The 52896-nt window shown below is 41.7% G+C and overlaps 2 protein-coding genes across 3 annotated transcripts; both read right to left on the reverse strand.

Annotated features, from left to right (window-relative positions):
* Nucleotides 1–3572: 3572 nt before the first annotated feature.
* LOC137290115 (monocarboxylate transporter 14-like) lies at nucleotides 3573–28987 on the reverse strand. Of its 2 annotated transcripts, none has more exons than XM_067820904.1 (7): nucleotides 22761–22811; nucleotides 14266–14642; nucleotides 12614–12757; nucleotides 10431–11828; nucleotides 8978–9160; nucleotides 7104–7229; nucleotides 3573–6202 (listed from the first exon to the last, which is right to left on the reverse strand). In XM_067820904.1, the coding sequence occupies exons 2-7, from the start codon at nucleotides 14516–14518 to the stop codon at nucleotides 5979–5981; spliced, it is 2328 nt and encodes a 775-aa protein (XP_067677005.1). In that variant the 5' UTR covers nucleotides 14519–14642; nucleotides 22761–22811; the 3' UTR covers nucleotides 3573–5978. The 2 variants fall into 2 exon arrangements, with proteins under 2 accessions (XP_067677005.1, XP_067677004.1); XM_067820903.1 differs by lacking the exon at nucleotides 22761–22811 and adding an exon at nucleotides 28832–28987 and having other exon boundaries at nucleotides 3576–6202.
* A 9069-nt stretch (nucleotides 28988–38056) lies between these two features.
* Nucleotides 38057–50871, reverse strand: LOC137290047 (zinc finger protein 62 homolog). Its single transcript, XM_067820898.1, has 2 exons — nucleotides 50750–50871; nucleotides 38057–44938 (listed from the first exon to the last, which is right to left on the reverse strand). The coding sequence occupies exon 2, from the start codon at nucleotides 44705–44707 to the stop codon at nucleotides 40598–40600; it is 4110 nt and encodes a 1369-aa protein (XP_067676999.1). The 5' UTR covers nucleotides 44708–44938; nucleotides 50750–50871; the 3' UTR covers nucleotides 38057–40597.
* Nucleotides 50872–52896: the final 2025 nt, after the last annotated feature.

Here is a 52896-nt window from a genome sequence, read left to right on the forward strand (position 1 = left end):
ATTTACAAAATCAAATCCGAACGCAGCTTTTCTCGGATCGGATCCCTCGTCTCCAGCGCCGGACATACAGTTAAACCGGTTGCATGCTCTCTGCGCGGATACGCTTGTTATCCGCGTTTGCTTCAAGCTTGGAAGCAGCCCCCTAATCCTTGCAGGCACTCCATAAAACACAGCACATGGCCTAGCTGTGTAATTAAGCGGAGTTTTAAGACATTATACAATTAAATATCGAGTTCCAAACATTCAGTCTGACTTCATAATTTCCGTTAAAATTAACAGAAGTGACTCACGCCATTTTGTTGAAATCATGAAATAATATGCATTAATGTCTTGAGAGTTCGCATTCATGTTACAATATTCCGCAAGCCGATCGTCATATAAACCGAAGCTACTTTATATGGTCCTCATGGATCCAGCATACCGTCAGAGATCACACTGTTGTTGTTGTCTACTATATACTAGGTGTCCGATTAATTGAAATAATTTAAGATTGGTCGTAGTGAATAAAAAGACCAAGCAATCGATCGTATGTTCTCATAATCGAACACAAACAATTAAGTTTGAAACACTTGTTTGCATTAACAATATTTTTCACGAGATTGGTTTTGTCTGTCATTAAATATACATTTCGTTCGCACTACAAGCTCGTTCCAAGGCATAATTGAATTTAGCTAAGAGACTCCAAGAAATAATGTTCCTAACATACAAGTAATCCTTTAAAGGTGTGAAATTTGTAAAAACAACATTTTGTGTAATTTGAAACAAAACTCAAAATCGTTTGTGCGTTAACAAACATAATGGGACAATTTGATAAATGACGCTTACCAATTATTTTCGATGACTGACCTGTTGTAATGAGCCTATCATGAATAAGAAGATTTTAACTAGTTCCCAACACTACATCTGCTGGAGGCATAGTACTGTCACAGACTATCGCCTACGCCTTTTATCCGTCACGGAAACCTTTGTCTGTCACACAGACCCTGAAAAGAAAGCCCATGCAAGTCTAGAAAGAAAATGTGGCAAGATCCATTTCCACCGCTTCAGGGTCTTAATTGTTTTTTCTCTGTCAGTTTTTTTTCTGTAATACATGTTTCATAGACCAGTTGTTCGTCTAAGGAAACCTGTGCTCAGCTAATATGCCTAAGTGAAACCCTTCTACAACGTGTATGCAAGTGGGAAATTCGTCTACAACTTGTAGACTTATGAAGACCCCTCTACAAGACAGAGCCAAGTATTGTCAACACAAATGGAACTAATCCACTATTTCATAACAGAAGACTTCAAAATCGCGCCGTTCCTGTAATAATTATTATCGTCTGCTCTGAACAAGTCAAGGGAGGAAACTGGTGGTATAATCCGGCTAGATACATGTCATCTCAATCCCCTTCTCTACACGTTCTACTACGCTAAACCAGAATCACTTGCCCTCTGAGCAAGTGTGGATGTGACAGCTGTGATTGGATGAAATAGTCCAAGATTTTAATGCTTTTCGTAAAAGCACTATCCACCCAGTTACTAAAAGTCACCACAATGTTCATTATTTAATGCAGTCATTTCTATCACATTGACTGATGCTTAATGTGTGTACAGATTTTTTCAAGTAGGTGACATTTGGTGCGGAACATTTGGTGGGGTTCATGTGTTCTGCTTCCTGTGCTCGGAAAATAGGTGGGCTAACTTAGCCGTATTTGTATCTATATTTTAGTTTAAAAACCGCACTGTACTTATCTGTACACGGAATGGCTGTTGACAACCTGGGTGACATTTTTGGTTAAATATAAGTAATGTACTAAAGACTATGAGAAAATATTTGGTTTTGTGTAACAAAGATAATCCATCAATAGTCGTTGTTAAACTTTAGTCAGTCAGTCCGTCACCCATTGAATATTCTCTTGGTTCAGAATAAACAAAGCGTAGCAAATTAAAACAAACATATTTATTCATAGTCATTCAACGGATGAAATCAAAATACATGAAATTACAAATGCACATTTATAATGAAAAGGTAGAACATTCATCAAGGGAGACAACTCATGTAAGTTCGTTGCTGCTTCTGAAGAAATTCGTATGAGATGATTTTGCATTTCTTCTAAGTCATTTCTTTGTTGTTTTTGTTTACTGTGGTCACAGGTCTAACGAAAATTCTGCCTTGTCCTTGAGAATGGGCTGATATCGATTTTAACAGTGGTTGGTCAAGGTAAACTGCTGAGGAAAAGAAGGCATGCAGTAATGTTGTTTTTTTGAAAAACAAAAACCCACCAACATTCAGTGGTAATATATTTAGCATTGTATCAACAATTTTCTGATTTTTTAAAATATATTTTAAATCGATTTCAGCAACATTTAGTTTGAGTATGCGTTATTTTCCACCCGACACCTTTAGATCAAATGTTTTTCATTCATTGCGAAAGAACACGATACCATGACATGGCTACAGTCATTTACTGTGATGAGTGTGTATGTCTGAGGTGATTAGGCGGAAATCGATTTCATGATTTCTTGGAGTGAGTTTAGTTTTACGACAGGCATTACCAGTGATACGTAGAACACTACATGGTGAACGTTCCCCGGCGATGCAATCTCTCCCGTACAACAGGACACACCAGTCAGTGCCCGAAATATTATTTCCCGAGCATTTAAGCTGGACATACGAAATGTGGGAATTCATCAACACCTGACCTGTGTTCGTAACCAAAATAATAAACTTTTTTTCTTTTCCTACGGAAAGTAGGCAATCGATCGTCATACTGCCATTTTATGACAATATATCTTCTAAAATAATGCAGTTTCTGTTTAGTCAAAAACCGTTAATCTGGAAGGTACTGCTAGATCGGAAAGATTTAATCCACATGGTGCATTTAGATCAGATGGCTTTAATCCACACTGGCTTTCGAGATCAGATACCTTTAATCCGCTTGGTGCTGCTAGATCAGATACCTTTAATCCCCATGCTGCTCCGAGATTAGATACCTCGAATTGATTAGATACCTTTACTCTTAGACAGCAAGGTGCTTCTAGATCAGATATGTTTAATCCACATGGTGCTTCTTGATCAGATGCCTTTAATCCGTAGGGTGCTTCTTTATCCGGTACATTTAATCCACACGCTTGTGGAATTTTGTCATAAAGGAACCATGTTTGGCCAAAACTAAGCACTTTGAACCCTACGTCTGTAACGAGGTAGGGTAGTGGGGGAGGGGACACCACAAATGGGTTTCACACATTGTAGCCTTGTGGGGAATCGAACCCAATCTTCAACGTGACGAGCGGGGGCTTTAACCAAAATGGTACCCCGGCACTGGTTATTTGGACTGAGTGAGTAAGGTTTTACGCCGATTTTAGCACATTTCTGTCAACATCACGCCGGGTGTCCCAGAAGTAAACAATATTGCTGTTTATGTAAATGAGCGACAATAGCGAGTACATCACGGCGCATCACGTCAAACCATAAGATACGGCTTCTGATATTATGAATAAGGGCAACAATTCTGCACATGTAATTACGTTTCGTTCGCTAATGGCGAATGTGCTTTGGGATGTTCAAGAACAAGGCGGGTTAACTTACATAGTTCAGCTTGTTTCCATTTAATCCCTCTTATAAGACGGTCACCATTTCCATCTAAGATGGTTAAGGATGAAAAACATATATCATGACATTAAACATATATTATTGTCCATATCGGAGCTGCTGAATCGACAAAACAAACACAATATTTCACCAGTATTACTTGAAGCATGTTTTGAATGTCAAGATGTACAAATGTGAGACAAATGAGAGTGCTTCTGAAAAGCTCAGTGTGATACAACAGGGTAATCTGTGCAGGATATACTAAATATATCTCCGGATTATATATATAATATATACACTTTGAATTCAGGTAGGAAAATACAACTGAAACCACAATCTCTTTTCAGTGAGAGATGGGGGTTCTAGAAATATGGTCACAGTAATGCTAAAATATTTACCCAGCATGCTCACCTACAGACACAAACATGTCCTTCACCTTAATCGTAGATACATAATAACACATATTAAAATGTTGATCTGTTAGAGTTAAAATTAAAACCAACAATGGTACTGTGATATTTTAAATACAATATAAATAAACGAGATATTTCTGTAAAAATTGGATCTTTTTTGGAAACAAGGTTTTCCTTTGATTAAAAGAAAAATAGAAAAACTATTATTGTTAATAATAACGTCCTTTCAGTTAACAAAGCTAACTCAGCATAATAACAAGTTCAACATCTTTCATGACATCTATATGAGGCTCAGGCTCAGGTAACACTCAGTTGAGGTTAAGCAGCCTTTAACACGGAAAATCCTAGGATGAGTGACCATGTTTGGCAGCTCAACCCCTGAGAGATTCTGGTACTTCAGTCCTGCCCCTCAACGAAACACATGCGATACGCGTGGTTTCACCTTAGATAAGTGAGTTTGTTCAAATTGCTTCTGTTCATCCAGTAGATAAATGGGTACCCGGTGGGATAAGTCATATGACTTTCTCGGACAGCATGGGTTGTGTTCTGTGTGGGCACTCTCAGCATTCCTCTTTGTGGCGTGGAGTATTGCGCTATATTAATATCCTCATTAATGTTATTATTAGTGTTATTATGTATCCCAGACGAAGGTAAATAAGTGACATCCGGCACAGCCCCTGTCTACCGGGATGATGCTGGTACATGTTACATATCACAATTGAATGTGTACCATTATACACAGATATGCCCTGAGATCTAACTCATTGTTTACAACATAGAGTTGCCTTGTTTCAATACATCAAAACGGTATAAATGGAACGTATAGCACGGTCATACGCATTAAAACAATTGAGAAAACGTCGGACAGACAGACAATTGGTCTACAGTCACAGGGAATCTAGGAAACTGTCGGCGACATCTTTTGTTCATTATTGTTATTGGTCATGTGATAAAATCAATAATTACAAGCATCATACACAATAGGAATAATCGATCGACAAATATTCTATAATAATAACAATATGATTCAATGATTTATCGATCTCACTGGTTTACTGTTCATCTGACTACGTCAACATGATGTTTATAATCTGAAGACCCGCCCATTCCTTTTTTTTGAAAATACTGTTCAGCATTTAACATAATGAATGGTCACGAAATATGAAGGAAATTATCAACACATTGTGGGCCAATGTTAATAGTGTGAGTGTTTCCGTTTTGAAACCTGCAAAACAACCCATGAACATCCGGCTTAGATTTTTTCTTCGGTAACCGATGCCTGTCATAAAAGGCGAGCAACGGGATTGTGTGGCCAGGCTGCTGACTTGGTTGGTGCATGTAACCGTATCCCCGTTGCAGAGATCGATGCTCATGCTGATGATCACTGGATTGACTCAATCATTTACAGACCGCCGTCATATAGCTGAATATTGCTGAGTGCGCATATAACAACAATCCAGACCACCAAGAACAAAGGGTCGGCTCTTGTACCTGATTAAGAGCTGTTATAGTATGTTTTCTATGACGAACGTGTTTTCGCCAACAGGATTCAAGACGTTCGACACTGGACTCAAACACAGACCGTGTGTGACGTCACAACCCTGCCCCGTGAGCTGTGTAAAGTCTTTAAACTGAAATGGGGTAAATGGCACATGATACATGAATGTTGTGTGAAGTGTACGAATGTTTGTGTTGGGTTTTACGACCTCATAGAAAATCACATATAAAATGTACAAAATATCGAGATCATTAAGCCGTATGAGATAAATGACTCCCCTTTTTCTCTTCATTGGATCAGTGCTTGTTGCCATGCAAACAAAACAACGTGATCACTCGTGTCATTCGGGAACAAGCCGAATCAAGTCCCCATACACGGATTTCCGTAACCTGCAAGGACGAACGATACGAGTTGTTACGAATGACGCCGATTGCCCTTGCACGTCACGAAAAGACGCGAACAGGATGATGGCAGATAGATATGATCGATGACGTCATCAGACGCTGTTCATGGCGTCCTCCACTGTGAGGGTTTCCGGTCGGGGGCTTGACGGACCAAGCTGCTCTGGAGCGTCGATGAAGATGTCCTCGTACATCTCCTGCGGCTTGGGTGCAAAGCACGGCAGATGCAGCAGCATGTGGCACGCTGCACCCCCTAAAAGGAGGGTGCCGCCCATGTAGAATGAGGGGTCGTACTTTCCAGTAGAGTCAAACACGAAACCTAAATGGACACAAATTAAGTTTGTCTGTAATATAGTGACCAGAGAGCACTGGTAGCTCACACAAATACTGGTATAGCACACACTTGAATGTACGATTAATGCTAGTAGTGGGTGTCTACGATCACTGTAAACAGGAAGGGTATGCAAGTACTGGCTAATGGACGTCTAAGATGACTGCAAACACGATGTGTTTGCACGGATCTGCTAACGGAGGCCAATCAGCCGTATAGACAATACCAACTATCGCGTCTTTTAACGGAGGACTGTCAACCATAGACACACAAATACTGACGGAAGCCTGTCAGCCATATTCATACTAATGGGCCCACCTGCTAATGGAGACCGTCAACTATGTACATACTACTACACGGATCTGCTAACAGATGCCTGTCCATCATATACATACTAATGAACGCACCTGTTATCGGAGGTCTATCAACTAGTTACATGTTATTGGACGCAACTGCTCACGAGGGCCTGTCAAGCATATAATTCGTAACCTGCTAACGGAGGTTCCCAACCACATACATACTAACAGGCGCACCGTCTAACGGGGATCTATCAAACACTGACACACTAAAAGATGCACCTGATGAAGGGCTTTATTGAACATTAACATACTAACAGACGCCTGTGCTAACGGAGTCTATCAAACATTTACACAGTAACAGACGCACCTACTAATATGGTTCTATCAATCATTTACCACATAAATACTTACCTAGCTCCTGCTAACGGAAGTCTATCAGTCATTTACATACTAACAGACGCTCCTGCTAACGGGTTTCTATCAATCATTTGCAAAAGTACAGACGTACCTGCTAATGGAGGTCTAGCAACCACATACTAATGCACGCACCTGCTAACGGAGGTCTAGCAACCACATACTAATGCACGCACCTGCTAACGGAGGCCCGGCTACTGCGGCGAAGCCTCTGAACATCGTGAGCAGCCCAAAGCCATTCGTCAACTTCTCAAGCCCAAGTTGATCACAGATGAGGATGGAGGACAGTGAGATGAACGCCCCTATGGAAAAACAAGGTAGTTGGAACTTTAGGTTAGGCAATACTTCGAACAGAAATGTGCTTCGTTAATTCAATTCTGACTGTAAAGCAGTAACTGGTCATTCTATGGCGTCGAACTGCAGAATCATGGAAACCAGATTGCTAAATGAAGTAGTGTGTACGTATAGACTAATGAACATCAAGGTGGTTGTTACAAATAAAATGAGAAAGACTTCAAATTAAAGGACACAATTAACTATTTTGATCATTTACGCATGGAATAATATTTTTTAATCTTCCTCAGGGCAACAAAGAGAAAGAAGCTTTCAAGATCAACATATTTGAAAACACCGTTAGAAACGTCGTCTACGAGACAAATAACGTGACCTCCTCACAAAAATGGTTACGTTAAGAAACCCTATATCTATGCAGAAATACTTTAATGAATAAAAGTGAGTGACGCTGAAAATGTTTGTAAAACGGGGGCTGCCATCAGTGAGGTACGACCCGTGAAGACCCCTTACAACTGGCCTTCAGCAACCCATGTTTGTAGCAATTGGATTCCGTTCGCGTAGATCGGTGCTCACGCCGTGCATGGAGCACTGGATTATCTGGTCCAGACTCTATTATCTACAGGAAACCACAATATACATGTACTTGGAATAGCTCCGAGTGTGTCGTTAAACAAGAAACAAAGAAAGTGAGTTTTTTTTGTGCATGCCTTGTTTGTACTCTTAATCACTTGGCACACTGCATTCGGATGAATTTAGTTGATCAAAGTTCTGTTGGTTTGTGCTGATCCCTGTGGCGTTAATTCGTTTCAGTATTGACGGTTTAACGACAAATCCAACATCAAAACCTAGTTATGTCAAGATAGTCCGCAAATTTGCTTTTCAGTATTCAAGATGGGCACATTCCACGCTTTGCTTACAATTTCCGTGTACATACAAACTTTGATGTTAGCTGCATGTTATAGCTTCGCCACTGTATCTGTACAATAAGGGGGCAAGTGTTACCCATCGTGTAACGGTAATGAACTGACAAACAAAGCGTTATAGAACCTCTGAGCAATGCTTGCTGGACGAACCAGTTTGCTCGAATACACGCTCGTTATAACTTGTGTGTTTGTCGTGAAACGCTGCAATACCCATCTGTCTGTGTGACAACGATCTGTAAATAATCGAGTGGTTGACATCATGAGCTCCGAAAAGCACACGATGACAGACATTAGCCAAGAATGGCAACATGATCCCATCAGTCGCCTTTCATGTCAAGCCAGTTTCTCAAGAAGAGCTGTAAGCCGGATGTTCGAGAGGACCCTATGATTTTGAAGCAATAGGGATCACGTTGACCGTGTGTGATACAATACAGTAATTACAGTACAGCTGGTGCAATACAACTCATAGAATACAACTGATACAAACAGCTTGAGCAGTAAAACAGACATTCTGTTTTAAAGTCCCTGAACCGTATTAGTATTCCTCCTACTAGATCCCTAATTGAAGCAAGCTCTGAGTCCTTTTCAGTGTACAGTTAATCGCTTGTTTCTATCAAAATAATATATATTCAAACGTCAGTCTATAAACTGATGGGGCTGTGGGGTGGCCAAGTAGTTCAAGCCGGAGGTCCGTGTTCGATACCCCTCATGAGTACTATGTGAGAGGCCTACTTCTGGTGTCCCTCGTCGTCATATTGTTGAAATATTGCAAAAAACCATAATCACTCACTTACAATAAACTGACAAAGAAGTTACAAAGACGTGCATCATACCAACGCCTGCCCCAAATACGGATGACATGACGACGAGAGCTGCGTAAGACGCCCCACAGAACGGCATGACGACTGTGGCCACCCCCGCTATCACCATGGAAACGTTGTTCACCAACAGAGCGTCCACCTTGGGCAGGTCCGCCAACCATCCGGCCAAGATCCGCCCAACCGTATTTGTGATACCTGTAAAATACAAACACAATCTTGAGATTGACTATAGAAAAGGCTGGGGATAAAAGGAAACAACCTGGCTACAGCGGAAAGTATCGAGCACTGATCGGGTTTGGAGCAATGTATCTTTATACATGCAAAGATATAGTTTCACAGTCCCTGAACCACATTATTTTCCTTTCTACCCAACCCTCCCAAACCCTAAATGGTCTAGATTTCCCAACTAAGACTCCATTGATACTTAAATGCTTAATTTCTTATACATACTATATATATATCTTCAGGGCCTAAGCGTTAATCTAGCAAGGATATCCATGGCACAAAATGTCTACGATATGTGTGGATTATCGGGGATCGAATTACGGAGTTTAATTTAGTCACATTTAGAGAGATTCAAGAATACAGACCCCACCACTGAAACCCTCAGACCAAGTACACAGTATGGCATAGATTTGATTCTGAGAACACTCGAAACCGAGTATTGGATGGCACTGACACTGACGTCTCAGTTTAGTGTTACGCCGCCCTCAGCAATATTCCAGCTACATAGCAGCGGTCTGTAAATAATCGAGTTTGGACCAGACAATCCAGTGATCAAAATTACGAGCATCGATCTACTCAACTGGGATACAATGATACATGTCAACCAAGAAAGCGAGCCTGTGCATCCGGCCATGTTGGCTACTGAAGATCAGTACTAACCCGGATCTTTACGGGTGCACTGGCGTTTCCTTTTCATGTCCGACATACTAATGAATAAACAAATGATTGTTCGATGAAGATGTTTTTGACATATATCTTTAAATGTTCGGAGGCATGTTTGTCGTGTTTGTATTTTTTTCTCTGCATAGTGAATTTTTTTAGATGATACAATTACCAGTGAAATTTTTGTGAACAAAAATCAGATAGATTCATTTCATGCCATGTTGTATTTTGGACCTTAAATTTTCTGTGTTTCTGCTATATTTATAACGTTTGTGATTTGTGGTAAAATCCAGTTTTCAAGTATTTACTTTCCCAAGCCCACCATTTCACCTCAGTGGGCCTCCTCAGCCTTAAAAGCCCGCTGTCACGTACTGAAGAGATCTGCGATCGTACCTAACATCGAGACGTATCTATAGAAGTGGAGTAACCAAATGGCTAAAGCGTTCCCTCGTCACACCAAAGACCATGTTCGATTCCCAACATTGGTACAATGTGTGAATCCCATTTCTGGTGTCCCCGCCGTGATATTACTGGAATAATAAAAGCGGCATAAAACTAATCTCACTCACTCACATACCTATGACTGAGACAAGGAAGGCCGCTTCACTCTTGGGAATCCCCTCCAGGATAGCCCTGTCGACGATGTACACAAATGGGACGTAGAAGCCGAGGAAGGCGAGAACGTTCCCGAAACACAGGAGATCGAAATTGACTCCCTTCAGTAGTGACAAGTCCATCATCTCTTGCAGTGTGTCCTTGGCTGATTTGGGAACACACGTGCAAAGCTGCCATACCGGGGACTCCTTCTCTGGGGCAATCTCGCCGGGAATCGTAGTAATGCTGGTGATGTAACTTCGCACATCTGGCTGTGACCGGAACTGGGGAATATTTAAAACACTTCCGCTATAAAATATGTCCTTCCGGTACAAAGGTCGAGCAAAGTCTTCCTTGGAAGCGTGAAGGCTTCTGTGCGAGGCGATCAGCGACTTGGCCGACTTACCAATATAGCCATGGGTACCGTTCTGATTGGGCTTGACCATCTTACCTTCTGGAACGTTAAGTAACGGGATCCCTTCGTGCGTTTTGTGAATAGCGTTGGGTAAACTCCCGTTTGTGCAGTTCTTGATAATCACCGACGTCTTCTTGTTTTCAAGGTCAGTTTCAATTGGCCTCGTTTTGGGTATGCCTTCTTCCGGACTGCTAGGGGAGCTAACTTCAGGCGGGGAGTTGGGGGGAGAGGTAGGGGGTGTGGCATATTCAGACGGCTCTGTCGCCGTGCCGTCCCCTATGGCTGACTCTGTTGTCAGAGACAGCCTTGCTTCATCGTTGGGAACAGGAGCAACCTCGTTGTCCTGCACCACGATTTTGGGAACACTCCCCGGACTCCCCGGATGGCTAGTCGTATCGCCTGCATGACTGGCCACATCTCCCTGATGGCTAGCTACGTCGCCCCGGTCGGACAAGGACAGTTTGTGGATCCGCGCATCCCGGGAGCCCTGTCTCGCCTTGATGAAGATCATACTGGGTAATGATCCAACCTCCGAGTCATCTTCCAGCTGTTTCTCCCGTAACAACTTCGCCTCCATCACCCTCTCGAGTATGCTGTTGTTGTCACGTACGCTGTAGGCGTAAGCGCTACATTCGGACTCGGACCGGAAACGTTTGGACTTGGCTTGCTCTTTGATTCTGTCCATCATGTTTTTGGCACGTGGTCGTTTCTTCTTCGGCTTTTGAATAACCTCCAATGGTCTCATCAGCATTCCACACACGGCACACTGGAGGATGATTCCTGCAATTATCATTAAGGCGCTCTTCCAATCATATTCGTCCAGAAGGAATTTGGAAAGAGGAGCGAAAATGAACGTGCCAATTCCCGAACCACAGACTGCGATACCCGTTGCCAATGCCCGCTTTTTCTCAAAGTAGTACCCCACGCTGACGATAGACGGCAGGTACACCATGCCAAGTCCAAATCCTGAAATTATAGAAAATATTTATATATTATTCATTACAATTGGAAGATGGATGACACCATAACGAGGCTAGTGACTGAAATCACAGAGTAGGTATTACGTGTAAATGTTGAGCGACTGACGACAGGTTGCTCGGGCATTCTGAGCCAAACGCCAGAAACATCAGGGTTGGGCGATTTAGAGAACACACATTCATTATTATTGTAGAGATTCTCTAAACTGATTAATATAATTCAGGACAGAACAGAACATTTATTATTCAGGCTGAGATACTCGGCATATGAGGTACAAATATGCAGTTGTGAATATATGGGGTGGAGGGATGGTTTACAAGGAAGACTGTACTGCTTTCCTGATAGTGCTATAAAATAGACACTTTTTTTTAAAAAACAACAACAGCTAATTCGTTTACACCTAAACACTTCGTTAAATCTTAAAACATTGGGTTTTAAAACGTAATGTTTTGGGACATAACTTTTCCGATGGTGTGGCTGCGGTTAAACATTTGTGCTACCTACCTACTTCTGTAGCTAAACAATGGTAAACAGTTTTAAACAAGTGAACATAAGAGACAAGGAGTAAGGGATATATGTAGTGATATATTTTTCAAAGACAGGCTCGATACTAAACGATACAATACAATCCCGATACGATACAAAATGACGACACCGACAGCTAATGACGGTCTGCTGAGAAAATAATGCTTATAACACCCGCACATTTCGCTCCGTTGGTGCAATAACCGTGAACACTTCACAGACTTCATGAAACGCTTACGTCGACGTACCTCCCATGACGCCATACGTCACCATGAGGATGTTGACGGATGGAGCCCCCATGCTGAGGAGGAATGACGTCGCAGCGATGATACTTCCGCACGTAGCCACAGCTCGACAGCCAAACCTGTTGGTCAGCGCACTGACGATTGGTCCTGGAGAGAAACGCGGTTGGTGTGTGAGACCGTTTTCATGTAACACATAATTGTTACTTCATAAAACTGTGAACAAGCTTCGTACATAATTCGCACACTGCTTCATATATAATTCATGTATAATTCAAACATTGCTTCCTATATAATTTGGACACAGCTTCATATATATTGTGAACATTACTTCATAAAACTGTGAACAAGCTTCGTACATAATTCGCACTCTGCTTCATATATAATTCATCTATAATCTAAAAGTTGCTTCCTATATAATTTGGACACAGCTTCATATATATTGTGAACATTGCTTCATAAAACTGTGAACACTGCTTCAGTTATGATTTGGTCATTGCGTCATAAAACTGTGAGCATTGCTTCATATATGATTTGGTCATAAAACAGTCAACATTGTATCATACATATCTTGGGCATTGCTTCATACAACTATGAACAGTTCTTCATACATCGCGTGAACATCGCTTCATGTATATGGCGAACATTGCTTCATAAAACTGTGAAATTTGCTTCAAACATAATGTGAACATAGCTTCATAAAACTGTGAACATACCTTTGTATATAATTTGGACACTGCTTGTCATTGTGACACGGAACGTTTGTCGCATACTCGAGAGAATGGTGATATCAAAGTCGATGAATGACATTTATAATTTCTTAAAACGTCATCCACGTGGACGTAAAAAATATCTTCTTCGTAGCTTATAACATCGTCTACATAGACGTCAGCAATATCTTCTACGGAAACTAAAACACCATCTTCGTGGGGGGCTATTGGTGAAATTTATACTTTCTCCTCCCAGCAAAGGGTCAAACACCCCTCGTGGGTACAATATGTAACCCGTGTTACTCTAGTGTCCCTTCGTAACGTAAATGTAGTGTTGTTAAAGATGGCGTGCAACCGTACGCGCAATGGCAGACACTTGGATGGGTGAATATTCCCGTAGAGTCAAAGTAATGGCGTCCACATCTGGTGTTTGACATCTGGTGTTTGAGCAATATATCTATAGAGTCCTTGGATGGCACTTAGACGTGATACACACAAAGGTGGGAATGGATTGGATGTCAACTGCATTATTGGTGGAACACAACGTTTCGGAGGATAATCTTAATCCTTCACACACCCCACCCATCCCCTACCACACCCCCACCCCTCCCATCCCACAAAGCTGCCTACAACGTCACCTTCATGACCGCTAACTCTCCCCCGGGGATCAACCTACTCGAGAACCAATGCCTCCAGAAAGAAGAGCTGTCATCATGACCGACCCTCATGCAGTTTCCTCACTCTGGAGGAGGTGCCTACACGAGCGCCAGTCTCTCCTTACAGAAGAGGCGCGTCAATGATCAACATTGCTTTCTTCTTATGGGACATCTGAACACACGACCACAATTCCCTAACTCGAGGAGACCTGCCCACATAAAATCAGAGTAACTGGACCACCAATCTCATCTTAGTGTACGGTTCACCCACTCCCAAAAGGTGCATTCCTACCTGCAGTGAGGTACGTTCCACACAGGAGCGATCCAACCAACGCCACTGTACTCTTCTTTTCTTTGAAAAAGTCAACGAATTCGAGCAGAAAGATGCCAAAGCTGTATCCGATACCGTCCACAACGATGTTGCAGACGAGGGAGCTGGCCACGATGACCCAGCCCCACCCTCCGTCAGGAGGGGTTGGGATATAATCACTGTCGGTCGAGGCAGATGAGTCCGTGGACTCATGTCTCTTCCGTGGGTCTGCCATGATGAGGGTGGCCGGGGAATGGTTACAGTCTGGTCCTGTGTTGTCGGATCTCCAGGGGAGATCACCGGCCCTCAGTGAAGGATCTCAGGCAAAGATACACCTCTCCTCGTCCATATCGCTGTGTCTGAAACACAAACACGTCCCCTGACATAAAAACAACAGTGGACAAAGAACAATAGTGGGAAATGGTGAAGTACGCTATCATACAGCGAGAATTAGAATGATAGAAAACATGAATAATAACGGACAAGAGTGTATGGAAGTGTAAAAAGCATTGAAAACTAGTGAATAACTTTGGGAAATAATGGGATATGCTACAAAAATAGTGAATATCCCTCCAACACTGGCAGGAATAGAAATGAAAGCGAAACGCATATTATGTTGGAATAATGAGAAATAGAAGGAGACAGATATGAAGGTGAGTGAACAGTATTCCCGTCAATGTTGCCGTACATGATATTTACAAGTTTCCAGCGTTTATCATGCAGCAGGTTCTTCTGGTGAAGACTGTTCAGATTAACACCATAAATAGATGTACAATACGCTGTTTATCGTGACGGCAATTAACACCTGTGTATGACCAAGTGTCCGATTGTAATATAGTACGTACCTACGTACAAACATTGTTGTTTGTGAACATGATGTTTGTGACTATGATATTTGTTACTATGTTGCTTGTGACCATGATGTTTGTGTTGCTTGTGATCATGGTGTGTGTGACAGTGTTGCTTGTAAATGGGTATTTGTGCTTGTGTACTTTGTGAGCATAGTGTGGTCTGTGATAGTGTTTCTTGTTACACTGTGATGTTTGTGATCATGATGTTTGTGGCTGTCTTGACTGTGTTGCTTTTAAATGGGTCTTCTAGTCTGTGTTGTTTGTGAGCATTGTGTGGCCTGTGATTGTGTGGACTTTGACAGTTTCATGAAGTTGGTGCTTAGGACTGTTACATATAGCCACACACTTAGAGTAAATATACACATACTTCCATTTTTAATGAAGGGATATTATGCATAAACTAATTATAATGAACTAGTTGGAACAGTGTATGAGCCGGAACCAGGGCTCGCTCTTCAGGCTCAATAAATGGGTTAAATTTCCAACAGGGTTCCTGAGATATATTTAAAACAAACAAAAAAAAAAAACGAAACAAAAACAATCAAGCGTTCCTATAATATTTTCCAGTTTCATCACCAGCTTTGAACAGCGCTGTGGGAAGAATTCTGAGAATAAATAAGTCAACACTTCCGCTAAGAGGTGGTCCCTTATATGGTGGTCCCTTATCAGTATAATTATCTAAAGACAACTCTTGGTGTACCTCACATGAAGGTACGTACACATGTTCTCAGGATAACAGTACTACACTCTCCAATGGATTTATATCGTTATAAAAGTTATAATTTGCTAAACTGATGCTAAGGAACGTGATGACACTCACAGACGATGGGGCCACTGTGAAAGATCTTTGACGCAATCGTCATACCGTATTACTAGTCCCCACTTGTTGTGGCACTACCGCACATATGAATATCTGTCCAGGTCCAGTTGGTAGTTTAGGGCACGTGTGTATATATCCCTAAATAGTGTAGGTCTCGGGTGCACTGTCCACAGTTAGTGTAGGTCTTGGGTGCACTATCCACAGTGTAGGTTTCGGGAGCACTATCCACAGTTAGTGTAGGTCTGGGATGAACTATCCACAGTTAGTGTTGATCTTAGGTGCACTATCCATAGTTAGTGTAGGTTTCGGTAGCACTATTCACAGTTAATGTAGGTCTACCTACAAGTAGTGTACGTCTCGGGGCACTATCCACAGGTATTGTAGGTATGGGCACACTATCCACTTGGGGCGTAGGGTCTTGGGAGATTTGAGATGAAGACCTCGGAAACACTATCCCAGGTAGTGTAATTCTCGGATGAAATTGAGAGAGGTTCCATTACATTCTAGGGTGCCCGCAGTTACGAGAATTGATAACATGCTGAGGCTCCTATGAACAGTAATAAGAAGTGGCTATCGCCACAATGGCCACATGACCCAGTCTAGATACACAACGTGGCATGACGTTTATCAGGCGCATTACAAAGGATATTCTCATTTTCCAGGAAAAGGGCACAGCGTTGTTGATCAGTTGTACACAAGGTGTAGGTAATACATTCAATAATGTTAAAGCAGGTAAACACGATTCTCAGGGAATGGGACCGTTGGAATCATGTGTTTGCTGAGAATAGATCTCGAGGCGGAAGTGTTACGGTAATTATACACGTAACTTGCATACCCTCGTAACAGGACCAGGGTGCCAGGGGTTGGGGCGTTGGGGTGTTGGGTAGGGTTTATGGGCCTGAGAGCTGGAGTGGCAGTTGAGATAGGGGATATAGGTGTATCTCTGACCATAGGCAAACTGTAGCGCAAATGGGGTTGCGCAGCATAAAGAATATGACAAGTCTTCTTATATGCGAGCGAAGCAACGTACTTTCCATGAAAAATATTTTTCATGTCAAAATAAAATATCGCCACCATCAAAGGTACACTCCCATATCCTCACTTGGCTGTGCTCTCACATTTCTTACCCCATGTTTAGTAATTACTCACGTGAAATTTGTTTTATTCAACATTCTAAGCGCCACTCGTGCCATTCAGATCGTTCTTCGCCTCCATTACCCCCGAATCGCATGTAAAGAGGACTAGTCATTTGCCCATTTGCGCTACAGTTTGCCTGTCCTCTGATATGGAGATGGAAGGGGTGGTGATAGTGGCGGTTAGGCTGGGGAGGTGAACTAGGGTGGTCACGATGACGGGGTTGGTGGAGGATGATAGGGGTAGTTATGGTGACAGCTGGTGGAGGATGATAGGGTGGTTACGGTGACAGCTGGAGAAGAAGATATGGATGGTGACAGTTGGTGGGGATGGTTATGGATTTATGGTGACGGGTACTGAGGATAGCATGCATGGCAACGATTGGTGGGGATGGTTATGGTGTTATGATGAGGCGCAGTGTGTGTGTGTGTGTGTGTGTGTGTGTGTGTGTGTGTGTGTGTGTGTGTGTGTGTGTGTGTGGCGGGGGGTGGGGGTTGCTAAGGGGGTGGGGGGTGGGGGTGGTAGGATGGTTATGGTGACGGGTAGTGGGCATAGTGAGGATGGTGACGGTTTGGGGCATGGTAGGGATGGCAGGATAGTGGTGGTAGTGACAGTGACAGACTTGAGAGGTGTCAGAGGAAAAAGGATAAGAGTTAATATGATATTTGATTTATCATTAAGCATATAGTCTAATCACTTAATCCTGACCGTCTAAGCCAGGAATCAAACTGTGTGTGAGACAAGTGTCTGACGATCTGGTGAAGCAAAGGTTTGGTGTGCGTCGAGCTCTAAAGTACGAAAACTGAACATTTAAATATCTTTAAAGACAAACGAACCGCAGACATAGTAAACGTGATAGACGGTGTTACTCACGTGTGATATCAACTCCTGACCACTGTCCAGTTCAACATCGCCGATGTGCACATGACACACTTCACATGTGGTAAATTTGAAATAGGGGAAAAGAGGCAGGGGAAGTCATATGACATTGCATAATATCATGACGTCATTGTCCGGAATCAACAGGGCAGATTCGGTTTGAACTGGTCGACCAACTCTCTTCGGACAATGCTCTAAATCAAGTATAAAGCTGTACACGTTGAGAGGAACGAAGGAAAACATGTGCTCCACATGGGCTTGAGAGCTGCGAGAGCGGCCCATGTTGAGGATATTAAACTGGCCCAGCTGTAAGCTATTTGATATCACACCAAATATGGGCCCTCTTGACACTGGTGTGGGAGAGTAGTTTCCGAGCGGTACAACATTTACAATACAATTATGTCGAGTAGCAAAGTCGAACTCAGACGTATATAGTTGTTATTAAGCCTCGTGTCGTGTGTGGTTATACGGCTGTTTGTGAACACTGTAACTTCAGTCGACGACCTATTCGGCGTCCTCTACGACAGCATCATAGTTGCATAGCCCTGTGCTTTGCAGAGTGAGGGTATGATCTCACAGGTCATAAATTTGTCGAGTCTGCAAACTGAGTGTGCAAACACAATGTCATTTGAAATTTACCGTACTATTTTTTGTAACATGTCTTTTTCTTGAACTAATTGAATCTAGCATTGCTCCAAGTCTACACCAGATGAAAGGTTAGCCCATGGATGAATAGTAACTCTAAAAATATTGATGTGGATAAGCAGTATAAAGGACGCCAGTTCGTCAGAGTGACACTTATATATTTTTTAGAAATTATCATTTATACTACATCTATTAATCATCAAATAAGAGACTTGTGCAAGTCTAGAGGTGAGCGAGTGAGTACCTTTTGTTTTACGTCGCACTCAGTAACTTTCCAGCTATATGGCGGTGGTCTGTAAATAATCGAGTCTGGACAAGGCAATAAAATGATCAAAAGCATGAGCATCGATCAACGCAACTAGGATACGATGTCATGTGTCCACCTTGACCACCTGATCCCGTCAGTCGCTTCCTACGACAAACATGGGTAACTGAAAATCACTTCTAACCCGTCTAAGGGTGCAACCTGCGACAAATCGGTGTACGTTCAGTAGGTTTGGATGATTTGGGCACATACTGTATCAGAGTTGTACACATCATGTTCATTGGCATTTAAAAGTAATTGACCAATCTGCAGGTTAGATTGTAAGCCACTGGGTAATAATACTAGTAGTTGCAGAAGAAGCACTAACAGTGGTGTAGTCGTAGGAGGAGAGGTGGCAGCTGTAGCAGCAGAAGGGGCAGTAGTCCTGGAGGTAGTAGCATTAACATGAGCGGTAGTAACAACAGTGTTTGCAGAGTAGTGGTAACAGCAGTAATATTTGCAGTAGTATTTGTACTAACAAATCAACAGTGATAGTATCCGCAGCAATAGCAGTAGCAGTAGTAATAATATCCAGCACCAGTAATATTTGCAGTAGTAGCATCATGCGTTGCAGTAGCAGCACCAGTAGCAGTAGCAGCAAAAGCGGCAGCAGTAGTAGTAGTAGATCAATTTCTGACGTTAACTTTGAACTGATTAAAAGCTCTATGTGTCTTTAAACTAACGTCATCAACACCCACTAACACCGCCAAATTATCATTATCGGCCTGCTACAGAAATAAAATCTCGGAGTCAACAACAACGCCCAAAGCCGTTAACCCCGCTGATGGCGAGTAAATATGCCCTGCAGTGCATCCCTTTAGTTCCCGAAGTCTACCTTGCACGCAGGAACGTATCTGGCGGTACCGGTCGCCCTCTGATCTTTGCACCAGTAAAGTGGGCTCACTAAACACCACAGTTTCGAGTATACATGTATACTTTTCTTAAGCACGGAGAGGTAAGGTGTCAAAACAGGACACGCACGCTTATATTTCGAAATCGAGCTTTGCCAAGGGTTCCAGATCATAAATAAAACGGTACATTAACGACTGGCGTATATAATTGTCCATTATATAGGGTGTCCGCAGTAAAGAGGTTCGATAACATCCGAGTCCCCTAACATTGAACTTGTTTGCAGAAGCAACAATGATTCATAGATTCCAGAATATATATCATTTAACTCATTTAATTTAAAAGAAGTCCCCAGTGACGTTCGGGGACTCTACGGTGAATCAGTGACCAAAAGCTGAGAGCAGAGGTTCAACGGAGCCAAGGTGCACAAAGAGCACCATGACCCATATGTTCACACGGTGTCTATTATACGATCCCTTCAACCACTAAGTACGTTTGCTGTTAAGACTGTGTAATCCAACACTACAAGGTGTTTGTTTGGTAACATAATACTCTGACCTTGCGTTAATCGGACACAGCACGAAGAGGTCATTGTTGACACTCTTGTAAATACCCTCTGGAGAAGGATACAAACTTCTGAAGAAGGATACTAGGGACACAGAGATGTGGGACCACTGGCACCCCACTCCACCTTACTGGACTAAGCACCAGCCAAGGAACGACACTGAACTTGGGTTGACATTCAACCCAAGACTAACGTATAGTCTCCGAATATACATTAATTTGATGGTGTGAGCGAGTATGGCTTTACGACGCTTTTAGCAACATTCCAACAATATCACGGCGGGGAACACCGGAAATGGGCTTCAGACATTGCAATTATGTTGGTAATCGAACCCGGGCCTTCAGCGTGACCATCGAAAGCTTTAACCGCTTCCCTATCTCCCCTATTTTGATAGAAACTTTCAGAGGAAATCTAGACCTGCTATATTTAGAGCTTCTGCATTGCAGAAAGGGCTGGGCAGTAGAGAAAAAAATACGGTACAAGGTCTTTGAGAGACTGAGGAGCCCAAGTGAGATGTGCTATATAGTAAGGGGAAATCTTCACTTTCATTTCCGGTTTTAGCATTGTAGAAAGGCTGGGCAGAGGGGAAAATAATGAGGTTTAGGAACTGTGAGACTGACTAATTTAACTCATACATATTCTATTCCATAGATATGTTTGTTTGAGTATATTCGCCTTGTTAGCAGATTCGCAGATTCGTCTGTCATTGGCCTGTACTCATGGGTTTCACGGAGGTGATATCCGTGTGTGAGTGAGTGAGTTGGATATTACGCAACTTTAAGCAATTTTTCAGCAGCATCACCTCAGGGAACACCGGGAATGGGCTTCACACATTGGACCCATGAAGGGAATCAAACCCGGACCTTTGGCGTGAGGAGCGAAAGATTTAACCATTAAGGAAACGGGTCCAGTGGTACATAGTCCACAGTAGATGCCACTGAAATATTGTAGTCGGATGCGTCAGTTCTCTCTGAGTCAGAATCGGGCTTCACACACAATTCGGGCAAATAATGTGTTCCGTTGTCCGAATGTAGCTGTGACCACTATGTGACCGATGTACATCAATAGCTGTACCCAGTGCCCCTCTCACTGTGCGTGCTAGGCTGAAACTTATTTTCATTGTAACAAATAAGGGAACAAATCCTGAGGACATCTAGACTTGCTTCATGTAGTGTTTTCGCTTTGCAGAGAGGGCTAGGCAGTAGGGACAATTATGCGGTTTAAGGACTGTGAGACATGTACGTGACTTTATAAAACTGATATGCTTTGTCGTCTATGGCTTCTTTAGAATAATAAAAGTATATACAAGTATATTTTAAACTATAGAACCATATAGATATAATATTCTTATATTAAAAGATATGCATTATGCCGAGAGACAGAGAGAGAAGAGAGAGAGACATTTACCTTGTCAGGTTCTGAACTACATATACAGCACCATTGTGTACAACGTTATTACAATCACATTGACCAACCTTAACAACGTCATAAAGACTCAGGTAAGAGCTCGGTATAGTCACAGACGTCTTGCTACCCAGGTAGAAAAAACAACGCAATTCACGACACGCCTCATTACACTTGTCGGTGTAACACATATACTCTAGTCAGGTAGCTAATGCTTAGGTATTACCGCACCCTTTATAAAACGATATGAACCTTTAAAAATATTAAAAAATCCTTTGTGGTTTTGTCAGGAATAAGTGATCTGCGACTAAACATGTCACGCGAAGTCACGAAGTAGAAAGTGCGTTTAAAACATGCATACGGTGAAATTCATTTTTTCTGTCCATATTTGCAATGGGACATGTTATTGTGCCTCGTTCACGCACACAGCAGTTGAAACTTGTTCAGTAGAAAGTTTACAATTTAAGGTCCTTCCCAGATATCCAGACCAAGGGCCTTGAAGTTTGGGGTTGTAACACAAACACAACACTACCCCACTAGTAATGGTCGCTGACGGCCGATACAAGAGAGACAGTGAGTTTGGTTTTATGCCACGTTTAGCAATATTCCAGCAATATCACGGCAAGGGACATCTGAAATGGGCTTCACACATTGTACCCATGTATATGGAATCGACTGTTAAACCCCATACTTCCTGGCGATTATCGCAAATACAACGCGTACCATTTCTACACTGCCTAGGGTTACCTTACGGGGGTAGTCAAGCAATTAATGCGTTCGTTCGTAACGCCTAAGACCTTGTTCGATTCTCCAGATGGGTAAAATGTGTGAGGCTCTTTACCCTGGCGTGATATTGCTTATATATTGCCTGAAGGGCGTAAAATTGTACTAATATTATATTAGAACATGAAGATTTACGTTGTATTACACTATCGACTTGCCAGTCATGTGACCCTACAAACAACAGTCAGCCAATGCCCTATCACGGTAACAACATCCAATCAGATAATCAACTGGACTGCTTACCTTGCCTAGAGTCCGTGTCTCTATACACGAGGCGTAGTAAGTGTGACCGACAAACACACAGTGCTGACCCACGTGGGGCTGTATATAGATCTGTCACGTGATTTAATTTAGTCATATGTTGACCTAGAAAGGGAACAATGTAAAAATGTTGTCAACAGGTTGGTGAGTGTAAATCAGTGGCCGTGAGATTGAAGAAACTAAACTGCTAATTAGGACTATTTATATAATCAGTTATTAACAAAACATTACTATATTTGTTGGTTGCTAGGCAGTTATATTTCTTGTTTACGCGACTGAGAGTGTCTGTGTGTATATGAGAGAGAGATGGAGAGAGAGAGAGAGAGAGAGAGAGAGAGAACCTGCTCATGTCAGTATCAGCGTGCTTAACGTCACCCAGCTACGATCCAGCTTTACACGTCCCCAGCACTTACAAAGTCCAGTTCAGAGCAGACAGTCCTGTAGATGACATCATGAGCAACGCTCCTCGTAACAAGGAGAGCGAGCGAGTTTAGTTTTACGCCGCTTCTATATAGCGATATTCCAAAAAATATCAGACAACAGTGAGTTCTTCACACATTGATCCCTGGTCTTAGGCATGACCAGCCTACACCTTAACCACTAGACTATCCCGTCTGAATACGAACATATGGACAACAATACATATAACATGTCTACTGGAGATTGTATACTATACATTGTGGGGTCGGTGGGATAGCCTGGTGGTTAAAGTGTCCGCACGTCACGAAGACCTGCGTTTGATTCCCCACATGGGTATAACGTGACGCCAATATACGATGTTCTCTGCACTGATATTGTTTGCATATTGCTAAAAGCGGCTACGAGTGAACGTTCCAACCAGCAGGCCAACCTGTCCCCCCGGAATATGTTGTGGAGCCTGTGGGTAGTTACCTTCAAGGGGGGTAGTAGTAGTAGCAGTAGTAGTAGTAGTAATAATAGTAGTAGTAATAGAAATAGTAATAACAGTAGTAGTAGTAGTAGCAGCAGTAATAGTAGTAAGAGCAGGAGCAGCAGCAGCAGTAGTAGTAGTAGTAGTAGTAGTAGTAGTAGTAGATCCAGTGATCAAAATCATGAGCATCGATCTACACAGCTGGGTTGCGATGACGTATGTCAACCATGCAAGTCAGCGATCATGACAAGGGTAAAACCAATAGCTGAGTGAAATTCAGCGGAGTGCCACGTGGACCAAATGCCAAAAAATTAAATACATAACAGTTGAAGATATAAATAGAGGTATAAGCAACTGCATCTGGCAGCTGTGGAAGTAGAAGGGCAATATAACTGGAATACTGAGGAGTGCGACGTTAAACAAAGCACAAACTCCAAGAGGGCAATTCGACATGTCAAATGGTCAAATGTCAGGCCTGGTTTAAAACACAATCGACACACGCCTCATCGTGTTAATGATAAGGAAGCATAAAACCTTTAGGATGACAACTTCTTGGATGAAAGTCTACAGCTAAACGTCGCTCTATGCAATAAACAAAAAAATGTTATCAGTAAAACCGTGTGTCTCAATCTGACTCGCCAACTTGAAGAGTGCCGATCAAACAGTTAGTGTTACCGACGGTGTTCCAGTCACACATAGTGGCCTTCAACCCCCAGGATACAAATGCAATTATCTACTCGTATAACGAACTGGCTCTCTTGTCCAAGCCACTTCCTGTATACTGTAGTCGAAAAGCTTAACTGACTGTCCCTTTGTTTTCGCTACAACCTAGGTTTATAGAAGGCATTTTACTACGAAATTCAACGAAGAGGCATAAAATCTTTCTAAATGCTCGTCAAAACACCTGTGACTAGGCAGCTGTAATTCACAATTGACAAACGTAGATGTGGTTCACCATGAACAACGACAGTTGTGGTTCACAAAGAACAAAGTTATCCCTGATTCGAACAGGGACAGTTGTCATTCACAATGAACAGAGGAAGCCGTGATTTACATTGGACAAAGGCAGCTGTGTTTCAGTGAAACTGTGATTCAAAATGAACAACGACAGGCGTGATTAACAATGAACAAAGACAACTGTGTTTTACATTGAACACAATCAGCTGTGATTGAACAACGGCAGTATGGTTCACAAAGAACAAAGGCAAATGTGATTCACAGTGAAGATAGACAGATGTGATTCAGAACGGACAAACGCAGCTGTGACTTGCAGTGAACAAGAACCGCTGTGATTCACAAAGATTAGGGGGGATGTGTGACTAACAATGAACAAAGGTAGCTGTGATTCACAATGAACAAAGGCAGCTGTGATTCACAATGAACAAAGGCAGCTGTGTTTCACAGTGCGATACGAGCTATGACAACTTAAGTGAAGAATGGTCATAAGTTGTCATTGTTTCTTAGTGTTCTCATTAATCAGCACCTTTGCTCTGGACACATGTTCGTCGCTCTTGTTATCATTCTTTTCGCTGTAGAGTCGATGCTAGCACAGATATATACGTACATCGGCTACAGAAATCTACCCTAAACAATGCCAAAATATTGCAACGTATCCAGTACCCTAACCGGAGGACGGACAGGTTCATATTTCGCAACTCAAACCCGAATGTAGTTGTTCCCGTTCAGCTGAGTAGGACTGGTACAGTGCACTGCGAAACACTTGTCGCTGTTTATGCTCGTTTCTTATATAACACAATCAATTGCATCTAATACAACAGGAAGACAACGCCGAAAAGCGGAATAGGGTCGCCCTTGGGTGCGTTTCTGTACACATAAACGTACCTGGGGTGCATTCACTATTCAATGGACGGGTCACTGTTCGTCATGCCTGCCTTTGATAACAAATAACGTCAGTGTTCCATATAGGTGTAAATATTTATCCAACATGACTATTCATCACATATGCACTGTAAATCGCGGGTTTCACCTCACCAACAGATCATAAAGGGTGTCATTGTTCATCATTGGTGCTATTGGTCACTATTCATGCAATTTGCTATTGTTCATCATTCGTCGCAATGTTCATTTCGGCTGCTATTGTACAAGGAGGCGCAACTGTTTATCAAAGGTTCGACAAGTTGGTTTGTTGTTTAACGCCATGCTCAGAAATATATATATTCCAGCTATACTTAGGAGGTCTGAGGATAATCGAGTCTGGACCAGACAATCCCTTTCTGTTATATTTAATGACACTTGCATCTCAGATGAACGCCATCTTTGTTGAATCACGTAACTTGCCAGGAAGTACGGCGTCTCTAACGAACAATGTCGTTGAACTATAGAATCTGTGATGAAGATGCTTATACGTACATGTGCAACTTGTATGTCATTCTTCTTTTTTTTCGTTGCTGGAGACAGAATTCGCAGTAATCTTTCATTATATTATTGAGGCAAGCTTGTTCGAGAATAGCCAGACGTGATATATCTTTATTTGTGAGGGGGTGGTGGAGTAGCCTAGTGGTTTAAGACCCGGGTTCGATTTCCCTCATGGGTACAATGTATGAAGCCAATTTCTGGTGTCCCTCCAGTGATATTACTGAAATATTGCTAAATAAGGCGTAAATACAAAATCACTCACTCATTTCTCATTTCGTGGAGTCGAGAACACGACATACACCTCGACAGATTACATTTTGTGCTTTATGTGTCTAGTCACGGTATTGATGTATTCCAGGTTTTTTACAAGTTAGTGAATTACAGGGACTGTAAGCCGTCGTGCGTGATTGTTTACATCAGACTTTCTTTTCGTATCACATAGTAGTTCGACAGCATTCGAGTCTGGACCAGACAATCAAGTGATTGAACACCAATCCACTCAACATGAATACGATGACATGAATCAACCATGTAAGTAGTTAGAGAGCATAACGACTCAATCGCCTCGTACAAGAGTGCCATTTGTAAAACCTGTATTAACCCGGAATCGTCTCGGTTTATTGCGTGGATTGGTCGATAGAGCCAGACATACAACGATAGCATTTCTCTTCTGAATCCCAAACCGGATGTGGTTTACAAGTGCAATTTGTGCGCTTTCTCCACACGGCATAACGTACCGAGATGACTCACAGCAGGCTCCCAGTCAAGGGTCACAGAGTACTTTGAGGTAAGGTAGGGCAAAAGGGGTTTGCCTTACAGGTAACTGGAATAAGAGCTTTGCAAATGCGTATCTCAGGATATACCAAGAATTCTACACTAGATGACCCTGGTATGCTAACTGGAAATAATGTTTTGTTTTGCAAAACGGCAGGACGTAACTTGAGATTTGTACTGTCAAAGTTGGGGCTGGACATGGTCCTCTGAGACGGACGGGCAGGTGGAGGTAGTCTAGTGGTTAAAGCGTTCGCCGTCACGAATTATTTGGCTGCCCAACGCCTCTCGTTAGTAAAATACCTCGTAAACTCTATGGATGAAAACGTCTAGGTTTTCACACGATTGACGTTTTGATGTTTGCCTTATACCGTTCTGTACACACACACACACACACACACACACACACACACACACACACACACACACACACACACACACACACACACACACACACACACACACAAGCGCGTTTACATATTAGTATATGGTCACATTGAAAATGAATATCTCCACCAACTTGCGGGAACCAACTACAATGAACCATAAATGTACAGAAACGTACCCGGTACTCTAATCGGCAGACGAGTCCAATTTACTCAAGCCAAAACCGAAACCGGTTTGTGGTGTTGTTCCAGATCGCATGACTTTGAGCGCTATCTGGACATCAAAAATCGTTTTATTCACCCTGTATTGTAACGAAATCGAATATGGAGCTGATATTTTACAACTGACAGCCGAAGGAAGGTATATTGTTGTTCCTGACGAACACGCACTGCCATGTTGACCTTTTTTCCGCGGTTTGACAGGCAGGAATAAAAGTACGCGTTCGAGAAACCGATGCAGAATGGGAACGTCATTCTTTTCAGTGACTTTGGCTAGGGTACACTTCTGTATACAGAAAGGTACCTGGAGTACATTTCTGTAGTATCTGAGCCGACAACGACCTCTTCAGGTTCAGTGTCAGCAATCAGACCATGTTTTAACCCGGACGTAAAGTTGGAGAACGCCGGTTCAGCGTGTTCAAATATATCGATAACTCTGCCGTATTGTTTGCGTTTAATTAGCAGTAAAGAAATGGCAAAATTTTCACAAGAAATAGTTTCCAGGAACACACCGCGCGTTTACACCAGACTGGCACTGACAGGCTTATCTACCTTCATACAAGAAAGGTCAGAGGTTCAACTAGGGGTCAAATCGGGGGTCAGGAGATGGGGTGGGGTATAGGGAGATCATCACGTAATCAAGAGTCTGGTCCTCGTTGATGTAACCAACACCACCGACGACATATGGCCACACAAAGACCTCGTTGTGTTTACATCCACAGTGAAACTGTTAAACAGAACATGCGACCAATTTCACACCGATGACAATGCATCGGGCGATGCGATTACACGGCCGAGATGGCTGGACGTTCTCCTCCATTGTGACACACGGTTGCATGTAGCGCAATCAATCACAAGGATATATCAACAGTAAATTAACATGCAACCATGCATTTTGCCCATGTAGAATCTGTGTCATGTTGACAAAAATAACTTCTTTACGTCATCTTACCTCATTAGAAGCGCATAATGAGATGTACCATTCACTCGTGATCGGCCCGCGTTTCACTGACAACCATATACATTAAATATATGTAATCCTACAACCAATTAAAACGCACAATACGCCATGTTTAGATCGCAAATATTCCGAAGTTGCTAAATATGAAAAACCGAAGCATTACACATTAATATATATTAGTACACTGGAGCTGGTGTGAACAAAGCCTCTGCTCGCGGCATAGCCTCCGAATCACATTATAAAAGTAGGGTTTTCATGGAGCATGAAGCTGGCAGCTTAACATAATGACATGACAGAATGAGACCATATTTTCCAAGATTTCTGGAGATGCAGAGCTGGGAATGCAAAGCGAGCCGGCGCGGCTGCCAACAGCTGATCGCTGCTTCCGCTTAGCTCGGCCGCAAAATGAGGAGATGTCTTTAACTGAAAAATATTGATAGAATCCACTTACGTCACTATGTCCGTGTTCATCTGACAGGAATGGTGCCGGTCAGCACGATAGAGGAAGGATAACGCTGGTACAAGTTGAAATATTTGACCAATGACCAAGACACTCTCCACAGAACAAAGCGATTCTGTCAGCTGGTGGGGTATAAAAATAGATATTGGCGAGAACGACCTTGCCAGATTTGAGTGAACCGACCGGGAAAGCGTGTCAAATTCATATTCGATGTTTTGTTTACGACATATTAATACTCACCGTTAAAGGATTACAAACGCATAAACTGGAATTCCTAAGGTTAAGATTACACAGATTTTAAACCCAATATGTATGGCAGTGTATTTATGTAAATAACCGCGGTTTATTGGTCGATAGGAATTGACATTAACCCCGTACGAGCACCATCTAGGCTGGCCACGGTTCAACGTCACGTGATCTAAACTGAAGTCGTATCGATCCATAACGGTACTGCTTCCATAACAACAAGATCGCATGTACTTACAGGAAGAGCCTGGTTGCAGTAGTATATTTGTATCAGTAGATTCATGTCTATGACAACTGCTGCAGGTTTCGTGGTGAATGATAATATTTAATAGCTGCTCCATGACATGAAACGATACCAGTGTCGGGAGCGTAAGTTGGTCCACAGCATAAGTACTAGCTCTCTGCGTCGTAGGTGTGTACTGTGTGTTTCAATATATGTAAACTGATTTTGGTGGTTTGACTTTATTAATAAAAACTGATACTTCTATATACAAAAACAAACCTACAGTCATGATAACTAATGTGTCTCGCTATTTCATATTTAAGTAATTGTTTTTGGCAAGGGCCGCATATGTTTATAGGGAATATGGTACGTCTTGGGATATTGTTAAGATTTACACACGAAAACTTATAAATTAAAGGATTAATTTCCTGATGAAAACGTGTTCTCTCCTTCCCAGGAGTATGCATCCTGTATGTAATGTCACCCGATATACATCTTTATCCGGGTGGGAGCATACACAAGTGAAGCGGATTTCCTCTGTACGGTTTCAATGGTTAATCAACCATCCTCTTAGCCAGTCAGTATCTAAGGTGGTGGCACTTGTCAGAAGTTACCGTATATTAATCGATTAACCTATATGTTTACGTTCCAGTTACTTTTATGCTTATGTGCGCGCGTTATAGGGTTGCGTTTGTGTATGTGCGCGTCATTGTTTTTTGTGTGTGCGTTCTTGTCATGTTTGTGTGTACAAGCGTCAGTGTTGTGTTTGTGTGTAGGTGTGTTAGTGTTGTATTTGTGTGTGCGTGCGTCAGTGTTGTGTTTGTGGGTCAGTGTTATGTTTGTGTGTGCCTGGGTCAGTGTTGTAACTGGTTGTGCGTTCGTGAGTGTTGATGTTTGTGTCTGTGCGTCAATGTTGTGTTTGTGTGCGCGTGAGTCAGTGTTTAAATTGTGTTCCGTTTGTGTATGTGCACGTCATTTGTTTTGTGTGTGCGCGTGTCATGTGAGTGTGTAGGTGCGTCAGTGTTGTGTTTGTGTGCGCGTGCGTCAGTGTTGTGTTTGTGTGTGCGCGCATTAGTGTTGTGTTTGTGTATAGGTGGGTCAGTGTCATGTTTGTGTGTACGTGGGTCAGTGTTGTGATTGTGTGTGCGTGCATCAGTGATGTGTTTGTTCCAATCTAACCTGTTACAGTACATAGTGAAATACAGTACCACACATTAAAATATCGCCACCATCAAAGACCTTTTTGCCCAAGGGGTTGTGCTCTTATATTTCTAGAATCATATTTAACAATTACTCACGAACAATATATTTAATTCAACATTTTAAGCGCCGCTCGTGGAATGTCAATCGTTCTTCGCCTCCATTATTACCGATTCAGCGTTGCGAATTCCTATTTGCGCTCCAATCTGCCTGTGCCTATATGAGTGGTGTAAACAGCGATATTGTGTTCCCTTGAAAATGAGTGCGTGAGTTTAGTTGTACGCCGCTTTTAGCAATATTCCAGCAATATCACGGCGGGGGACACCAGAAAATGGGATTCACACATTTTACCCATGTGGGTAATCAAACCCGGGTCTTCGGCCTGACGAGTGAACGCTTTAACCACTAGGCTACCCCACCGCCCTTTTCCATTGATGGATTTGCATATCTTGAAGCAATTAATTGAGGTTTATTCTGAAAACTAGACATATGTTAAATCTCCAAGTGGATGTAAATTTGATAGTATCAATTATACCCCTTGTGATCTCCAAGTGGATGTAAATCTGTTAGTATCAATTATACCCCTGTAAATTGAAATTGAGACAGACTGCATGACAGGGAGGGCTAGGCAGTAGGGACGATAATGTGGTTCAGGGAGTGTGAGACATGCTAGACAAGCATGAGTTCCTGAAGACTAATTCTAACTTTCACGGGTTCTCTCGTGACACTTGCAGATGATTTTGCTGAAAGAAGATACTAGTTCCCGCGGATCTGGGTACCCCAAGAAGTTTGGATAGAAGTTCAGAATGCGATTCAGCCTGACCCGACAGAATAAAGTGTTTGGAAGTCATTTAGAAGTTGGACGAAAATGAATACATGACACGTTTTTTGATAAACAATTTCTATTATATATATTATATCTCTACACAACGTTTCAGAGCTAATTCTTGCTCCTTCACAAGATGAATGCTGAATCATAACAGTGAGTGAATATGCACATAGATTAAACATATATGAGACAACAAATCGTTGCAATATTAAACAAAACCAGTCAAGACACATTCCGACATAAACAGGACTGGTTCAATTAGAGCCGTAGCCGAATTAAAACATAATGTGACCATCGGCATCACAGAGGTGGATAAGGGCAAAGCAGCTGTCATCATAGATACAGAGGAATTCTTGCAGCTGGTTGACAAATCTGTACAAGACCCCACCACCTACAAGATCCTTAAAAAAGACCCTGCAGCTATATTGCAAAGACAGCACAAAAAACCTCCTCAAGAACTCAACAGTAACAAAGAGATAAATGATACAGTATTCAACAAACTGAACCCAATACACTCTTAGCCTCGTTACATCAGAGCCACTGCCATAATCCAAAAGGATCCGGTTACAATCAGAATACTTGTTTTTTCTACAGTTTTACAATACAGCCCAGCATCTTGCCAGACTACAACTGTCACCATTGGGAAAAGAAGGAAAATTCTACATAAGTGATTCCCGTACCTTTGCCTACAATATTAAAGACGCTAAGCTCACAGGTTGCATGATCAGCTACGATGTGTAGACCTTTTCACAAACATACCACTGCAAGAGGCCCACCATATCCTAAACAGGTAGTTACAGACTGACATTAATCAGATGGACACATCCCTCATTGCATAACCAGCATCGTAAAGTCAACCTCCTCCTGTTTCACTACCTTGTACTTCGCATGGAATTGCAAGATCTACAAGAAGATCCACGGCCTCCCTATTGGTTCACCATCTACTTTGTCACCGCCAACTTTGACGAAGACGGCTTAGTGTCTTCCCCTGCCCAGCCCCTATACAGGTACAGAAAATGTTATTACGCATTCATCATTACAGACAAAGACCGAGCCCTCCCTATCCACACTGCCGTCTACTGCAGACCAACCCACATGGACCAGTACCTTCAGATCAAATACGCCATCACTGACACCCTCACCCGGCTATATGCAGTTGGGAAAAGTCTGTGGTTCAGGGACCGTGAGACAGACTACATTGGAGTGAGGGCTATATGTAGTCGAGAAAAGTCTGTGGTTCAGGGACTCTGACACAGACTACATTGGAGTGAGGGCTATATGCAGTTGGGAAAAGTCTGTGGTTCAGGGACCGTGAGACAGACTACATTGGAGTGAGGGCTATATGCAGTTGAGAAAAGTCTGTGGTTCAGGGACCGTGAGACAGACTACATTGGAGTGAGGGCTATATGTAGTCGAGAAAAGTCTGTGGTTCAGGGACTCTGACACAGACTACATTGGAGTGAGGGCTATATGCAGTTGGGAAAAGTCTGTGGTTCAGGGACCGTGAGACAGACTACATTGGAGTGAGGGCTATATGCAGTTGAGAAAAGTCTGTGGTTCAGGGACCGTGAGACAGACTACATTGGTGGGAGGGTTATATGTAGTCGAGAAAAGTCTGTGGTTCAGGGACTCTGACACAGACTACATTGGAGTGAGGGCTATATGCAGTTGGGAAAAGTCTGTGGTTCAGGGACCGTGAGACAGACTACATTGGAGTGAGGGCTATATGCAGTTGAGAAAAGTCTGTGGTTCAGGGACCGTGAGACAGACTACATTGGAGTGAGGGCTATATGTAGTCGAGAAAAGTCTGTGGTTCAGGGACTCTGACACAGACTACATTGGAGTGAGGGCTATATGCAGTTGGGAAAAGTCTGTGGTTCAGGGACCGTGAGACAGACTACATTGGAGTGAGGGCTATATGCAGTTGAGAAAAGTCTGTGGTTCAGGGACCGTGAGACAGACTACATTGGAGTGAGGGCTATATGCAGTTGAGAAAAGTCTGTGGTTCAGGGACCGTGAGACAGACTACATTGGAGTGAGGGCTATATGTAGTCGAGAAAAGTCTGTGGTTCAGGGACTCTGACACAGACTACATTGGAGTGAGGGCTATATGCAGTTGAGAAAAGTCTGTGGTTCAGGGACCGTGAGACAGACTACATTGGAGTGAGGGCTATATGCAGTTGAGAAAAGTCTGTGGTTCAGGTACCGTGAGACAGACTACATTGGTGGGAGGGCTATATGTAGTCGAGAAAAGTCTGTCGTTCAAGAACCGTGAGAAAAACTACATTGGAGTAAGGGTTATATGCAGTTGGGAAAAGTCTGTGGTTCAGGGACTCTGACACAGACTACATTGGAGGGAGTGAGGGCTATATGCAGTTGGGAAAGTCTGTGATTCAGGGACTCTGAGACAGAGTACTGTTAAACGACGCGTGCTGTTTGACATTGGTTACGATACTAACTGGAGCGGTCGTCGCCAGCTCCGTGGCTCAAGGTCACAGAACGTTTTAAGTTCAAGTGCATGACCATCACGACTACACAGAGTGTCAGGTCATAGTTACCTTCACATTACACTATGTCACGTCTTCCTTGGTAGATGGTCGTGATCATCACTGGCGATCAGCGAGTGAGAGTGGGCCAGGGTTGCCACCGTCAGTTTCAGCGTGATATCTACTCGACCGAAATATGGAAATCAGGTGCACTATTGAAACGTCCGTGAACTAGACACCACAGTATAAATGTGTAATCGCACATTTCGCGCACGGAACAATGTTTTCCTTCTGTCAGACCATGTTGACATATTCTGCAGATTCACTCGGTGACCTTAATATGGACTTTTAATTTATGTTAACAGTATGTCACTGATATCATCAGAAATGGGATCACACATTGTATCCATGTGGGATATTGAACCCAGATCTTCGGTGTGAAGAGCGAACGCTTTAACCTCTGGGGTACCCCACTGTCCTCACAATATGAAAACAAAACTAGACACAGCTACCTGCAGCGTGTGCACGCTGCCTTGTTTACGCTGCCTTGTTTACGATGTACCCGTGAAGGTTCCGGGGTAGAATAGGCCTTCAGCAACCCATGCTTGCTATTAAAGGCGACTCAGCTTGTCGTAAGAGGCGACTAACGGGATCGGGTGGTCAGGCTAGCTGACTTGGTTGACACATGTCATCGGTTCCCAAGTACGCAGATCGATGCTCATGTTGTTGATCACTGGATTGTCTGGTCCAGACTCGATTATTTACAGACCGCCGCCACATAGCTGGAATATTGCTGAGTGCGGCGTAAAACTAAAACTCACTCACTCACTCACTCACTTGTTTACGATGTACTCGTCCTTAGACGGGGTACTAGTCCGCAAGGGTAAAGTTCAGTTGGTTATGTCAGATGGCCAGAGGGTGGGATAATCAGTCTTTGTTGTAACCCCGACATTGTAATTACGTTCATGCAGTATAATGTAACATTTTACATGATTAAGACAATGTTCTGCAACTTGTGTCATATACTGAGATCTAATTTATCATATGTTGCAACATGTATTATGCACTGCAACTTGTTTCACATACTGCGATCTAGTTCAACATATATTGCAACCTGTGTTACATAATGACACTTGTTTCATGTACCACGATCTAGTTTACCATGTTTCAACATGTATCCACTGCAACTTGTTTCATGTACTGCGATCCAGTTTACCATATATTGCAACTGCTGTTATGAAATGCATCTTGTTTCATATGTGTCAATGTGGTTTACCACATATTGTAACCTGTATTATATAGTAAAACGTGTTTCATCTACTGCAATCTAGTTTACCATATATTGAAACCTGTGTTATGTACTGCATGTTTCACATTTAGCAATCCATATATAGCAACCTGTAATATTTACTAGGTTATCATATATAGCAGTAGATGCAATTTACATGTATATCAACCTTCATCATGTACTATAACTTGTTTCACAGATTCATGAGGTATTTCAGTACCAGTATTATGGTGTACTGTATAATTCAACTGGTATCATATACGGCAACCTCCACTATACATGTACTGTACAGTTCCCATGCCATAATTTCCCGTGTCATGTTTTTGTACTGATTCCATGTCTGCAGAGTGCAACCCCTGAAGATCTGTATTAGAATTGGTCACCATAACCCATGCTTGTGAGAAGGGGCATATAACCAGATCCAGTGGTCAAGCTTCCTGACCTGGTTGATGCATCATCCTATCTTAAATGTGTAGATTCATGCTCATGCTACTGATCACTAGATTGCATGGACCAGACTCAAGTACCTACAAACTGCTGTCACATAACTGAAATATTGCCGAGTGTGGTGTGAAACTAAACCCTCTCAGTCACTGAGAAGAGAGAAGCAACCATACACATATTTTCCAACCAGTTCAGTTGCATCAGCATGTACACAACAACAAGTTTGATTATTTGAAACACTTGTTTATTGACAATAATAATGACAATGAAAGACACTCCTGTGATTCATGACTCTTCCCGGCAAAATCCGAAGCCTTCCATTACACAAATTACATCCTGCTTCAATGAACAGTTAAGAGTGTTCCAACTGATCTCCATAATGCCCTATCAGTGAATCAGCTGACCAGAGCTGGGCTGATGCTGTAGGGTAAATAGAATACAAACAGAATCAATCAACATATCTTCAGAGCTTCCATGGAACAGATGAGGTGTGATCTTGATCAGGGGATATGCAGATTTTCACATGGAACAGAAAGTAGCATTCCTTAGCGATTTCTTGGCTGCTACCATCCCCACACAACATTTTACACAATTACTGGACCAGAAAAACATATTGCTAATTTAATAAGGAAAATTCATTCTGTGAATTCATTCTGTGCAGCTCCACTAACCTAGCGATAAATCCTACATACAGACACTGACAAGGAATGATATCCTGGGCTGACCAATACAACAATTCTACAACTAGCACATTTACTCCTTTCATTTTCCTCCCAAAACACAGTAGTGAGTAAGACTGTAAACTTTTTATACCACATGAAAATTTCCATTCTCTGAAAGGCTTTCACCTTGATAAGTGATCCTGACCTGTATTCCAATCACACTATTATTGCAAGAAAACTTTAACATATTTGTATCAGAAACAGAATTTTGCCCTAAGGGGGCCCATGTGTGCCATGTAGATAACCCTGTAAAGTAAAGGCCCTTAAGAAAGTCAGATGAGCCTAGAAAGACCTAATATAGAGGTCACGTAAAGAAGTTATTAAGAAGGGCAGTATAGATGGGACATGTAAAGAAGTGTATAGGCCTTGTAATGACGTGAAAAGACAGTCTGTAGAGGATAAAAGACAGCCTGTAGAGGACATGTAAAGACACTCTATAGAGTGGATACGTAAAAGAGCCCTGTGGAGAAGACAGGAAAAGAAGTCCTATAGAAGCAATTGAGAAGGCTGTGCAGAGGAGATGTAAAAGTGCCCTGTTTAGAGGTAAGAGCAGTAAAGAAGGAGGGTCCTGGAGGGTCCATGTAAAGATGCCGAGTAGTAAGACCATTAAGTGGCCCATCAGAGAGGCCCCATAGAAATTAATCAAGAAAACAATACAAAAACCCACGATAACAAGAGATAAAAGTTCACGTCAGTATCCCACATTCCGTTTGTGTCGTACCATCAATAAAATACTTTACAGAGGCAATTTATAAATATGAAAACAGGTCTAAAGTAATATGTAAATATGAAATAAAAGGTCTGACTGCTAATTTGAATATATATGGAACATTTCTGAACAAATATATGAGTGAAATAAGTATTGTTTGTTAAGTCTGAGATATTCTACGCCTGCCATCTGCTGGAACTTGAGTAAAATCCTTTTTCCAGCATATTTACATACAGAAAAGCAAAAAAGAGACTAACCCCATACAGTTTTAACAAATTGTTGTTCTGCACAACTTCAGCCTTTACCTTATCTTAGCATCTGTGTTCTTCATTTTGACATGACTCGAAAGTGACTGATATGAACTAATGCTCACTGGCGATCATATCTCAAATCTTAAAAATATCATGTTTAGCTTCTTTGAACTCATTTAGAAGATACAAATATGAAGGTGAGAATTTATGGATGTCAGCTTCATTAACATGCCCCAATAGAGGCTACAAGGGTCTACAGACGTCACTGGACTTAATGATTTAACTATCACTGAAGGCTTCATCGTCCTTGTGCATATCCATAATTAGAATTCCATTTGTGTACTTCTTTTCCTATGTAAAATGACACCATTGTTATCTCCTCATGGATTAAAGACTCCTGCCTTCAATCAGGGACCATTCATAATTTAGGGCTAGTGGGGAGATGATTTTGTGGAGAAACATGATCGAACCCTACCCCACCCCTACCCCTACCATTCCATATGAGTTAAGAAAAATTAACATTTTTATGTTGAAAAGTGATTACACACACCACTCCCTAGACCAAAATGGGTGACACTCCCCCTCTACATCCCCATTAAAAAACCAACACCACCCCTCCTCAAGCATAAATTATGAACGGTCCCTTAGCCCATCCGTTACCAATGTAGTGCTAATTAAGTACTGTCTTATCTGTATTATCTGCATGTAAGGCATGCAAGATTTGAAATATTTCTACATCTTAAGTGCTCTCATCTGCTGGAAGCACCAGATAAATGTGTTTGTTGTTCTGGGTTATTTTGGTAATAGTTCAATTTTTTTCTGAGACATTGATTGTTAAAATTATCTTGCCCCATCTGTCCCCCGAGACTTATTACCTAAACTTGGGAAAACGCCTACTCTTCGCCATTGTTGTCTAGTGCATTTTTTCAGTGTCAACCCTTGGGCATGACTTGTCTATGATTATGTACAGGAACAGCCAACACCTGGTTAAAGTGATGGAGCTGGTGTATGTCAAGACACGGGAGTCTACCTACAATCTGTGGTATGTTACAGGGAATATGTTCAACTATAGGAACCAGGGGTGACCTGATGGAGCAAGGTCATGATGTGGTACATTTCACAGTACCAAAGTCATAATATGATATGTATCACTATACTTAGGTCATAATATGACTCACTCCATAGTACATAGGTCAAGATATAAAACATAAGGTGATGCACTGTCCACATCAAGTGGTAGCTTCTTTATCATAAATATTTCAGATCAGGCTTCAAAAGAAAAGCTGGCTCCAGATTCATGTTTTTCAGTTTTGGTAGTAAATTTTAAACACTCATAAACTATGATAAAGTAATATCATTCAGCAGTATCTGCCTGTTAAAAGATGAGATGGGAGATTCATTAAACAAGAAGTACTTTTTTCCAAGATTATCACCATGTATTGATACAAAAATTATCAACAGCAACCAGTGTATGAACTCACCCCGACAAGAATTATGGGAATCTTCAGCCTACGAAGGAGGAGCTACGGTTGTCCAAAAACCAGTGTTAGATATAAGCAAGAGCTTGGCCTACAGTAAGTTATACAGGAAGAGCAGCTACATGTCACACTGAATAAACATGGATCAAACATGTCTAGAGTTCAGAAGAGACAGCTCCAGATTGTTCTTTTGAAAGAGTATTAACAACTGATTACTTCCAGAGTGTAGCCACATCAACAGAGTTGTGGCTCAAAACAGTGGCTTTTCACAAAGTGTAGTCACTGAGAGAATGTCCTAACTAGGCACAATTACAGTGTTTTTACTAAGAGAAAGTGTCTCGACTAAGCACAGTGAGTGTTGTAACTGACTGCCTTGACTAAGCACAGTGACAGTGTCATGACTAAGGGGGTGTCCTGACTAAGCACAGTGACAGTGTCATGACTGAGAGAGAGTGTCTTGACTACGAACAGTGACAGTGTCATGACTGAGCACAGTGACTACCTTATCAGTGTCCCGACTAAGCACAGGTCAGCTTGGGACCTCAACACATCACACAGTAAAATAACCAGCCTTACAATCCTTGCTCGGATCATTGTACAAGTTCTTCCTGAAAGTGCCTCAATTACAACCGAGGAAGTCACCCACGTCACCACAGGACATGAGGACTATAAAACTGCCTGCAAAAGTTCCTTTATCTCCAAGCAAAAACAAGAGAGATGACAATACACAAGACATGACTGACATGACAGGACAGGACAGATGAAGGAGAATGTACAAGGGAAAGGGTGACCCCATCTCATTAATTGTAATATGATATAGTCCAAGAGTCGAGTTGGAAAATATTCCAGGAAAAAGGTATCATGAAAGAAAATTCATCAAGAATAGTATTTGCCCCATTAATGTGTGCCAACAAAATTGTACTTGTGCCCCCAGGACATTTTACACAGTGTAATATTATAAAAACAGTAAAAGTGACAGAGCTTGAGATTTCACTGAGGAACAGTGTACATCACTATAGTGATGCTAACAATTGTTGTATCTCAATTAAACAGAAGACATATACATGACCACAACAACTAGTTATCATGACACTCTTAACGACAACTCAATCTGGTAAAAATGTTAAGCTCAAAAAATAATTCTGATTTAATTGAAATATTAAAATGATTGGTTCAGTGTAAGATTCAGGTAACTCCTGTGCATCACCAAGATAGATCAATCCCACCTTGACCTCCACATGGCTAAACAGCATGACACTACAAAAGTCTATTCACCATATTTAGCTTATTACATTCCGACAGAACTTCTAAGAACTACAGAAGTGAATATACTTCTTGATATGATCCCATATATGATCCAGCACAATTACACGACAAATTCACTGAGTAAGTATCTGGCCCCAAAATGTATTTGAGAAGCTCATATGAACAACACATTTTAACTTTCATACCTATTTTCACTGAAATACACAAAAAGGACCACAGAAAATAACTTGGGTCTCAGTTTGCAACTTCAGAGGTGTCAGGTCCAAGTTTGTTCCTCAGCACACATCTTAGATCCTTGGCTACATTTCCTTCTGTGTACCCAAGATTTCCGCATATGAGAAAGACACAGTGTGTTCCTTGACCAGACTAATTCAGCATTCAGTCCTATGTTTGTAGTGGACCAGTTACTTCAGTATTCTTCATAGTTCTTGAGCCTTAAGAAGCTTCATAGTTTAGCTCTCGAGCTCCTGTGTGTTCTTCAGATGATCCAGAAGCTGGTCCTAAGCTTGTCCTTTGGGAAGCTTCAGAGCCTAGCCATTAAGCCCCTGTGTGTTCCTTCAGATGCTCCTGAAGCTGTTCCAGACTTGTTTCTTAAGAACATTCCGAATCTAGCTCTCAAGCTCCTGTGTGTTCTTTCAGATGTTCCAGGAGTTGGTCCTGCTTGTGAAACATGGAGCTACAAAGGGGACAATTGAACACTGACTGTCCTTCGTGAACTTTCATGTGATCATGTAGAGCCTTGAAGGAATTGAACATGGCCAGACAGTGGCGACACTCAACCTGATGACTCTCTTCACTGAAACTCTCACCGTGACAACTGTCATGACACTCACTCAGAGCTGTTTGTCCTGGAAGATACTCTTCTGGTTCATCCTTAATTAGAGGACTATTCATCAGCTGCTCTTGATGACTCTGAACATCACATGAAGCATTGTCAATGTGTGTTGACACACTGTTCCTTTCCTCACTCTGGTTCTCCCTGGAATCATATACATGGTCACTGTGGCCTTTGAGATGGTGCTCTAAAAGTTCTACAGTTGGAAACACATCACCACATATCGAGCACACTTCTTCAGAGGTAGAATTATTCAAAGGAAGCAGAGCAGATTTGGCTGCACTTTTCCTTTTTACTTTTGAGGTAGTTTTGCTGCTGGATGAATGGCTATTTTCAACAACTTGAAATGAGGTTTCACAATGTGGCCTCAACTTGTCTCTTTCAGAACAGGTTTCAGCACTTGTTTTGTCTGATTCCAAATGATCAGCCATATGTTGTTCATACTTTCTGCTTTCAGAGAATATGGCCCTACACACATCACTGACTTTTGGCTGTACACCAGAGGTGATGGTCCATGCTTGACCCAGTGGATCACATTCCTCCATGCTTTTGATTGGATCATTTTCAAATGCACCAGTATCATCACTCTGAACTCCATACTGCTTGCTGTAATCAATCTGCCTTTCAGAATGCGTCAGAAGGTGTTGAGCAAGATCCTTCTGGTGCTGGAACATTAAAGGACAATGGACACAGTCAAAAGAGCACACAGTCTGACTGTCTGAACCCATCCCCTCTTGTACATTCGAATCAGTTTCTGACATACCAACATCCTGAATGTTTTGTAAGGTTTCTTCAGACCTGGATGAACCAGCTTTCTTTTGATTATATATTTCAGCATGAGTTCTCATTGATGTTGCTTTCTTGCTACTTCTACTCAAGTCCTGACTTACATCACCACCTGTTAGAAGTCTCAGTATAGTTTTTCTCCCTTGTAAACCATTGGACTTCAGCCCTGATATATCATCAGGATTATTCACAGCTGGTCTGGACACTGATCTTCCTCCATCAACAGCCTTTCCGAGTACAACATCCCCATCATCCATATCAGTGGACTGAGAAACACCATCTGATTCTGCATTGACCTCATTACCTTCTGAACTGTCCATTTTTGTTGGCCTCCCTCTCTTCTTTGCCAGTTCTGAAGATGCAAAACTGGGATGCATCTTCCTATAATGAAGTTTCAAGATATGTTTATACTTGAAGCTCTCCTGGCAAAGCTGGCACTGATTGGGCTTGTCCCCGGTGTGCACCAGCATGTGTCGTTCCAGCTTGGATCTGACGCTGAAGCCCTTACCACAAATGCCACAGCTGTACTTCTTGGCATCAGCATGGTTCCGGAGGTGAGCCTGCAGATGTGCCTGCATAGCAAAACTCTGGTGACAAAATGGACACTCATAGCAACGTTCATTTTTGTGAATAGTCATGTGATGCTGGAGATAGTGTTCACTCTGAAATTCACTTCCACAAAAAGAGCACATAAACCTGACTCTCGAAGAACTTCCATCATCTGTCTGTCCTGGATCTGATGAAGCAAAATTTCCTTGGGAGTCAGTGCTTTCTGCGAGCTGAGTCTGAGCCTCGTCTTGAACGTTGCTAAGATGCCTGGATATTTCAAGGCTTGGGTCCAGCATACCACTGCAGTCTGTCAGCAAGTGTTCCGATCCCTGGTTCATTGTTATCACACCTTCATTAACAGCGTGTGAGGGGTTATCATAAGGAAATATAAGCTTGCCGCCAACTAGACTGCTCTCTCCACCAGGTGCTACAATAAGTTTCTTTGACTTCTTTTTTGATTTTTTTTTCTTTTTCGATTTTGATAATTCATATGTATCAATTTCCACCTTTTTCAGCAAGGATGTATCAAAGTAAGCATGGTTTTTCTGACAGTGTGACTTCAACTGCTCCAAGTATGAGAAACCCTCATCACAGAGAGTGCAAGGGTAAGGCTTGTCACCACTATGACGGAGCATGTGTCGATTCCGGGAACTGCTGGTGGTGAATCTGCGCCCACATGTAGGACATGCGTGATTCTTTTCTCCAGTATGTGTCCTAACATGCTTGTACAAGTTTTGTGAAACCGTGAACCCCCTTCCACAGAACTGACAAACAAAAGGCTTCTCCCCAGAATGGGATCGCATATGTATGATCAGATAGGACTCTCGTGACAAAACCCTTCCACAAATTTTACATTTACAACCATCAAGAATAATTCCTCCAGGAGGGTCTCTTGCACTGGACGACTGGGGCTTGTCATTGGTTGCTGAGGCATCTGGATTTTCTGTGGACTTCACACTCTGTTTTTTAATTACTGGGTCCCCTTTCGTGGAGGAAAAATCTGTACCACTACCACTTTGATTCTCAATTTGGCTTATCCTGGTTGTATCGTCAACCATATCCAGAATCTCCTGTGATTCCTCAGAAGGAGAGTGTGCTCTGCTTCCAGCAGGATCAGAACAGAAGTCATCCCCTCCTGCTGTCACGGACTCCTGAAGAAAGGTCTCGGGAAGAGAGGCATCAATCTGGATACTGTGATCGCCTGACTGTGATGAACTGTTACTTGAGGGATTCAAGGATGACAGCTCCAGAGATGATTTAAGGGTATTCTCTTCACTGAATTCTTCAGAGTCAGGCAAATCTGGGGTACTCATTTTAACAAAAAGTGATTGTTTTCTTGTGGCTTTCCTGGCCGTTCCAGCCACCTGACTAGAAACAGGTTCCTTGGCCATGACCTTACTTCCTGATCCACCAGCATGAGAAGCTGTCTTCACAACACTCAGTAACTTGTGCATCTTCTGATGTCGTGTCAGTTGGGATTTATTGTCAAAAGACTTCGGACACTTGCTGCACTGAAGCTGTTCTATTCTATTTCTCCCCTGCTGCAGCAAGACAGGCCCCTGTGGTTTTGTGATGCTGTCAACATCTGTATTCTGCAGTTCAAGAGGCATCAGCTTGTATGGGGATGTGTCCTCAAATGCCATGTCACCATCCTCTTCAGTCAGACTTGACATTTCTGCCTGCTCCTCAGCCCCAATGCACTGTGCACTTGGACCAGCAGTCGTACCGTAAGCAAAAGTGGAAAGGTTGTCCAGCTTGTCCTTCCGACCTGTGCCGTCTAAACCAACTTCCTTTTTCAGAATTACGTTTCCAATTATCTGAACAGCAGAGGACAGGTTGTGGATCTTGTCATCACCTTTGGAAGAGACTGTCTTGGCACTCATGTTGTGCATATCAGTGCTACCGCTTTGAGAGCTGAAAGTTCCTTGTGAGTTAGAACTGCTCTGATCCATCTTCATCTTCTTTCCTGGAGGCAGAGACACAACCTCCTCTTCATCAAGGCCATGGGTTTTCATCATGTGAGCCTTGTACATTTCTCGGTATCGAAAATTTTGGTCACAGTCCTCGCACCGATATGGCATCTCCCCAGTGTGGAGCCTCTCATGCCGATTCCGAGATGTACTGTCCCGAAACATCTGCCCACAGTAGCTACACCCGTAATTCTTCACCCCAGAATGTGTTCGCATGTGCTTGTACAGGTTCCCCCGTACACTGAAGCTAAGACTACACTGCTTACATGCAAAAGGCTTCTCTCCTGTATGTGTTCTCTTGTGCAGCTTGAGATAATTTCGACTTTTCACTGACTTGCCACACTCATCACAGGTGAACCTTTCCTGCTTTTCCTTCAAGTCTTTCCTCGCTTCTGTGACATCAACTTGGCTGCTTGTTATCTGAGTTACCAAATTAGGATTTCCTCTTGCAGTGACACTGTCAACGACGGTGCTGTTGATGATGGGGTCGCAGACACCTGCATTTGTGTACAAGCCGTAGAGGGACACCTGGTATGTGGCGATGGCAGCCTGGTGGTATGAGGCTGCCTTGCTGGCGTCAATCATACTAACATAGAGATGTGCCTGGATTAAATACACTCATGCTCCGAACTGTTCACTGAGGGTAGGAAGGTGCTTGTCTTGTGATTAGCATCATGAATCGATGGTAATGATGGTAGATGGAGTAAAGGTTCCTTAAGTTTTGATATATGTATGAAGTTTGTCTTGTGGTTGAAATGGCTGCCCACCTGTTTATTTTCTGCTGGATGGGGGCTGAATCTCCTGATCTGACCTAGCCTGGAAGGGAAGAAAGAAACAGTTATTATTTGCATTTTGGTTTGTGTACTGACTCGGCGCTTAGTTTAGTTTTAGGCCACACTCAGCAATATTCCAGCTATTTCACAGGGGGCTGTAAATAACTGAACCTTTACAATTGAGTGATAAACACCAAGCATCAATCAACACAACAGAGAAACGATGACAGGTGTCAACCATGTTAGAGAGCTTGACCACCCGATCCTGTTAGTTGTCTTTTTGATAAGCATGTGCTGTTGAAAATGAACTCTAACCTGATCTTTATGGGTAGACATTGATGAAACATTATATTATACATGTATATGGCCATTTCTTATTCTTACAAAGACGCCTGTAAGATTCAAAACAAAATCAATGAATCTGGGAAAGTAAATAAACAACCCTTCAGACACTGTTGGAAAAAGATCCTGAAAGACTGATGACGTATCTTAAGCCATATTGTTAACAGAGACATAGGAACTTTGAGACATAAACACAAGTGTATGTGCACATCCTTCCCAAAAACTTTCATTTATTGCAGAATGACCAACTCATAAGCTTCACCTAAGATAAAGATTTGTGTAAAACAACCCACTCATCTTTTTTTCACTTATCCAAAGAAGCAGGGCTGTAACGTTTCTGTCTGATTCATTGAAAATCAAACTGACACCTTAGTTTCGATAAAAGTATTAATATCATGTGGTGAACTGTGTAAAATTGTTGTAATTCAATTTCTTTTATTACGTTGAGTATCATGAACATCACATTGTTACAGCAATTAAACTGCAAAGAATACCAAAACCCAGCTAGTAGCAGACTCAGTGATAAATCATTGTCACTAGTTAAAATGTTTTACTTTTTCTGCATCCTTATGGACTTGCTATTAAATATTGTTGCGTCCAGTATTTAAGTTTATGCATATAGCACATGAATTCGAGGCCTGTTGCCAGAGCAATATTTCACCTACATGACTGCAGTAAGCATTCAAGTTCAGACCCCTATGAAAGAAAGCATTCCAACTGTGCAGAAAAATGCAGAACAGCACACATCAGTTGTGGAAACAGCAACATAAACACAATACCTTGTTAATGAAGTAGTAAAAACAGCAGCTTTAAATTGCTAAGCCTGAAGCAAAAAACGAAAACCCTTCAACTTCAATTTTGTACATGTGCACATGGGAGAGCAAGTTTAGACTAGATGTTGCCATTTTCAAATTTGAACAAATATTACATTCCATTTTTTAAGTATTTCTGTTGTGCCATTTGGCATTTATCACGCATGACGCGATGCATGGTTGCTCTGAATCTTGACAGAAGCACAGATCATAATGTGCATGTGCAGTTGAGGTCAAAGTTTGCTGATGTAAACATGTTGATGTTTCATAGTTTTTTGTTGTTGTTTTCGCTGTTTCAGTGGTTAGGTAATATGTTTATGTCACCATTTCCACAAATGTTTGCTTTTCTGCATTGTTCTGCACAGAGGGAAAGCTTTCTTTGGTAGGTCTGAAGTTTGGACCAGACAAGTCAGTGACTATCACCATGAGCATGAGCTGCTGGGATGTGATGACATAAGAAATCAGTGAACCTGACAATCCGATCCAGTTAGTCACCTCTTACGACAAGCATGGGTTGCTGTAGAACAATTCTAACCTGGATCTTCAAGGGTTTGAGAAGAGGCCAGTGGTGTGCTAGTTTAATAACACTGTAAGTTGATCAGATTCACTCGGTGCTGCAGACTGACTGTTCAAGTTCTTTGGGATTTTACAGGAGCTTCAAATAGTGGCATTTACTTTTAAACAACTGTCTTTTCGAACGAGTTACGATTTAACTTCCCATTATCATTATACACAGACAAAAGCAAACAGTACATTCAGCATTAATATTCATCGATTGGTTTCATAATGACAAGGGGAGGTGGGGTGGCCTAGTGGTTAAGGCATCTGCTTGCCACACTAAAGATACGGATTTGATCCTCAACATTGGTACGGTGTATCAAACCCATTTCTGGTGTAAACAGCCATGCAAAACATTCCTGAAAAAATGGCTGCCTTAGGTAATTTGTCTGTTAATAATATTTAAAAATCAATGCATGTGTCATCATAATTGTCTTGAAATGCAAGACTGTATATACTTTAGGGGAGCCCTTTGCCTGTTGTTGCAAGCATCATTGAAAATTATACATTGTATTTGTACTCAAGTCCAGCTGAACATGCTGATCTGGAGACAGAAATCAGGCATAATGTCAGATGGCTTTTGTCTGAATCCAGATGTGTTAAAATACAGATTTAGACAAACCCTACAATAAAATATACCACATGAGCACTTATGTAAGTGGTATGTTAGAGTCAATGAGTGAGCATGGTTTTACACTGTTTTTAGCAATATTCCAGAAATATCATGGCGGGGAAGAGCAGAAATGGGATATATCATACCCATGGTAGGAACTGAACTCGGGTCTTCAGCGTGTCAAGCAACTGCTTTAACCACTTGGCTACCCCACCATCCTGGCATTTAAAAGTGAGTGAGTGAGTGAGTTTAGTTTTACGCCACACTCAGCAATATTCCAGTTATATGGCAGCAGTCTGTAAATAATCGAGCCTGGAACAGACAATCCAGTGATCAAAAGCATGAGCATTGATCTGCACAATTGGGAACCGATGACCTGTGTCAACCAAGAGAGCGAGTCTGACCAGCTAATCCTGTTAGTGGCCTCTTACGACAAGCAGAGTCACCATTTATGGCAAGCATGGGTTGCTGAAGGCCTATTCTACCCCAGACCTTCATGGGTTCCTGGCATTTAAGAAAGTGAGAAATACAAAATAGGCAAACTTTATAGACAACACATTCTGTGAGTATGACATTTAGGTACAAATTCTTGTACAGATGTCAAGCATGAATCTGTGTGAAAACATCACACTTACAAAACAGAGACATTCTTATACATAAAATGTGTCAATACTAAACCACAGGAGACTGGAATTTATTTCTATCATTGTGGAGTCCAAGTACTACTACTTATTCCAACCAGAAAGTGACCACATACATCTGATAAAAGGTAACCTCCCAGTATGGCCCGTCTCACTATGGCCCGCATGTTTTCACGTTTTTAACTGATTCTGCCCTGAGCTCCCACTATGGACCACCTCCTTATAAGGCTTCCCACTATGGACCTTGACTCCATTACAGCATAGTGAACTACTGAGAACAAACAGTTGTTCACTAGTTTAGTGGCCTGATGACTGTGCTGCTGACCTCTCATACGGCCTGACTGAACAACATCATCTGTTCTATTTATTACACTACAGTTTTACAAGCATGGATAGTGTGAAAGTAGTTAATCTCCTCATTGCTTCTCCAGCTTAATTGGCTCTCCTTAATTAGTTAGTGTCATGCATCCCAGATTGGGCCACCTCATTATACCAACTACTAGACTGGACCCTGTATTCAGTCAACCATAACAAGTGCCGGGTGGGGGGGGGGGGCTGGACTAATACTTTACAGAAACTAATACTTTAAATTTACGTTAAAATACAAGGAAAAGGACTTCATAAAATTCTTCATTTTGGTAATCTGGACTTGAAATACATTCCAGGTTTCCACGGGCTGTATTAAGCTAGAGGATGAACAAAGGGAGGTAACTCCTAGTTAATTAATTCATAACTTATAAGTTAAATCTTTCATTATTGATCCTCAAGACTGAATTTTATACTTAGTCAAAGAGGTATTATATTATGACACTTTCGTATTATTTTAGTCTCAGTAACATGCCTTGACTCATTTAATTAAAAAAATATAATCAAACAAAATGATACATTCCATATTTACTTTGAACCATGTTGAACTTGCCAGATGAGCATGCTGCCTAATCACTGTGAAGGGATTGATCTTGTTTGGGAAATTAATCTTGTTTTTGAAAACAAATTTGCCCATTGTAGTCAACCCGGATAATGACAACATTTATAAAGTTTGTTATATGCTGGGCTGACAAAACCTCGAAACCACTAGGGAAATGCTGAAATGTATTCCTGGAAAACATTGGTAAAGCCATGATTTATTCCTGGACAATTCAGGAAACACAAAGGTTATTCCTGGACAATTTCTACTTGGGAAGACAAAGATTTATTTCTGGACAACTTTGGAAACACAAAGATATATTTCTTGACAGTTCCTTCTTGGGAACACAAAGCTTTCTCCCTTTAAAATTTGGGGTAAGTGAAGACGTATTCCTGGAGAATCTGGTAAACATAATCTTTATTTATTCCTAGAAAATATTAGAAAAGCCAAGATATCCAGGGAAAAAAAATTCCTGTCACATTCAGCACAACCATATAAATTCCAGTTAGAATTTATCTTTAGCAACCTAGGCAAGCTGTAAGAGACAACTAATGGGATCAGGTGGTCCTGATCGCTGACTAGCTTAACACGTCATCACAACAGCATGTATCAATGCTCATGTTTGTTGACTGTCTAGTCCAGACTCCATTATTTACAGACCACTGACAAATGGTTGGAATATGAGCAGGGAGTCAGTGTTCATGTAATGCTACAAAACTGCATTTTTCAAACAAAAAATAATAAAAACACATAAAGAACATTTTGCATGCTTGTTTTGGACGCATTGATTCTGATCTACTTTATTTTAAAAAGTACCATAAAACAGCAACATTTAGCCTTTGAAATGATTCAGGATTGGAGTGAAAACTGCATCCACAAAAGATTTGGACTACATATTCATAATTTGATTTCTGCATGCACCCATAAAAAAACCCTACCACATACCCTTGGAGTGAAACTAAACTCACTCACTCAACTTTTGTAGTTAAAGAGATGTCAAGCAGACGTCAAGTGAAGCAGATGCTTGTAGGTAATTTAGGTCATTTGGCCTAAGAACAAAAAATGCTGTGACTGCGATTACCCGAACAACCCTTGAATGCGATTGATATACGATTGTTTTTTTCCCCACCACCAACGAACATCAGCATTCTGACAGAAAAATGAACATGATGGCTGGAAGCTTGATTGAATGATTTATCACTCAATGTCATCTAAACTGTTTAAAAGGGAGAGTGTGGATATATAACAGTGTTAGTTACTGGGATACACACCTCTTCTACTATTACATACAATTTAACCAGGGACAGACTATAGACAAGCTTGTCGTAAGAGGCGACTAGCGGAATTGGGAAATCAGACTACATGACTTGGTAGACTGCATGTCAATGCACCCTAGCTGCGCAGATAAATCCTAATCACAAGACCATCTGGTCCAGACTTGATTAGGCCATTACTTACTGACTGCAATGAGGAAGATGGAACACTGCTGAGTGCAACATAAACAATACAATTCAGCACATCTGGGGACCTGATAATCACCTGGAACAATTCACTTTGTGATTGAACAACAAAGAACAAATCGCAGAATGAAGCATGGTTGGGGCTGTCACTCATCACTTCATACTTACAAGTGACACCATCAAATTTGGACAGACCCTCTACGAAACAGCTCACTTTGAATGTAGAATGGGTGTTTAATTATAATAAACATACAATTCAGCGATGCAGCTTGTTTAACTCATGGTGACGTAAAGTCACAATATAACTGAATTTCTATAGATGGGTAATTTAACTAGAACAAGCTACCATACAGGTTGACTGTACCTATTCCACGTATGACAATACACCTACGACCCAGCAATTCGCTCACCAATGGTTTCTTGAAGTCGTTTCGCTTCAGTGCTTTTCGACAACTTACAGTGAAAATACTATATCAGTTAGACATGAGGGTTTATGTTGAGAATTATTTGTTAATACACACCGTGCATATCAAGTTGAAGTCGCTCTTCTGATTTGGTTTAAAGTGTTAAATAGCAAGTCTCGGCCTATCGCTTTGTTTTCACATTTCTTTACCGGAAGTCACCATTCTAAGGGGCATAACTCAACCCGGAAAACGATTTCTTGAAAGCATTTTATTACTCTTCGACAAACTTTGGTCTTCGAGTAAATTTCTTGAAAGCGATTTAAGAAGTCGGGCGATGATGAAAACACATACTTGCACATGAAGCAGTATGAATAATGAATTCCGAATAAAGAATAAAAATAAGTTGTTATGAGTAAGGAAACGTGTCATACTATTCAAATGGTCCGAGGTTGCGATTTTCGTGGCTGGTTTGATGAAAGATGTATGTTTAAAGGGGCACTGATGCGGAGCGAATAATGCTTCACGCCAACGGTCTAATTACGAAAGCAGACCGCAAATTGGTCAGCGCCCACTCCTTCGACCGTGACGGACAAAGGAACTGGGCTCCTGTCCATATTAGCAGAATTTCTTCACCTAAACAGTCAGGAGGCCGGAGGCCCATCACATGCCAATTGTTTAAAATATCCATGATATTCCTTGTCTGATCGTAACCATATATCCCAGCAGTGTAGTTCTTTTCGGATGCTTGGATGGTATACTTACTGATCCAATTTGATCCTATTTCTGTGTTTTTAACCTCGATATTTAATCATGTTATGTGAAAATATGATGTCTACAGGCACATAGCAGCCATTTGTTTCAGTACGGAAGATTGCAAAGCTTTATGTTTAGGTAGTTTTGAGTGTTGGTTGAGCTGTGATAGCAAATAGCATACGTAAATTTTGGTAGCTGTGGTAGCTACAATGGTTTATTATTTATGATAATAAAACACACAGTTGATTTATTTGAATTCGTAAACAAAAAAACGATGACTTTGCCTTTGGTAGAGAAATCTGAAAATTGTCTTACGTTAAAAAAACCCCTTCATTTCACCTATTTACCCAAGTACACAGCAAATGCCTGTGTGCATTCCTGATGTAACGAAATTCCGTTGGTATCCTCAAAACAGTTTCGGCCCATAAATGTTTTCAGGCTGCATGCGACACAGAGATTACATCTTCCTTGCTGTAACTCGCGTTTGATGGTGTAAACCTACACGTGTTGTTTGTCATCATTCTCTTGATGGTCAATTCATGAATTTATAACAGGTATAATTAGTAGCAACACCACTTCAGTTACTCAACAAAGGTTCCCATTTGGCATTTCTCCTGTCTGGAGTAAATACTCAACATTATAAATTAAGGTCTGTGATGGCAAATGTATTGTATGTTATGTAATATGTGCAAGTAAGTGATGCAAGAGGGTTTATCAGCTGAGTTACAAAAACAAACATCGATCAAAGGATTAACCGATAACACACTGATTGATTAATTTCTTTTATCTTCTAGCGGATTTGTCAAAAGGCAGTGTGTGTGTAGATGACTACACCCTGTCGTAAAGTGTGAGTGCAAAAACAACATCCTCCCTTCAAAGAATTAACCACCCTTGCGTTGATTGATTGATTGCTCAATATTGGTTAACTAAATTACTTAGAATAGTGGACATCATACAGTTAGTTGCCAGGTGTGCTATCTTGGGAGACCAATGAGAGGTTTATCTAGTTTTCACCAACGAAAGACGTGAAACGATGTGTTACTTTTTCGCAAATGAGACAGTTGTATGACACGCGACACAGAGCAGGATTATTTACCAGCTGCAGATGAATGGAATACGATTTCTTTTACGTGGATATTGATGGATACATTCCTGAACAAGGTAGTAGCCTGGCATTGTCGCTATCAAATTAGTCTGTTTTACATTCATTATTTGTATTTTGTTTTAATTTATTTGTTGTAGTATTCAGCAGAATCTGTATGACAGAAAACACACACTAGATCTCGTATGTGTGTGAAATAGAATCCACATTGGCAATCTATACAATGTATAAATGTTATGTTAGAAATTTACTATGAGTATAAGCAAATCGTATGTTCTTTCATTAATTTTCAGAATTATACAAATATGACAATAAACTAATTAGGGTTATGGCACAAAATATAGAGACGTACATTGGCTTCGTTATTTTTCCGTCCTAATAGTTTTTTACCATCTCTATCACTGGCAGA

Source organism: Haliotis asinina, chromosome 1 (genome assembly GCF_037392515.1).
Source record: "Haliotis asinina isolate JCU_RB_2024 chromosome 1, JCU_Hal_asi_v2, whole genome shotgun sequence".
In the NCBI taxonomy this organism is placed as follows: Eukaryota; Metazoa; Mollusca; class Gastropoda; order Lepetellida; family Haliotidae; genus Haliotis; species Haliotis asinina.

Excerpts from the sequence above, each read along its gene's own strand:
- LOC137290115 (XM_067820904.1), bottom strand. The coding sequence starts at position 14,518 with ATGGCAGACCCACGGAAGAGACATGAGTCCACGGACTCATCTGCCTCG. Across the intron at positions 7,230-8,977 it reads CGTATTTGGGGCAGGCGTTG|GGGCGTTCATCTCACTGTCC; the intron begins GTATGATGCACG and ends GTTTTTCCATAG. Across the intron at positions 6,203-7,103 it reads AGCCGGGCCTCCGTTAGCAG|GTTTCGTGTTTGACTCTACT; the intron begins GTGCGTGCATTA and ends GTGTCCATTTAG.
- LOC137290047 (XM_067820898.1), bottom strand. The coding sequence starts at position 44,707 with ATGATTGACGCCAGCAAGGCAGCCTCATACCACCAGGCTGCCATCGCC.